The sequence below is a fragment of the Archocentrus centrarchus genome, chromosome 6, assembly GCF_007364275.1.
Source record: "Archocentrus centrarchus isolate MPI-CPG fArcCen1 chromosome 6, fArcCen1, whole genome shotgun sequence".
In the NCBI taxonomy this organism is placed as follows: domain Eukaryota; kingdom Metazoa; phylum Chordata; class Actinopteri; order Cichliformes; family Cichlidae; genus Archocentrus; species Archocentrus centrarchus.
Window position 1 is genome coordinate 26322543 of NC_044351.1, and position 71031 is coordinate 26393573.

Here is a 71031-nt window from a genome sequence, read left to right on the forward strand (position 1 = left end):
GAGGTTAGAAACATTGGTACTTACAGTGTACAAATAACGGTGTTTTGTGTCAAAATCGAAAAACCCTAGCACTTACAACCTAGTGCGTTTTAAGTGCTGAAGCAAAAAAGTTTTACAATCATCCCTGGTCTCCCCTACCGCAGAATTTCGACATCGTCTTTGGGACTATAACGGGTTTTCAAACTTCAAACTTTTGTGTCACCACAAAAAAACAAACAAACAAACAAAAAAAAAAAAAAACTGAGCCATAATGTTTTGGAAAGTTTGGTGATTTAGTTTCTAACTTTTGGATTACACAATACGTTTTTTAAATGAAATTCTCCGCCATAATCCTCGACCAAAACAATGCCAGTCAGCTGTTTTTTATTATTATGTTTTAACAGAGGTTTGGTTGGTAGTTAGTTTTCTCAGTGGCGAAGGGTTATGCTGGGGAAATTTTGGATTGTAGTAATAAAATCTGGCAATCAGACTAATTAAGTTGGCATTCATCACTTTCACTTTTTTTCCCCCCATGAATTCAGATTTACGCGCCTCTTTTAAATACTCAGATTTAGTGGCCTACACAATGGAGTTGTCATATTTCCGACAGCACGAGAACGCCACGGTAACATGCTCGGTAACCGGGGCGGATCTATGTTTGATAGAGCTGGGCGTGGGCACTACACTCCTCATCCCCTCCGCTCTCTCTCTGGAAGCACATTGTTCAACGCGGTCACATTATAGGACCCAGGACCAATGAATGCCTTGGCGCAGTTTAGCTACTGAAAATTAGTTTCTTACATTGAGTCGGACGCAGATACCTGAAGACAGCGGGAAGGAGACCCGGAACATTTCCCCCCCCCCCCGATTTCTGCTGAGAAGCAAAAACAATTGAAAGATTTCTTCTTCCTCTCCGGTAGAAACGTCGCTCCTGTCGCCAGTAGACCCCTGCTTGTTGTAAGTGTACTGTACACATCCCTGCGTACGAAAAATGTCGTTTTATTCCGAGAAATATGTCCTCTCCGAGGTGCTTTCTGTATTTTGGGCACTGCTGGAGATTGCGGTCTTTACAGAAAACACATTAGCTAGCTATCATAACATTTTAATTCACACCCGGCGAGCTTGACTGTTATCCTGCGAAGAACTCAGCTTTCTTTTAACCCTCCCGTCATAAAATATATTTTGCATTGCCCTGAGTGTGTTAAGCCAATTATGTATTTTGATAACAGTCTTCCTTGAGTTTGGGTGTTAAAACTTGGTTATAAAGGGATAACATGACCCTCCTGGATTTCCCCCTTCATCTCACATTGAAAGAGAAACCGAAGGTATTGAAATGTATATTGCAATAGATGCAAATTTACTTCTGTCGCTTATATTGTAAGGAAAAGACTGGAGCAGGCTGTGATGTTGCTGGTCTCGATAGTGGCGTCAGAGACAACTGGGGTGACGCCCCGTCACACTGAATAAAGCCTATTACTGCGGAAGTGAGATTCCATTACAAGGCATTTACAGAGATGATCATTTCAACTCTCATAAAATGGCAAGTAAGGTGAAATAGATGGAAAAGGTAGCACTAATCGCTTAAAGAATGGCAATGGGAGCTCTTGGACAGCAAACAGTTTACTAACCCCAAGCTGACTTAAATGCGTTGAGCATTCAAAGTAGTATCAAACATTGAAGTGAGTGCCCTTTTAGGAAGCACAACAGAAAGTGTTTCACTTTTATGTTTATTTTGGGTTGTTTTTTTTGGGTTTTTTTTTTCAATGCAGTTTCACTGTTCTTTTTTATCTACCACATCATCACATTTGCTGACCAAAGTATCGTCTATGAAAGTCATAATCATGCAAGTGACTGTGCATTAGGCTATATGGTTATGAGAAGGAGGTTCTGTGTGAGTAAATATTTAGTGTCTGCAGCATTTTGGCAAGGCAGCAGTTAAGGCAACTGGAAAACAGCTGGAGGTGGTCCAGCGATTGAGGTGTGAGGTGAATGTGTCTTCTTCTTCTTCTTTGAAGCCTTTATACAGCCGAGCAGTAAGTGTGACTCTCCTAGAAACTGAGCTTTTACTAATGACAGCTTCCCCTGCTGCATTTTACTTGAGGCTTAAGAAGGCTCTAGATAGGTTTCTGTGTGTGGTTTGTTTCTTGAGTCACAGTCTTTCTCCTGATTCATTATTAAGCTAATAATCCCAAGGGAGTTTAACTTAATTGTGTTTTTTTTTTTCTTTGGAAAGCTGAATGGACAGAGGGTGGAATCCTCTCTAGGTTGCCTGGAAGCTACATTTATGTGACCCACAAGGTAGTTTCTATGCTTTCGCATTGTCTCACAACCTAAAACAATTTGATGAAATTCACCCAGAGTCAACTTTTGTGGTTTTGGGGTGTTTAATGATAACCCTTGTGGCTCCTCTAACTGGCAGGCCTTTGTGTGGAAGTCAGCCGGCCTTTTTATCTCTGCTGCAGCCTCCACCATCTCAAACTACCACTTTTAGTTTGTACCACCTTTTACAAACTAAAAGGATGACCCAGAAGGACAGCAAAACAGAACAGCAAAAAGGCCACTTTATATAGTAAAAATGTAGACATTGGCAGAAGAATTGTTTAAAGGAACAAAATACAGTTTTGAGATTTACTGTGGCTTTAAATTCTATGGAAGAAAGTAAATCCTACTTTTAACTATCTTGTAGTCAGTTTGACTCCCTTTTGGATTGACAGACCTAATCAAATTTGAACCAAAACCTCACTTAGTTGTGTTTTACTGGCTGGAGTGCAGAATAGCGCTTTGTTCCTGAGCTGCTGGTCAACACTAACTGTTTGGATGCTGTTTAGAAGAATGATGTCATTGGAAAGCAGTGGCAGGGTGGGGTGGGCTATCGAGACTTTAGGATGGGTCTTAGAGTCTCAGTATTTGACCGTGACACCTCCCTAGAGAGGGTCTCCTTACCATCATCACTCCATTAAAAATCTGTTATCTCTGCAGTGGGCTTGTGGCTCTGCCAGTATGGATCCTTTAACCAATTAAGCACTTAAATGGAGACCAGAGTGCATGTTGAGGAAGATGGTCATCCATGTGACTTGCTTTTTTTGCATCTTGTGTGTTGTGATGATAAAAAAAAAAAATGAAAAAAGATGTGATGAAGTCTGGCTTGGAGGATTTTCATTATCGTTAATGTTTTTCAGTTTGTTGTTATACCCTTCTGCCCCATGTTTGTTTTGCCGTTTGCATATAGAGAGAGTAGTCTTCTCCCTCCCTCGCCAATGAACTCTGTTGCTACCATCTCAATCGCTGCTCTTTGCTTGCACCCTCCGTAAGCTGTCATGTAAGATTATCCTTTTGGTCCAGGCGAGGCTCTAGGGTTTCAAAATGAACTGTTAATTTCAGACTGGTGGTGGTGTACTATAAATAACCCTAAACTCAAACATGTTAAATAGTCCCTCTTGATTATATTAGAGAGCAGCTCTACAAAGGTTTTGGGAAGTTTGGAATGGGATATGTGCAGGCTGCTGTGACTGTTGTGGCAGATTTATTACTGTTCCTTCTTGAGTGACTTAACACAAGTCAGCTTGCTATAGGATTATTATTTTTGTCACATGTGCACAATGTGCAAAAAAGAGAAACAGACCATTACCATATCATGAATGCATTTTTTTTTTACACTTATGCAAATATGGATTGCACAGTTTAACCATAAGCTGACACTAACTCCACTAGAATATGAAAATCAGGATTGCAGAGGAGAAGATGAGGATCTATTGTGTGTGATACAGCTATGGGAGCAGCATACCCATCTGTGTGCAGAGGACAGAAAGGCTTAGACAAAACGTTCTTTTGCTTAGTCCCTGTGTGTGGATGAAATTGATGCAAGCGCTGATGATTTTGACCTCCAGAGGTTGTGTCCTCGTCTCTCCTCTCTATCTACACAAAGGCCCGCTCAGTGTGAGCCCATCCTGACAACAAGTGGCTGTAGAAACACGACAATGTCTGTGTCAGTGATTGATTTTTGCTATTCATCTCCATATGTATATGTGGATTATTAATCAGGAGCCGACATGGCCTAGTTTGAGAGAAGACGGCTGTCTGCTTTCCTTCCTCTGGACTCCCAGTAGTGGTGCATGGACGTGTTGAATTTGCATTTTTAGGCTGTAAATATCACGGGCTTGGCAGGTGTACACTTGAGATCTGGTAATATAGAAGAAATACTCTAACCAACTGCATTAAAGGTTGGAGAACTGTATATGATAGTGTATTTTATTAGTATTAGGACTGCCATATTGATGCATATTAGGCAATAAACAGACATTTTGTGCATATTTCTGTATGAATCTCACATAGGCTTTGGTGCCTTATTTTAGCTTTTTTTTTTTCATCCTTTTGAAAGAAAGCCTTCCCAGAATGATTTACTTGCTCTTATTTTAATAGCTTCACTGCTGCTACCCCTGCTAGTCCTTTCAGTCTCGTGTTTCCCTACTGGCTGACTGACCAGGTCGCTATTGCTATAAATAGAATATAATTCTGTGGAAAACAATGCATTGATTATTACCTTGACACAAATGTGAGGCAGTAACTGAAAATAAGATGTATAACTGCTTACCAGTGAGGCTTGTGTCAGCTGACTCCCTGAATAACAATAATGTGAATCTGTGGAACATTCAAGGCTTGCTGACCAAGAGTATGGTTAAGTATTTGCCTGTAGTCATCAAGTGTTTCATTATTTATGATGGCACATTTGTCATACTGTGTTTTAGTGAACTGGAAAAATCAAATCTATTGTCTTTCATCTAAAAGACCCGCCTATAATTTAACATTTTATTGTGTGCCCACACTGTTTCTGCTCACTGTGCGCCTATACTAAACGTTAAATAGTTGCTGATGAGCCCTTATGTCGATCTTTCCCCTGTCTGGAGCTTGAGTAGCTAAAGGTGCTCCAGCGTCTGTCTGCCCCACACAAGCCTCTGTTCTTCACACAGCTGCTGTTTATTTGGTTAGAGGGGGCTCTGAGGAGCTAGGCTGGCTCTGCTGCTCTACCACAGTCTCTGTAGTCCAGCCAGGGCAGGCTGCACTGTGTACCAGGCTGATTTATTTACTCTGAGGGAAAAGGAAGCTAAATGTTTAACCACAAGTTTGTGGGGTCAGTATAATTCCCTTCCTGTTGTGCTTCAGAATTATAGCAGCGAGGGTGTTTTGACGAGGAGGTCATTGTTGATAATGGCGATGGTTCTCAGAGCTACCTGTTTCATTAAGGTGAAGCAGTGGCTTACGAGATGAAGGATGTGGTGCGCGCGTGCGTGTGTGTGTGTGTGTGTCTGTCTGCATATCTCAGTGATTGAATGAGAGCAGCTAAATGACTGTGTTCTCAACTTAGCAAGTCTGCTTGTCTCTCAATCATTAACATCATTTCACTGTTGGCTAATCTCAGTCTGCCCCGACAGCACAGGCACACACAGCTCAGACACAAATAACCCAAACAGTTGTTTTTTGTTTGTTTTTTTTCAGAGCTGCATGCAGATTCTATTAATACAACACCACACCCAGAGATAAATATAGAATGTCTGTTATTTTTCCTCTCCGCAGCTAAATTAGACTTATAAGTTTTGTTTTCTTTTGAAATTCTGTGTCTTGTCCAGTTATTGAACTGCCCCACAGTTACTTCTCTCTTTATACGAGTTTAAGATTCACTCCAGCTTTAACTCCTTTGGGAGTTAAAGCACAAGAGAGAGAGAGAGGGTGTGAGTGTTTTCTGCTCAGGTCAACTGAATCCCTGATGTTTACACTCTTTAGTGAGCAAGTAGTTTGTGTAGCAGCTATAACACAGAGTGCGTTTTATGTGAGGGATGACATACGGTTCCCTGAGGAAGGTAAAAGAACATATGTGAACTGTGGTGCTCAGGAAATCCTGACAGATTGATTATACACTGTAGCAGGTGGTGCAGGTTAATGATTTTCCTCTTCAGGACCATTCAGCAAAGTGAGACACTATTAATGAGCATGTGGAGATGTTTAACCCCATGTGCCCGTCTTTTATGCTAAATGGCTTCATCTGTAATATGAGACATGAGTAAAAAACTTTTGAGGAAGAGACATTTAAGGTTACACGGGGTGTTAGGGTGGGGCAGACGTACATAAAAAGTGTGACAGCATAATGATACTCTGATGTCATTAAGTTAGTGTTATTAGTCAACTGTTTTCTTAAAGGAGGCCTATTATGTGCTAAATTCCACCTTGAATGTTTTTATTCTGGGACTTGATTAGAGTTGTTTTGCATTATTCACAGTTCATTTTCATGGAGCCCCTCAGTTTATCATCCACCGTCTGAAACAAGCTGTTTTAGCTGCTCTCCCTTTAAGGTCACCCTCCCTTTCTTCTGACTGTCTGCTTCTCCCAAACACAGTGTTTGAACAGCAGGTGAGGGGTGCTGCTGTGCGCACAGCCAGAAAGCTATGTACCTGAAATAACCAATATTAAGGATATCCCTTCTCACTGATTATAATAAAGAGCTAGGAGTATAAAAAAAAATTTGTGAAACCCAGTATTTAGAGCAGCCTGAAGCTCAGGGTTTTGGCTCACAGGGATTACTTTTTTAAAACTTTGACCATGATTAATATGAGCCTCCTCCATTGTAACCACATATGTGATAGGAAAGGAAGAAATCCGTAATATATACACTTTAAATGTGTTGCATTGTACAATTATGGCAACTGAGACTTTGTTATTTTATATTACCGTACTTAAAGACAGATATTTGGCATTTCTAGTTTTGTTATTTGGAGGTGGCATAAATGCATCTAAAGGTGAGTTTTTGGTCTAAATCGTCAAACAGAAAGTGAAACTGTGCTGAGGTTAAGAACTATTGCTTTCTACCAGGTACAGGGGTTCTCGGTTATTTCCCTCTGAGGTCTATAACCAGATATGACACCATTATTGTACCACACATTATTAGTATGATGTCAAACTGTAACCACAGTACAGTCCTGTAGCTGCTATGGCCCTCCAGCAGACATTACTCGTGGTTAGTCATAGATTTGTAACTTATTTAATATTATTAAAATTTACACAACGGGTTCATGTCATGTCATGTCTGACTCTGACTTAGCAGATATTAAGTCATTTTTAGGTCATGGATTTGGTAACTGAGGTAAACTGGCCATAAGATGAGTCACACTGTGCCATAGAACATAATGGAAACACCCATATGACTACTTTCTCTTTAACACTGGTATTTTACTGACCAGCAATGGTGTGGTGGGGGGATGATGTCAGGAGATCTTTGTGTGTGTGTGTGTCTTTGTACTGGCTTGTGTCTGTACACAGATATACATATAGTACTGTATATGTGTACAGACACAAGCCAGTACAAAGACACATACTTGAAAGTTAAATCGGTAATATACAAAAACTCTTCTGCAAATTTCCAAATTTTTTTGAGCACACCTAGACTAAAAACCACTATGTATATGTGTCTACTTTTTATCTGTCAACCCACAAAGAAATGTCTATTAGGCTGGAAAAATTCCAATTAATATTTGGATAATTTGGATTTTCTTGTTGCTTTTGAAATGTGGAGTAGGCCTAATAATTTCTCCTAAAGGCTGTTTTTAACTGCATTGTGTGCAAGTTTCAGGTAACAGAAAATGCATATCACTCATGTGTCCTCAAGAGACTTGCATGTTTCTTTAATAATATGCCTTGATTTATGGTCAGCTTGAACCTGTTACATTGACTACACCTATTAAGTGGGTTCAGTGGGTCCATAGGGGGCAACTGTAGGCACACCTGGAGTCATAAGATCCTCTTGTAGGTCTCTCCTGGATGGATGGCTGTAGAGCGAATCAACAAGAAATGCTTCATGACAACAGTCTAGTGACCAGTGATTTACCTCATTGTTAAAATGAAACAACAGAGCAGTTTTGATTACATTATTTATTTTTGTCACTGTGTATTCAGAGGTTGACCTGAGTAATCTAAACCCTGCGTGATAAGGATCTATCTGCCAGTGTGATGCCCCTCCTTTTTCTCTCTTGCTCCCTCTCATGCACACTTTCTGCTGCTCACACTGAGCGGGAGAGGATTGGAACATTGAGTACCTTCAGCACATTTTTCACATTCCCCTTTGAGGGTCTCAACCACAGCCCCACTGCATACACACACAGACACTCTTCAGCATACACAAACCACTCATGGTTCTCACCAATGGGCATTAATGGTATTGTCATATGTTTTTGTCTGTACCACAGATTAACAGACATGTCATAGCTGTGTAGTGCTTGTCAAAACTCGGTGTCACGTTTATTTTGGTCAGTGTGCTAACCTGCACCTTCTCCTTTCTCCAGCAGCGGTGTGAGTGTGTGGTTGAGCTGCAGCGGCAAACATGACGGAGTATAAGCTGGTGGTGGTGGGAGCTGGAGGCGTGGGCAAGAGTGCACTCACAATCCAGCTGATCCAGAACCACTTTGTGGATGAATATGACCCCACCATAGAGGTATGACTTGCTTCTACATGTTCTGTACATCTTAGAGGAAATGTGACAATTAGCCTGATCATATATTTAAAAATGAATTATTTCCCCTTGAATTGTTGTGTGGTTCTGCAGCACTTTTTAAAATGGTAGTGCAGTCTTTGTGTAATTAGGTGTTTTATATAAATGTCCATGCCCACAGTCTAAACCAAGTTACTTTAATTAATTGCTGTGGCAGTTCTCCAAAAGACCAGACTTGAAAAAATCCATAAATTTGCTGTAAGAAAAAAACAAAACAAAAAAACGCTTTATTCTATATTTTCCTGAAAATAAGACACTGGTAGATATTGCAAAGAGTAGAGGAAGTGCCAGTGAGAATGTCTTCTCCTCTCTTTTCTCTCTTTTTCTCCCTCTCTGTCTCCACTCTATCCCTCTCTTTCTCACCACGCCTGCCTCTGGCCAGACAATGTCCTTTTTGTGTATTTGCATTCCTGGCCCCTATGCTCTAACAAACAAAGGGACAGCACTCCATGTTTTTGTGACTGCATGTTGGAAGGCTAAACATTGGCTCTGGTACCCTGCTCCTCTGATCTCTTGATTTTCACTTGACCTGAAGATGAGCAGGGAATTTAACAAAAGTAACCTAAGTTGATTACAGTCAACTCAGTCATTGACAAAGGTATCTGTGTCCTGTGGCATCATCAGTAATGGACGACCCATTGCATTAAAGCCCACCTGAATCTCTAAATGTGGGAGTTTCTCTCTTTTTCTGCAGGACTCGTACAGGAAGCAGGTGGTGATAGATGGGGAGACCTGCCTGTTGGACATTCTGGACACTGCAGGTCAGGAGGAGTACAGCGCCATGAGAGATCAGTACATGAGGACGGGGGAGGGCTTCCTATGTGTCTTCGCCATCAACAATACCAAGTCGTTCGAAGATATTCACCAATACAGGTGTGCCTAAATTAATGCAAAGAAGGAGAAGTGGCAAATGTACATGTCTGTATTTCTTGGCCAGCTCATAGGCCTGTTGCGGTGGACACAAAATCATTTCTGTTAGTTTTCTTCTTTGCTTCTCTGGATGTGCATATGCAGTGTGTGTTACAGGGACTCCTGTGGGGTCTGGAGCAAAAGAGGTTTATATATGTGTGTGTGCCAGCTCTCTGCAGTAGTTGGTGATGTCATGCTGTAGCATTTAACACGGCTAAAGAAAGCTTAGCTCCCAACTGGAGGCTTACAGCACGATGCCAATGAAATCGATCCTGACTCAATTAGAGGAGCAGGGAGAGGTAGCGCTCCCAAGGACAGGGAAGGAGAAAGGAAGGGGTGAGAGTTTCAGCTGGAAGTGACAGTGTTTTCTCTCTTTGCCAGATTTTGACTTTCTCATCACATTAGATACCCACTTGCTGGTCTTGTGTGTGGCAATTAAAAGAGGCTACATTTTAAGCTACAGTTTTGTAGGATGCGGAAGTGTACTAAACACACACATTTGTTTGGCTTGTTGCCATTGCAAGTCAGCTTTTTTGGACACTGCTTTAACATAACTGCTGTTAAACCATTCTGCTACTTGTGAAGGCATGCAGTGCTCTTTGGTTCGGTGTCCCAGTTAAAGGTTTTGAGTTATTTAAACATCTGTTGTCTGTATTTAAAGGCAAGGATAGTTTGTGATATTAAAAAAAAACAAAAAAAACTTTTAACATCTACTGGCACTACATGGAATAGCAGTGTTATACAATGTGTAAAAACACCAAATTAAGAACAATATATCTTCTTAAATCATTAAACTTATACTTGAAGCACTTGCCTCAGCAGCAAATATACAGTCAGCAGTATAAATGGGGTAACATGTTTGCTGTGACATCAAAACTCAGGCAAGTGTGGTCAAAATTACCATTAGCAGTATTGACCGCAGAGGGGTTTGGCTAACTGCAAGGGGAGGCTATACTGGGGCCGATTGAGAAGAAGGGCTAAGCTGATGGAGTGATCTGACCCTCTCACTCAGTTCCCCCTGGCTGCATGGTGTTTGGCACTTGCTGCTGTAGTGATGAGGTAATGCTGTTTGCTGCCTGCCTGTTGTCCACCCACCCTCCCTCTCTTCCTCTCCACCTCCCTCCTTCAGCAGTGCAGTACAGCCCAGCACCGGTAGGCCCTGGGTCTTCCTCTGGGTCCTAAAGTTCCCTGGGTGGCTGGTTCTCCAGAGGTGGAGCTGCTGTTGGTGATGATGCTGGGAGGATCTCAGACAACAGACATGTTACTGTGGCTAAATAAAGTGCTTGTATGTGTCAAGGCAGAAAAAAAATTGTAAACTAAGTAAAAACTAAATTTGCAATTTTCTTGTTTTACAATGCAGAGAACAGATTAAACGTGTGAAAGACTCCGATGATGTTCCCATGGTGCTTGTGGGAAACAAATGTGACCTCCCCGCACGCACGGTTGACACAAGGCAAGCCCAAGAGCTTGCTCGCTCCTATGGCATCCCCTATATCGAGACCTCTGCCAAAACACGACAGGTAAGCAGTTTACATGAAGTACAAACCAACATAAAGCTTTTCTGTTGAATAACCCTTTTCTCTTGTTCGCCTCTTTATTTGGTGTTTGAATTCTTAGGTTTTCCTTCACTCCTAATTTTGCTGCATCATTATGTTATCTGCAAGTTATATCAGTGTTGCAAGCATATTCATGCACATCATACAGCAGACCATGCGGTATGATGTGATTTGTGTTGCTGGGAACATTTTATTATGCTGCAGGCAGTGACTCATAGCCAGGTTACCTTGGCTTGAGAACAGAACTACAGTATTTGGAAGGCCTCATAAGGACCAGTTGCCTCACAGCTCCCACTGTCCGTGACTCACTGTGACACATTATGTAGGTACATACAGACTCGCATTCATCGCTGAACCTGCAGAATGTCTGTCACTCAAAAGGAAATGCAAGGAGTAAAGTAGTCTTTTTAGTCATCATGATTTCTTGACATTTTTAATAATACTAAGTGTTGGCAATGACTAAAGTTGTCATGGTAATGTTGCCAAGTGGTGAGTACACCTAAAAGGTTTCTGTCAGTTATAAGACGTACATTTAATATACTTGACTTGTAAGTGATCATTTTTAAGTGCCTAGATTTTTCTGTAACCTTTCTGTGTGTTTGTGTGTCTTTACAGGGAGTTGAGGACGCCTTCTACACACTGGTTAGAGAGATCAGGCAGCATAAGCTGAGGAAGTTGAATCCACCCGATGAGAGCGGTCAGGACTGTATGAGCTGTCGCTGTGTGGTATCGTGATGCAGGTGAGGAATGACATGTGATGTGATATTTCTGTCCTTGTGAGAGATGCCCTCTTCCAGTCCCCATCCATAGGGTACAAGCAGCCACTGATTGGTTTGAGTGTGAAAATTATGTGGTATGCTATTGTAATTGAAAATGTATGGGAGATTTTGGACTTCTGTGTTAGATAGCACCATAGTCAAAACACAAATTGAGGGAGTATATCTTGAAAAATAATGTTCACCCTACCAGTAGCGCTCCAGGGGCATGGACATCAAGGCACATGGTAGCACAAAGCCTGAATATGACACTTTATGCTGGTTTCACCATTAATCATTGACCACCTGTGTCTCTGTTTAGATGATGGCTTGTTGTAAGAAGAACAAAATGTGAAAGAATTTCGGTTTAAAACTTTAATTCTGTCTTGTGTCATGTCCTTTCCCAGCTCACTGCCACACGTTGAGGAGAAATGCTACAGTGCAAAGTGGCAGCATGGACTTACGGACTGAAAGATGAAACAACTCAATGATGAAACATAAACTTTTCCAACAAAAGAGGATGATTGAAGCAAAAGCTCTGACACAAACCACCAGGGCTGACTGAACTATAGACTTATATGGAAAGGAGAATATTGGAGTGTTGCCTAAGTGACTAGCAGAACTAGCCTGGTCTGGTCCCTTCTTTTTTGTTGGTCCACATCGACCTGTGAGCAACACCACTGATGACTCTTTGTCAACTGAAATGTGGTGTCGCTGGGTAGCTCTACAATTTTCATGTTAACTTATTGTTTTCAGTCTCAACACTGGTTATTGGGGGGGTATCTCACCACCACCCTCCTTGAAAGCCTAATTCCACCCCCCACCCCCACCTAGCTGCTGGAAAGACTGACTGACTTCAATGGAAAGGACTGGAATGGACTTTCAGTTAACCCAACACCTCTCATGCTAACCCACCCCATTCCTGCTTCACTCTACCTGCCTTTGGTTTCCTTTGAATGGCAATGAAATCCCTTTGCTCTCCTGGGTACCGGGGGTGGAGGCTAAGATGGGAAAGACTAATTTTTTGTTGTTGTTGTTTAACAATTAGCCAACCTGTAAAAAAAAAAAAATCTTTGATTTTGTATTTGATATGGAACATTTATTTGTGATTGGCAGTTTTTAAAGTGTTTATTTCAACTGGCGACTGGTTTGGCATTTTTGTTGCCCTGCCTGAGGTAGTTAAAGTTCCTTTTAAACTAGATATCTTGAATGGAGAATATATAGATAGATCGCTTCCCAGAATGCAGCTGCCTTCTCTTTACTGAAGTTCATTGCGAGTTGTCTTGTGGAATAATAATAGTAATGATTAGTGTACGTAGATTCTGGTGCAATAGAATAATTTACTTTCCAAATTACAAAGTATTGGGAATAAACCCTCTGTCACGACTACTCATTTTTCTGTTTTACTTTTGTTTAAGAACGGGAGGTACAGTGCATGAAAATGTAGTTGTTGTTATCTTTGCAGTTGCAAAAGCAGGATAGGTTGCCTGTAGAATGGGATAAATACCCTAGCCAGTTGATTTTTTTTCCTGCATTTCATTTTGGTAACTGTAGAGTGTACAACTTTTGTTTACTACATGATAATAACATCTATTTTTAAAGAATCACTCCTTGTGGACAATAAGGCTCAGGAATTGGTGTCCAGGAGGATATTTATCAGTCCAGGAAACCAGGGTTAAGGGATGTCACAAGTTAGTTTTGCAAAGTGTAATTCACAAGTCCTGCCTCAGAGTAAAACTTCAGTTTTTCCACACACCAGGCTATCCTCACACTGCTCCGCTTTATCTGCCACTTTCAGCTTGTCAAAGGAACAATATCAAGTCAGGTGCTAGTCATGTCAGAACCATATTTACTGTATATGTGGGACTATTGTGTGTAACAGGTGTTGAGTAGTGGGTTATGGGAGTGCATTGCTTTGTGTTTCTTATTGCACACAGACTTGCGTGCTCCATTATATTAATTTGCTGCCTGAATTAAAGGCTGATCTGTGTTTACTTTGCCTTATCTGTTAGCTAGTTTGTACCTCATGTATGCAGCAAAATCTACCAGAGATGGTTATCTGTTCAGTTTGCTGTATTGTTTGTTTGTTTGACTACATGTGCAACAAAAACAAAAAAAACAACAAAAAAAAAATACACAAGTGTGTTGACTTTAGACATGCGCTGTACAGCATTTGAAAGACAAGTCCCTAAAAACACTACACAGACTGGCTTTTCTGTAGTAATGAACTTTAGAGAGAACCCAGCATAAGCCAATTTGTCATAATCAAATATTCATGACATTTCAGAGCCCATTACATTGGAACATGTGATAGTAATTCCACAGAATTGTTGCATTTACCACAGATTATATCTAGATTACAGGAGTTCACTGAATTGGGTATGTATTGAGAGTGCTACACACTACAAGTCAGTTGTGGCACCATGCTTCAAATTCAAACCTCTGATGTTGTCTGTGAAACATAACAAACTTGGCCATTGTCCTCTTTCAAATTAAACTGTTCATTTTTGACATCATTGATTTTGTACAGGTAGAATAACTACCTTTCACTCCCACCATTGCTTACAGAAAGATGACCAGTCTGATTACCATCTGGATGATGGTGGTCAAGTTATGTGTTCTTCTCTTTGCTTGGAGGAAGAATGTGAACTGTGAATGTGTTTGAGTCTCTTGATATTTTTTGAAAGAAGCCTTGTTTTTAAAATTTATATTGCTGACATTGTTTGAGGGATAATCCTTGGGGCCCCACGTTTGGCTGTGTTGTACCCAACTTTTATTTTTTATCCACTGTACTCAGACATTTCAATGGAAAAGGAGTGTGGAGTTTGTAGTATGTAATTACAGTCCTTGTGGTATCCTTGTTAATCTTTAAACCGTACATCCGTGATAATAATACCATAGAATTTCACAAATCTATGCATTCAGATTACCATTGCATCAGAAAAGCATCATGTTGTTGCAATATTCAGCCGGTAAACCACCAGTACACGTGTCTGAAAACCTGGCGAGCATGACGAAGACTTTAAGGACCATTGGGGGTTTTGCACAAGGATTCAGTGGGCTCAAGGGCTTGTTTCTCCCCTTGCAAATTGTGGAATGGATGCGTGGATGGATTTTGTGAAAATGTCAACTGTTTAGCTATTTAAGATGTATTTACTCTTTGAAAATGTGGCAAATGTATTGCAGGACAGGAATAAAGATGTCAAGATGAAACTGTATTGGTCCACCTAGCACCAAACTTTTATGTTCTAAAGTTTGAAATTTGCTTCCCCCTGCAGGCCATTGAGTACATCATGCTGTGACATAAGAATTGGGACACCTATTTATTTAAAAAACAGAAGTAATTATTACTTTTTTAATATCATAAAAGATGATGAAATATATAGATATTATTGACAAATATTTTATATTTTCCTGCCTCTAAGGAAGGATCATAATGTACAATAGCATGCAGCCTAAATAATTTGAGAAAATACAACTGACGAGAATCTGATGAGGCGTTCAAAGGTCAATCATAAACCCTGTGTTTACACACAACTTCTAAAACACAGCATTTACAACAACCTTTAGATTGCACAGGTGAACAGAAATACATATTTTAATTCCTCTAAACTCAATGAAACACCTTACAGTCCTAAAAAGCAAAAAAAAATTTTAAAAAAATGGGATTTTAAAAACGGGTTATTACACATTTTTGCAACAAGTGAAAAATCTCAGTGTTAATTAATGAAAACTGGGAGGTGACCGTTTTGGGGTTTGTCAGGAAGGGCATCCAACATAAAGATCTGCCAAATCAAATTATGTGTTTTAGTCACTTCCAGCATCTGAAAAAAAAGGAGGAAGTAAAGAAGGAACACTGTATGGTAAAAGAAAATTACATTACATATTCCCCAATTTTACATGAGTTAAAGGTAACTGTAATAGTTAATCCACAAGAGTCCATTAGAATCAGCTGAAACAGAGCATTTGGAATACATTTGGATTCTATCACCCATATGGTATCAATGAAATGATTTGTTTGACAGAGATTATAAGTTCATGTAAGAATCATTATGGAGAGCACTTTTCAAATGTCAGTGCTAAATGAAAAACCAGGAAGAGAAAAGTTTGACGTGTTAGAAGATTAGCAGATTGATTCTAATAGCAACTCAAGGCCCAAATCATGACATGTTTTTATGCCTCATCTTTAAGCCATGTAACCTACTTACTGGTTTTTAGTGCAGATGATTTGCGTACTTTCTCTTCCTGGCTTTCAAGGGTCATAAAAGATAAGAAGTTCTCGAAAAGCCAAGACAGGCAGACAGTCACGGGTTGTGAGCGTTGCTGATTGAAAAAAATACAAGGTGACATTTTCTTCTCGGAGAAACTTCAATCATGTCATCATACTGTGAAAATACAATTAAGAAAATGCTTCCCAAGGTAAGGAATGTTTCTGTTATTGGACTGGATTTGTGGGTGTAGGTTTGTGTAAAGATTTTTCCAGTGTTAGGTTTTTATCTTTTTTTATTCTTGATTTTATGTGTTTTGAAGGCATATTTTCAGAAGCATGTGGCCCATGAAATAAACGTGGCATTAACTTACTTCACAAACCTTGTGCCCGTGATGGATAAATATGGTAAGGGTAAAGATATCACAGTCTGATGCTGCTGAACTTCCTCAATATGGTGGAAAGTGAACCTTGTATTCTGACACTGTGTTTGTCGTATTTTGTGCAGTTTACAATAATGGAACCACAAAGAACTTGATGAGTCTAACTGGAACCATTCCTGTCATGATTAACAGTAATGTTAACTTTTCATTTTGTTCTCTCTGAAAACAGATGTGAATCATGAAGATTCTCTCTGATTTTAAAAATTTACCCTTTGTTATTATACAAGATACTACATACAACATACCCATTTGCCTGTGGATTGAGGAAAGCTACCCCCAAACTGCTCCCATCTGCTATCTCAAACCCACACAAGAGATGATGATCGTCACAGGACAGTACATCTCCAGCAGCGGTGAAATCCTGCTGCCTTACCTGCTAGAGTGGAAGAATGTGAGAATTGAAGCAATATCATGTTTTTGACCAAGCTCCGTGTTTGTTAGGGGATGATTGTGGGCATTGGCACAGAGCACATAAATGAGACATTTTCCTTCTTTTATTAGCATGAGTGTGACCTAACAAGCCTACTGCAGGTGATGGTTGCCATGTTTGGAGAATTCCCTCCTGTGTGTATGAAGACTCATCCAGAGCCTGAGCAAGCCTCTTGTAAGTAGCTCACACTAGCAGAGAGGAAGCCTCCATGCTGTTTCAAAACAACATCTGTGCCCTAGCTGATGCTGATAAACTAGAGCCAAGAGTCTAGGCCACACCTGATCGAGGGTGAATCAGTCATAGATGAGTGATTGGGAGTTGAAAATTGTCTGAAAATTGTCATGATTTGATTAATTATATATACATACACATTTGTTTTTTTTTTAAGGTTGGATGCAGTTCCACAGACAAACAGAAGTAATTACAGACACAGATGGGAGTTCATATCTGTCTTTAACCAGAGAAGATGGACAACCGTTTCAGCAAAAAAATGAAACAAATTGTTAGTATTTTGTGCAATTTGAAAAAAATTTGTGAAAAAAAATTATCTTTTTTTTTTTTTGTTTTAAAATCTAATACAGTGTCATGCAATATTCATTGATTGTGCTTTCAGACATGAAACAATGTGCTGTATATCCATTTTTCAAATCATTTGGATCGCAAGTTAGCACCCAGTGAAAACATAGCAATGTGTGTGGTGGTAATGAACCTTTAAAAAGACTTCATTGTTTAACAAGTGACTCATAAAGATCTTGCTTATCTGCACCTACATTTAATGGACTGTGTTTGGACTTCAGACAGGCGCTGTCCTCCAAAGAATGATTTTTATAGAAGGCTGAGTCTGACATAAAATAGAGAAAAAAGCTACCTCTTTCAACAAACTATACTTTTAAGCTTTTTTCATTAGTGTCAGCCAATTTGTACATATTCTAAAAACACTGATTGACTTTGAAATGCAACTGACTGATTTATGTTGTTATTGTAAATAAATAGCCATGTTAAACCTGCCTCTACTTTTTATTATTATTGAAATAACTCTCAGTAAAATTGTGCTTCACTAAGGAAACATTTGCCAAAAAATACATAATATAGCAATTTTCCTTTCAACCATAAATGGCTGAATTTATATAATAGCCTATGTCTTCCTTGTTCTCCTAAAGGATATACATACTGGCTAAATGTGTGATTGATGATTGTAGGTGATGTGGTGGGACATTGCATACAGTTATGGTCAGATGTTTAATTTGGTCATGGTAATTTTGGGCTTTATTTGACCAGTTATTTTTCCATGGTGAAATGATTATACAGCATACATCCTCAAAGTCTTTAAAAAACAATAATTGGGTGCACAAGTCTGAATTTATTTTGGATTTTCTCTGTTCCACACAGGCTCAAAAGGTATGCATGCAGGCTAAAATATATACATACACCCCCCACTAATATTTGGTTAAATATTCCTTAGCAAGTTGCACCTTGACCAGATGGTAGCCATTAACAAGGTTCTGGCATAATTCTGGATGAATATTTGACTGCTCTTCTTGGCAGAATTGGCAGAGTTCATTTAAATTGGTTGGTTTCCTGGCACAGACCTGGCTTTTAAGCATAGTCCAGAAATTTTCAATAAGGTTGAGGTTGGGGCTTTGGGAAGGCCCTTCCAGAAGTGTAATGTTAATCTGCTTTACCCATTCCAAAACCAGTGTTTGGGATCATTGTCGTGTTGGAACCCCAAACTGTGTCCAAGAGTTAGGGTTAGGGTTAGCTGTTGATTTGAAGTGAAGCTGAAGAATTTGTAGGTAGTCATCCTTCTTCATTATTCTGTCCACTTTGTGGAATGTACCAGTACCACTGGCAGCAAAGCAGCCCCAGAGCATGGTGCTGCCGCCACCATGGTTGACTGTCGGTACAGTGTTCTTAGGTCTGAAAGCCTGCTAATTCCTCCTCCAAACATACCTTTTGTCATTGTGGCTAAATAAATCAATCTTTGTCTCGTCTGACCATAAAACATTCTCCAGAATTGGCTTGCCCATGTGGGCAGCTGCAAATTTTAGTTGAGGTTGAAGGTGTCGATTTTGGAGCAGAGTTAGGGTTTGTCAGCACCCTCTCAGTCCACGGTGATGTAAACCTTGTTCCGTTGTGGACAGTGACACTGGTGTTGCAGAGATTTCCAGTTCACGGAACTTATCAAGCCACTCTCACCCTATCCCTGCTGTCATGGGGTAAGAGGCAGGGCACACCCTGGATAAGTTGCCAGTCTGTCACAGGCCTAGCATGGAAAGACAGACAACCAATCGCACTCAGATTCATGCCTATGATTGTAGATTCAATTCAATTCAATTCAATTTTATTTATATAGCACCAAATCACAACAAACAGTCGCCACAAGATGCTTTGTATTGTGGGTAAAGACCCTACAATGATACAGAGAAAACCCAACAGTCAAAACAACCCCCTATGAGCAGCACTTGGCAACAGTGGGAAGGAAAAACTCCCTTTTAACCAGAAAAAAACCTCCAGCAGAACCAGGCTCAGGGAGGGGCAGTCATCGGTTGGGCTGAGGGGAGAGAGACAGGACAAGAGACATGCTGTGGAAGAGAGCCAGAGATTAATAACGATTAATGATTAAATGCAGAGTGGAGTATAAACAAAGTAAATAAGGTGAATGAAAAGAAACAGTGCATTATGGGAACCCCCCCCCCCCCCCCCCCCCCCCCCCCCAGCAGCCTAGGCCTATAGCAGCATAACTAAGGGATGGTTCAGGGTCACCTGATCCAGCCCTAACTAGCTTGATTAAAAAGGAAGGTTTTTAGCCTAATCTTAAAAATAGAGAGGGTGTCTGTCTCCTGAATCCAAGCTGGGAGCTGATTCCACAGAAAAGGGGCCTGAAAGCTGAAGGCTCTGCCTCCCACTCTACTTTTAAGTATCCTAGGAACCACAAGTAAGCCAGCAGTCTGAGAGCAAAGTGCTCTATTTGGGTGATATGGTACTATGAGATCTTTAAGATAAGATGGGGCCTGATGATTCAAGACCTTCTATGTGAGGAGAAGAATTTTAAATTCAATTCTAGATTTAACAGGGAGCCAATGAAGAGAAGCCAATATGGGAGAAATATGCTCTCTCTTTCTAGTCCCTGTCAGTACTCTAGCTGCAGCATTTTGGATCAGCTGAAGGCTTTTCAGGGAGCTTTTAGGACAGCCTGATAATAATGAATTACAATAGTCCAGCCTAGAAGTAATAAATGCATGAATTACCTTTTCAGCATCAGTCTGAGAAAGGATGTTTCAAATTTTAGAAATACTGCACAAATGCAAAAAAGCAGTCCTACATATTTGTTTAATATGTGCATTGAAGTACATATCCTGGTCAAAAATGACTCCAAGATTTCTCACAGTGTTACTGGAGGCCAAGGTAATGCCATCCAGAGTAAGTATCTGGCTCGACACCATGTTTCTAAGATTTGTGGGGGAGAGTACAAGAATTTCAGTTTTATCTGAATTTAGAAGCAGGAAATTAGAGGTCATCCAGGCCTTAATGTCTTTAAGACATTCCTGCAGTTTAACTAATTGATGTGGCTTCATCAATAGATAAAGCTGAGTATCATCTGTGTAACAATGAAAATTTATGCAATGCTGCCTAAGGGAAGCATGTATAATGTAAATAGAATTGGTCCTAGCACAGAACCCTGTGGAACTCCATAATTAACCTTAGTGTGTGATGAAGACTCCCCATTTACATGAACAAATCGGAGTCTATTAGATAAATATGATTCAAACCACTGCAGTGCACTACCTTTAATACCTATGGCATGCTCTAATCTGTGTAATGTTATGGTCAACAGGCTCAAAAGCCTGGACCTTATTGCTGTGAGGCAACACTGCACCACCCTGCTTGAAATGGTGCAGTTGTTTAGAAGTAGCTCCAAGAGACTTTCCCAACTTGTGCAGATCTACAATTCTGCTTCTTAGATTTTCACTGAGTTCCTTGAGCTTTGCCATTTTTCTGAGTATTGCTCAATCCCATAAGTGCTGTTAAACAAATTATTTTAATGTTGGCAAAGAGAAACTATTAAACATGATCACTAATGGGAAGTTAATAGGCCTTGCCCTTCTCCCTTTAGTTCCACTTATTAAAAGATTTAAGTGAGTATATGTATATATTTGAGCCTGTATGTGTGGATATCCAAAATAAATTCAAACGTGTGCATCCAATTCTTCTTTTTTAAACTCATGTAAGAATGCAGTATGAAGTGCCTTGGGGCAGCTGTTATTGTGAATTGGTCCGAAATGAAAAAAAAATTGAATGGAATTACCACGACATGCTGTTTATATGTATCTATTACTCAATTAAATGTTTGGATTTATAGATTGGTCTACCTTCTATTGACGTATTGAACACGTCACAGACCGGAAGCACTAATCAGGACTACCGAAAATTCTTGTTGTTGACCATCGCATTTTTGTTTTTTTGAGCTCTTTTTTTAGAACAGTTTGTTTGTTTTTTGGTAGATTTCTGTGCTGTTTGTTGAGTATTCGCGTGAACCACAGTTACTGTTCCCATACCGGACTGGAGGGTTTCTTCTAGTAGCTGAATCATTCTCTTATTTTCAGTCGGCCCGAGGCTGGGCTAACGTTAGCCTAGCATTATTGAAGCCCCGCTAGCTAGCGTTAGCTGGCATTCGCTGTCAATCTAGGTGGCATTTATTAGTAAGAACAGTCAAAACAAACACCCGAGAAAAATGTCAGTGGTCAACGAAAGTGCCCTGAAGAAAATGCTAAAGGTAAGTTTGACTGTCGTATTAGTTGATGAGAAACTATAGCAAGTTAGCAAGTACCAAACAGGACTCTATAAGCTAACGTTAGATGCCAGGTTAACATTTCCTGGTACGAGTTTTGTTCAAAAAACAATCTTTTTTTCGTCTAGTTTAAGATAATAAAGTCACTTAAATATTATTTTTATGGCATACTTTGAGTGAATTTGTGTGTAACTCGATCTAGTTAACTGTATAACTACAGAATAAATATAGCTACATATGTTATTAACTTAACCCTGGAGTTAAAATTGTTAGAGTTGTTACTTTGTTTAAAAAGTGAGACCACATTTTTGAAGGTAACTACAGACCTGTATCTTTATTGGCAGTGGTATACAAAATACTTGAGAGAACTGTTCATGATCACAGTGCCAAACGGACAACGCATGAATTTCATTTGGTTTTAAATCAGGGTACTCTACTAATACTGCTCTTACCTCTGTGATAACATTAGATGTAGTATGGATAATAGTTTTTATATTGATGCTGTATGATGATTTACCTTAAAAAGGCTTTTGATACTGTGGATCATTCTAATCTACAAGCAAAACTAGAGGCCATAGGTGTAGTCTGTAAGGTGTTTCAAGTATTATTTGTCGGAAAGAAAACGGTATGTAGTATTACATTGTGGTTCTTCAAGTTTACCCCTTGGAAATGTTATGTAGTGTATATTAATGACATGTCTCAGCCTGTGTCTTTTGTACCTTTCCTTTATGCAGATGATTTTGTTCTTTTAGTTAGAGGAAAAAAATCCTAAGAATATTGAACTTAAATTGTCACAGGAATTAGAATCTATTAGCCTGTGGCTTGAGGAAAAATAAGCTTTCACTTCATCTGGAGAAGACTGTAAATAGTCTTTTTGCTTGTAACCAAGAAAATTAACGATGTTTTAAAACCCGTGGGTCAAATGTAACTCGCTTAGCTCGTCTAATAGTGTAAAGTACATAGGAGAATTTTTCAGGTTCAAGTATGGCTGCCTATCAGCTACTAAAAAGATAATTCTAAAATTAAGATTTTTAAATAAGAAAAAAATAATTATTTTCAGGAAAGGAAAGGAAATATTATGCTCTTTTTTTTTTTTTTTGTCCAATCAGACTTTGATTATACATGAAACTCATGGTTTAGGGGCCTTCATAAAAAAAAAAAAAAATCCAAAACCAATTACAGTAGGCTCAAACTAAACTATTACATTATATGCTTAACTATCTATGTCAGCAAACTTTGGTTTTTTATTACTTTTGTAGATTAAAGTGGTCATGTAATGCTTCCAAAAAATCCACCATGGAAATAAGCTGATCTTTGATTACTTTTTAGTGCTCCTTATTCTGACACTTATTGTATGTGGTGTCTTGTTTTTAGTCTGTGCTATTTATGGTCTATGATATGTATTAGAGTGAAATAAAATCAGTCAACACAAGTTATCATTTTGTACTGCAGAGGCCAAAATTAAACAACTCAAAAGTATAAGCTATGCCAAAATTACTGCCTATGCAAACAACCTTGTCTCAGTTTTGTCACCTGCATTTCAAAACTTGTCTGAAATTTAAGTGTGCTATCATATTAACGTGTGTGTGTGTGTGTATAAAAAAGTAAATATATATATATATGTTGTATCCTCTACTTCTCGTTGACCAGCAATACAAATACAGAGATCTGACTGTTCGTGAGATAACCAATGTCATCTCCCAGTACAAGGATTTGAAGCCAGTAATGGATGCTTATGGTAAATAGAATAATATTGATCTGGTGTTTTGATAATTGTCTGCTCTCAGTTATGTTGTACAATAGTATACATCTGCTTTTATTTCAGTATTTAATGATGGCTCCACAAGAGATCTGATGAGCTTGACAGGAACTGTTCCTGTGAGCTACAGAGGTAATGACTGTTTCTCTTACATGCTAAAAATTCATTTTCCTTCACATTGTGTATTTTGAGCATAGTTAAATTTCAGGTTTTGTTCATTTCTGTTTACACTCTTGCCATTGTTACTATATGTAACAATGTGTGTTTGATTTCTGTAGGTAATGTCTATAACATTCCAGTGTGTTTGTGGCTGCTGGACACGTATCCCTACAACCCTCCTATATGTTTCGTCAAACCTACCAGCGCTATGATGATCAAAACTGGCAAGCACATAGATGCTAATGGCAAGATCTACCTGCCGTATCTACATGAGTGGAAGCATGTAAGTTTGATGTGTTCAATCAGTATCATTTCCATCCATGTTAAAAATATGTTTAAGGTGTTAAAAGTATGTGGTGTGGGGACTAGAGTTTCTGAATACTGAAATGTAGCTCAAAAAAATTGACTGGATGGACAAGAAGGCAACATTTCAGCATTGAGGATTAAAGGAGTCTATGACTGTAGATATCATTTGCATTCTTGACTTTTCTGGTGATTTGATTCATAAAATTTGTCTCTCACTGTTTGTCTCTCAGCCTCAGTCAGACCTGTATGGTCTGATTCAGGTGATGATTGTGGTGTTTGGAGAGGAGCCCCCTGTGTTTTCTCGTCCCACCACACAAGCCCCCTACCAAGCCTTTCAAGCAGCTGGACCCCCTAATTGTGAGTGAGATACATTTGTTCTAAACAGGACAACCTTAGGAGCTGTGACCCTTTTCAAAAGTGTTGGCTATCTGAATCACCATGTATTTCTATTTCTTCATGTGAGATATAGTGCTAACATAAAGAATATATGAACTGTATGTATCCCCAATATACTTAATTACTATAAAAGTCTAACACTATTCTTAAGAACCACAAACTACAGTCTGCAGAATGCCAATCAGTTGATTTAAAATAGGAAAAAAGCCAATTTTTCTTCAAATTGATCCATCGAGCAATTCTGAACAGTTTGATATTTATGCATTACCTGTTGTCTAAAGAACAGATTTATGATATTTCTGTAATGACAGTGGTTTAGTAAGTTTATATTGCTGTTCACAAAAATGTCTTCTTATTGGCTTATTTTTTAAACTGTGTGTTTATTTTTTTGGGCACCAGATGGCGCTCACTTATCACTGCAACACACCGTTGAAGCTTATACTCTGTGTTCTATGTGTTTGAGCCAAAAAAAAAAAAAAAAAAATCAAATAAACTTTTGACCTTTGTGTCCTGAGTTTTGGTTGTTTGATTCTCTTTCTCTGCCACAGCTTCCTACATGCCTGGCATGCCTGCGGTCTCACCATATGGCCCAAATCCTAACTCTGGGTAAGAGTTTTATTAAGCCCTTCTCAGTCATTGGCCACATCTAACACTCATACATATTGTATGTATCACAACAAATGGTGTCCAACATGTTTGATTGTGGAGTTTATTCACTGACTTGTGTCCAGGGTTATTATAGTTAACGAAAACGAACGAAATAACGAAGACTGAAATTGAAAAAACATTGTCGTTAACTGAAATAAATAAAAACTAAAATTAAAAGGAAGAAACGACAACTAACAAAAACTGAATTGTGAGTTTACAAAACTAACTAAAACTAACTGAAATTATAGATATTGTTATTTTTTCAAAAGTCTTGTGGATTGATATGAAATCATTTTTTTCCTCTCTCCGAGTTTAAGCTCGGAACGCCGTCGGGCAAATGGGTGCGCATGTGAGTGCGTGCGCACACCGCGCTGCTCCTCAGAGAGTCCCATGTGGTGTTTTTTTTTTTTTTTTTTTTTTTACTATGATAGCACAGATAGCAGCGAGTGTCTTGTTGTGGATGATGTTGTGGATGATGTACGGAACACTTCTTAGTCAGGAAAAAAAACACCAACATCAAAGTAGACCTGAGAAGCGCAGACAAGGCAGCTACAGAAACCGCTCTCATCCTACAAGGCAACCTGGCCTGCACCTCCAGAGAAACGTGACTACTCGTCGGGTCAACGCAGCCCACAACGTTGTGTTTAGTCCCTGTGTGTTTCCGGCTACTTTATCAGTCAGATAATAACAATCAGGACTAATAATCAAAGCATCAATATAAGGACTCACAAATGTCAGCAAATTCCTGGAGGGAGCTGCTGAAACTATGGGAATGGACGTGAAGGAATGAAGAAAGTGAAAAAACAGGGACAAATATGTTTGCACCCTAAAAACTGAGCACAAAGAGCAAGGACCAAAAAACCCCCAGCACACAACCACAAGGTAATTAACACACGCAATCCAGCTACGCAAGCATAAATGCGGACATGAGGTCGGACACTTCCGTAGGCTACATAGGCCGCAAAGACCCTGCAAGTCTAATCAGCGAGCATCTAACCAAGCTAGCTCCAAAACAGAAGCAGCATCAGGTGGTGAGAACATCAGGATGCAGCTGGATTTGAGCTTTGACTCCTTCAAGGAGTTTGTTTTTGTCAAACACCACATGTAGCTGTTATTAATCTGCTGCACTGAGGCTGAACTTTATTGGGAGTTTATTGTAGAATTTATCGAGTTTTGGAGTTCATATTGTTCTTTGTTTCTCCCTGTTGATGTTCATGTGTGTCCTTAATATTGCACACATTTAGCATGTAGTTCTGCTGTCTGTGAACAGTTGGTTGCTGAATATATTTCTTTAAAGGGTATCTTTAAAGGGTACCTGATTAAGTATGAAAATACTAAAACTAATACTGAAACTAACTAAAACTAAGCATAAAACCAAAAATAAAAACTAATAAAAACGAGCAAAACCACTCTGAAAACTAATTAAAACTAACTGAATTAGAGAAAAAAAAGTAAAAACTAACTAAAACTAAACTATAATGTAAAATCCAAAACTATTATAACCCTGGTTGTGTCACACAATTGTTCTTATTACCAGGACTCTGCACTACTGGCTCAGTTACATTTATGGATGAATGTTACACATATATTCTTGAAATGTTTTAAAATAGAAAATGTAAAGCATTAGCTTGGTGATCGTGTAACTATTTTCAGAGGCTACCCAGGTTACCAGTACCCAGGGGGGAACTCTTATCCAGCCACTGCTGGACCTGCACACTACCCCACCCAGACTCCAGTTTCCACAGTGGGTATGTATTACATTCAGTATCTGTGTGCTTGTTTTTGGGTTTTTTTTCTCTTTTCTCCTTGTGGGTATGTTTGAAATTTTAATTTTGCACAGAGTCCAACAATTTAACAAACTGCACAGATGCACGAGATGCAAATATGTTCACTTGGAAACTGTAATTTTCTGTATGTGTCCACTCTTGTCTCCTTTCTGTATAAACATTACAATAAAGAGTTTTAATTCTTAGCTATAACTTTATTCACCTTTAATAAAACAACACTTCTTGATGTTTAGTTAATCCAGACTGCAGACACTTGACCTTTTTGACTTAAACTCTCACATTATGAATAACTTGAGTGGCGTGCCTACCCACTAGTGAAAGGTCATTAGTGTAACTAGAGTGGGGTCTGTTAAAGGCCAAAAGGGTGGGATGGACCTGAAGGGAAAGGAACAGCTTCTTTATGACCTCCACAACTTAAACTTCAGAAGCACACAGTTCTATATTTAGGATGGGAACTGTACAGGAGAAGAAATGGGGTCACCTAGTAGGTGATTTAACTCTGACATTTGTGGTGCTGACTCCAGACTGTACACAAGGTGGTCTTGACTCTGAAGACATTTACCAGTACATTCACTGTTATGTAATCTGCAATTTGCAAGTATTTGAACTGTCTTGTACAGGTAGTATAAAAGACTAATAAAGTATATGAAATATAAGTGTTCCACAGTCCAGTCCAAAATACTAGCCTTAAAGTGTAGAACGGTTATCTACAGCGGTTGCATTTTTTTTTTCAATAAAAGCATAAAATTAAGTAATTAAATAATTTTTAAAAAAGTAAAATGTAAAATTAAAGATGTTATCCAAGAAGCATAAAAGAGCGGGAGCTTCCATGAAAAACAAGGGGCTCATAGTTTAACTGGGAAAATTATGTGAATAGTATGTTGTATGACCATTCTCAATTACCAGATTACCCAAACCTCATTTCATGGAGCTTTTGAATCATCAAGCCAATACCCTTTTGTTTGTATTTAAACCTTGTTGTCAAATGTCTCTGTGGGGATTCTTCGCTGGGACTGTAGATACAGTTGATACTATTTTGAATGTGCTTTGCATTTAATTCCTTTAATTTTCCTTGAAGAACTGTAATGTGAGGATGGATAGTGATGTGTGATGATAATTTAGTCATTCTTACAGTTGCCTCAAGATGGTTAGCTGATACTATTGGTCCATTAACAGGAAAGCCTAACAAGATGTAGGAGTACATTTTTCCAGCTGTCTCTCTCCTGTTTGTGTTCACTCTCTCACGTGACGTCATAATCTCTTCCTCTTAAGGCCCAAACAGAGATGGCACCATCGGTGAGGACACCATCCGTGCATCCCTGATTTCAGCTGTGAGTGACAAGTTGCGCTGGAGGATGAAGGAGGAGATGGACAGAGCTCAGGCTGAGTTGGATGCCCTGAAGCGAACAGAAGAGGACCTGAAGAAAGGACATCAGAAACTAGAAGAGATGATCTCAAGACTGGACCAGGAAGTGGTGAGACACGCTCATACTTTCAGTGTTAAATCTTTTTGTGTGTTGTTTTTCTCATTCATCAGTTACCTCTTACAGCAGCCATTTTTGAGATTTGCTAAATATTTGCGATTGCCATGTTTCCACTAGACTGAAGTTGACAGGAACATTGAGCTGCTGAAGAGAAAAGACGAGGAGCTGACTGAGGCCTTGGAGAAAATGGAGAACCAGTCAGAGAACAATGACATTGATGACGTCATTGTGCCCACAGCTCCGTTGTACAAACAGATCCTGAACCTGTATGCTGAAGAGAATGCAATTGAAGACACAATCTTCTACCTGGGAGAAGCCCTCCGCAGGGGCGTCATAGACCTGGAAGTTTTTCTCAAGGTAACCACATCAAAATAACTGCTAGTGCATGCATTAACAGAATCAAGAATACAGACACATTAGCATTCTGTGATTTTTTTTTAACCTAACTGGCTCTTATTCTCTTCTGTTACAGCACGTACGCCTTCTGTCCAGGAAGCAGTTTCAGCTTCGTGCGCTTATGCAAAAAGCCCGCAAGACTGCTGGGCTGAGTGACCTCTACTGACCTATACGGACTACCTAGAAACATTCATATCTTCATGCTCTCTTTCTCTCTCCTCTTCCTCTTGCTGTATTGTTTTATTTTAATTACATCTTATATATCAGCCAGCTGCTCTTATTTTATAGTCTATATTAAATTTATTCTTATGGGACAGAAATTTGAACAGCAACAACAAAGTAAAATTACACTTTTGAATGTTAAATTGCAGCCATAGTTGTAGCTAGATGTCGTTTGCATTCTGATCTAAACAAACACTCCTTTGGGGTCGTTGTGTAAAGACATGACCCAGACATGACAGTGTTATTTTTATGGCCCCAATATTTAGAAACACTATCAACTTTAAAATTTGGTATTAACATTAAAAAAAAACAAAAAACAAAACTGTTGAACATGCTGTATTGTTAATTTTTTTCTGTTGTGTGTGCTTTGTATGTGACTTTTTCCCATGCCTCTTTAACCACGCTGGTGTACGGTATGCTGCACTACAGATTAGCCCACAGGTTCTGTTGGCAATCTCTTTGCCATACAACATCATTTGGCTAGTAAGCACAAATGGTAGGGGCTAAAAGAGAGGAGCTTTGTAGAGAGCCCCATATGATCACTCCCTTTGTAATGAAAAGATAAGCCTGCGATTTAAATACCCAGGATTACTTTTCAGGAAGGGCAGGGTTCAGCCTCAGGATTTCTGCTGTAGGAGTTTATGTTTTGGGTCATTTTCAGTAGCCATAAAGTTAGAGATCACTTTAACATAGTTGAAGGAATGATACCCATGAATCTGACCTGGTTTGTTTTGGGCAGACATTCAGCTTTAATTTAAGCTCTTATGCCACTTGCCCACACTACATAATTCTCCATTTTTGTGTCTCCTTATGAAAGTGTGAGGTTCCTTCAGTGTGTCGGCTGCCTGTTTTACCCTCCAGTCTGACGATTTTAACCAGTCATGTACAGTTTTTGTTTCACTCTGTTGAGTGTCTCTAAAGTGGATGGCAGTCTTGGCAGAGTACTGAATTGTAAAGGAATTTCTGCATTGTTTGATTTTCTTTTTTCCTGTGCTGTCCACTCATTCTCAGTTCTGCTGAGAAGGTTAAAATAAACATAAGATTAAAGCTGGGTGTTCAGAGGGTGCAAAAAATAAACAAATGTACTAATCAGAAATTTAACTCATGTAAAGTTTTTTCTTTAATTTAGCCTTTTACTAAATGCACTTTGAATTGTATATTTTTTTCTCTCAGTTTAACCATAGACCACTTTCTTTTATATCTGTAGATTTATGTAAATCAGTACAAATAAATCTGATTTAATGGGTCGTCTTTTTGGTCATGTCATCAGTGTTCATGTGGTTTTCATAATTGAGGGATTTTCTGTTGCTTGTCAGTCATGTACAACTACAGTGCAGAAAAGGGCAGCAGTGGTTTGGAGTGGGTTGTGTACTAATCCGAAGCTTTCTGGTCTGTTCTGCACATTGAAGACCAAATTAACAGACCATAATTGTCCACACTGGTTGTTTATGGCTTATAATGTAGAAGCAGTTTGAGTGTTAAGAAAATGTTTCTGTATATAAACCAGCTTTTATCATTTTACTTACCATGACCAGCTGGGATACATTTAGAATCAGTCAAAAAGAAGAATGCTAGCAGGTAGAGTAGTATTAAAACAGGTGAATTGTGCTTAGACATTTGTCATTTTTGATGTCTTGAAATCTTGTATCAGCCTAATATTCACCCATAGCTGAGCACTGAGTGCTGCTGAGTCAGCTTTAACCTGATGTTTCCCTCAGTTTAATGGCAAAGAAAGAACACAGGACAGACTTGTATCATCCTGGCAGATTTATTTGATGTTGCTGCAAACAAACCAATATCCAGCTGCCACGACAGGTTTCCCAGTAAATTGATAAATCCTTTTCAATATGGTAACATTAATACATAAATAGTGTATTAATTATAAATATAATAGGTTTTTCTTATAGGTTCTTTTCTAGAGTCAGGTGGAGTGTTAAAAAAAAAAAATATATATATATATTTTTAGGACATTTAGAATGCATGAGCAAACACCTTATGGACTCTTATGATTCATAACCTGACCCTTTTCCACTGTATCTGTTATCTCCGAGTTATGGCAGCAACATAATTTGTTCTCTCAGATGTAAACTTTTTGTTGCTCCATAAAATTTTCCTTTTAAATTATTTGTCAGTGCACTTGTGGTTAGCTTTGTTTAAGAAGGTTTCAGGACCAAGCAATAGATGGAAGTCTGCTTCACTATCATATAAGGTACTTTGGTGTCACAAGATTTTGGCCCAGAGATATATGCAGCAGTATTACTGTGGGTGGATAGGAAGCCCTCCTCAGTGAATGGAATGTCTCTGTTCTACTCCAAATAAGACGAAAACAGAGATTACCAAGTGGAAAACATAACTTTAACGGCCACAAAATGCATACAAACTGACCTAGGAGAGTACAGAAAAAGCAGCAACAGTACTCAGTAACATACAGTACACAGAATATATGCACAAGAACTGCATGACTTCATAAAGACAACATCAAATGGATATACACTCAACACGGTGACTTATAAGGCTACAGGTAAGAGTTTCCAAAAATTCAGTCATGGAGTACCGAGGGGCAGGTTGGAGGAGGCAAAGGAAAAATGACACTTATATGTGAATATCTAAAAAGTAAAACCTAGTTGAGTGGTTTCATTATAAGCACTTAGCCTTTTTTCATCATTAGATATTCACAGGTGACATTTTCCCATTACTATGCAGTACACAACAGGGAAACTAGGAGGGAGTCAACTGGTGTTTGGTGTCATTTTAGGGACAACTGGAGAATTCAGAGCAGTGCTCTTCACAGTGTGAGCTCCTTCTGTACACCCCACAGGGTCTCAGCACTCTTCACCAGCTGCTTCTCCTCCTCAGGCTTCAGTGTCATATGAATGACATCTGTCAAGCCGCTGTTGCCCAGGACACAAGGGATGCTGAGGAAGACCTCTTCCTTCACTCCATGCATGCCCTATACAGCAAGAGGCAAGGAAACACTGTTACAAGGCCAGCTTGATATCTGCAGAATGTATAGCTTTTTTTGAAGATTACAATTCTCACGTACCTGGACAAGTGTAGACACAGGGTGCACCTTGTGCAGATTCTTCATGATGCTTTCCACTAGGTCAGCCACAGACATACCAATGGCCCAGGAAGTGTAGCCCTTCAGCTTGATGACCTCATAGGCTCTGCAGCACAGACAACAAGATGAGCTGCATCCATTTGGCCTGCATCATCCAATGTTTCTTTGAACACGTTTATGGTAGTCATTCAGTGATTGCAGCCATAGGTATTTGCATGCAGCCTTTAAACAGGAATTTGACACCATAAACTAGAGAAAAATATCATTTGAACTGCCTTTAAAAGCTAACTGAAGACAAATTAGCTCTCTACAGGAGAACTCAGAGGTGCACCTTAGCTGATGCCAGTTCTTCTGTTGAGACATCATATGCATTTCTCCTCATCTTTGTAAAGATAAAGTGTGAAATGATAAGTCTTCACAGGGACAAAGAACACATTGTGCTCTACATGGCTGCACTAAAGACCCAGCTATTACAATACAAGCCTACTGATTACCTGACAATAAAAGTGCAATATAAACCTGTCTGCAAACTGTTGCATTATGCAACTTTCAGACATGTTGAAACAAAATCCAATATAGATAACAGGTCACTTATTATGGACACTTCTGTGACATTAACATTGGCAGACATTTTACTTAGACACAGGAGTTCAAGGGAGCCAATGAGCACTAGTCTAATATGTTAGCTCATGGGGGATTAGCACACTTCCTGTATACATGTCAAATCTGTATGTTTGAATGGGTTGATAGACTCCAATGTTTTGCAGTATATGCCTTCGCTTGACATTTGTCTCACACCTGGTCAAATTCTTCAGGAAGGCAAGTCTGCTCCATTATGGTTATTGGGATTTTTCCTCTATGTGCAAGACAGTATTTGTTTGCAGAGTAAGTCAGTGTTGAAGCTCTTTGGTGGGTTACCTGCAAATAAATTGCAACACTTACCCATCAACCACCATCTTGTGCACTTCCTTCCAGTTCTCTTGGTCACCATCAGTCCCCATGTTTGGGTTGAGGCCTTGAAGAGAAACTCCAGCAACATTCACACCACTCCACACAGGTACTATAAGATATATATGGGGTGTGGGGAGGGGTGGTATTAATAGTCAGGAAATTCTGAATTGCACATGAAAATTCAACTATCGCAGTGTAAATATCACATGTAGCTCCCCAATAAATGTAAAAAGTAGCTGGTCAAACAGACCAGAGATTTTATTTTTAAGTCAGAACTACACACCGCTGGAGTCGCCATGCTCTCCGATGACCCAGCCATGGCAGCTAGAAGGATGCAGGTGGAGCTTCTCTCCCATGATGTGGCGGAAACGAGCAGAGTCGAGGTTAGTGCCGGAGCCAATCACACGGTGACGGGGGAAGCCACTCAGTTTCCAGGCAACGTAGGTCAGGATGTCCACTGGATGGGTAAGAATAGGAAGACATTAGCCATTAATTTGGCTTGAGCCACTGTTAACGCTATAATACATAGCACATACTCCTGTCTAACCTGGGTTGGAGACCACCATCAGGATGCAGTTGGGGCTGTACTTGACGATGTTGGGGATGATAAACTTAAAGATGTTAACGTTGCGTTGCACCAGATTGAGGCGGCTTTCGCCCTCCTGCTGGCGGGCACCTGCAGTCACCACCACTACCTTGGAGTTGGCTGTCACACTGTAGTCTAACAAGAACAAAGAAGCATTTTGATGCAGCTACAGAACAGTGTTAGTAATTTTAAGGACAGTTACTGTTTTTTGGACTTACCCTTATCGGCTACAATCTTGTGCGTCTTAAGGAAGAGGGATCCATGCTGCAGGTCCATTGCCTCACCCTTTAACTTGTCCTCCATCACATCAACCAGGGCCAGCTCATCACACAAGTCCTAATTATATATTATAGGTCACTGTAATATCCCAATGTACACTTTACAGCAAATGTATCATGCGGACAGAGATCAGTCTATCACTTCTGGTAAATGACATGTTACATCTGGTGATCTATTGCTCCATCACCACAACCTCAAAGTCTGTTCCAGTGGCAGTCTCAACATCCTTAGTTCAAAGTCCATTTTGTCAACTTTTATTCCTTAAAGAAGGCTTGTAGCAATGTTCTTGCTTTGTATCACTTTAATTCCCCCCCCCCCCCCGCCTTGAGGGTTAATCTCAGAGCCCCTGTCCTCACCTTGAGCAGTATACTGACGGCAGAGGCCATGCCCACCATGCCGACACCCACTACAGTCACTTTGCACCTGCTGCCAACAGGCTCCTCCTTCATCACATGGCCGATGAGCTTCTCCTTGGTGGACATCTGTGAAAAGTAAAGAAAAGGAAGTGAAGGATGAGACATGAAACAATAGGGAGGCCATGTAAAAGTAAAAAAGGGGAACAAAAGAATGAAGTGTGTGTGGGGGCGATTACAGCTAGAAAAGGGAGTGGCGAGCACAGGAAATCAAGATGAATAATCTGGAGTAATTTGAATTTGTGGTTAGCGAGCTCAAGAGTTTCAATGAGTAATTTCAAATCCACAATGAGTCAAACTTGGATTTCCCTTTCAATTCATCATTACAGAACTAAAACTCTTTACACATTACTAGTCTAGAGATGGCGCTTTTAAGAGCCTCTTTTCACTTCCAATGGCAATCACTGCTTGTAAAAAGTACTGCAGCTTGCCTCCATGCAACAGGGACAATCCCCAGATGATGTCTCACACTCACATTTTCCTGGCTGCACCACAGGCATGACTAGGCACGTTTTCCACTGATGTGAAGATGAGCACGTATGGCCATGTGCAGGGCCAGATTAATGTACCATGACACCTACTAGGTCATTTGAGATCTTCAGTGAGTTTGTGCGTGTACACTTTATGGTGCAAAAATAATAAATAAAAAGCCATATGGCATCAGTCTGAGAAGTGAAGCACTGAATGTGGCCTTACATCTCACTCGATTTATGTCCTCGGTAAACTTTTCTAAGTGAGTTTATGGTCTTAAATAGCTACCTTCTAGTCTGTAAGATGATATTCAATTAAATAAGGCTCTTCACTGGGTTGTGGCACACTTTTGAATGGAGCATCCACTAGTATACGACTAAGCAGTGTCCTTGAGCTCTCAGACACCCATCAGTTCACTTTAAGAAAACAAGATGGCTGCACCCAGAATGTCAAACTGACGTCAAGGTGACCATCTACATCTTTTATATACAGTCTGCTCAAAACTGTAGGATAAGCCAGAAGTGTAGTAGTTTTACCCCAAATCCTTTATCCATACTACATTTAGTAGCACTTTGTCCTGGGGTAAATTCAGTTTAAAAAAAAAAAAAAAAAAAAAAAAAAAAAAAAAAAGGAGCCTTTGTTAGCCTGTAGTCTAGGATCGCTGCTGAGGTTCAGGGTGTCAGCTACAATGCTGCTGCACGTCTCTTGTCCACCACTGTGTCAAGACATAACTCTCGAAATCTGTTCTTTAATAATTGTAAATCCTGGAAAAGTTTTACTACCGTGCATTCAGTCATTTACTATTGATATCAGTCTGTAACTGTCAAATATTTATCCACAACTCAGTGCCAAGAACGCCATCGATCTGATAAATCCGACAGTGTAGGCAGTGCGGGGACGGTGAATAAGTATTCTGACCTTGGTCTGGCAAAGTCGTAAAACACCAACAAGATAACTACAACACAGTAAAAGACACCGCTCGCCTATGGTGTACCAGCATGTCCAAGTGCATTGAATTTCCTGTGGCAGGGATATTTATAACTGTTGGAAGATGGTCGCCACCGGCGGCAGTAGGCATGCGTAACCACTGCGTATATTACGTCAACAAAACACTGCTGCAGTCACGGAGATGGACAAACAAGCAACACGTAAAGGTTGTTTTTGAACGTCAACGCATCAGGAGATTTCCTGTGTTTTACATTTTATAAGCCTGGGCAAATAAAATATTCCATAACAGCCTACAAGTAATTACAGTCCTCCAATGTGCCCGAGACTACCTGTTACCTCTGCTCGACTTGTTCACTCATAAAACTCTTTAATAAAAATTAGACAGACGCTGATAATAAAGCCGCAAGTCTTAATTGATTTTGTCTGCCGCTGACACCAATCAACATTACTGACACGCCCCTGCCCAACCGGCAAGACGCGGTTTGAGAGATAAAATAAAAAAACAGATTAAAGCCACGAAACAGACGCCAGCCTTCAGAGAGGCTTAGATGCGGGTGATGTACTGTGTAATGTCAGAGTCGGACGCCTCTTCTTACCTTGCAGGTTTGAATGAACCGGGTGAAAACAGGACTTGGAATGTGTCGGCTCCTCACTGACCGCTGTTCAGCAGAAGTGCTGCTACAGCGGGGTGTCTCCCTGTATTTAAAGACAGCCTCCTCCGTAGACGTTACGTACCTACATATTAATGAGCTCGGATGGTTGTGCGGTCGCTTGGCGTGTTGTAAGTCACGTCCACGGCAGGATGCGGTACTTTCTGGTATAGTGTTCTCTGTGTCACTACTTCTCCTTTTATATATTTATATAGACAGCTTGGTTTTTAAAATGGTTAAAAACACGCGTTTGTTTCCGTCTGTAAATCATAGGTTAATGCACAGGCTGCTGTATAACCTAAAAGTTCAGAGACCCACAAGGGGCCCTGTGACAGTCCGCATATGGAAGAAATAGTTCCGACTTAAATACTTCAAAAAGCCTCAATGCTGGTTTCTTCTGCAGTTCTGACATACACACTTATACAATACAAAAAGTCCCGGATATTTGCTTTAAATTAATATAGCAACACTTAACAATATAGCACTGCCACCACGGCTCAGTTGCCGGATGTAAATGGACATATCATGACGTTAATCATAAGGGAATTTGTGTTAAAAATTGTGTGCAAGTCACTGTAGAGGAATGTCATTTGGCTGTTAAATTAAGACGGAAATGTTCCTGTTTAGCTTGAGGATACCCCCTGCACAGACCCACCATGTGTTTGTCACTTAAAGGAAACGGTGACTGTGTCGTCACACTGTCAGACCAGCGGCATTTCGCGCCACCTCCTGTCCACTTTGAGTTATTTCAAAACAGGTCAAGTTACTCAACCCTGTGCAATAAAACACTGATTTCTGCTACATATCAGGGGAATTTATTTACACAGATATGATTCAACTGACAAAAGATATGAAAACTATGTAGCAGTTACAACATAGCAACTCTACCCCCACCTTCTTTATGAAAAGAGACTGATCTGAATCATCAAGTGGCCTACACTGGCACACGCAGACACACAAAAAGTCTACTCTCAGACTACCTGATTCCAGATAAACTGCTTTTGACTGCTGTTTACACTTCACCTAACTTGAAAATTTTGTTGCAAAACAAAAGCTTTCAGTAAGGACTCTTTCAGCAACATGATGTCCTGTTGGGTCACAGCTCTCAATATACTTTTAAAGTATGTGGGGGAAAAACACAAAAAGAAATTAACAAAGAAGGTCAAATCAGACAGTGATTTTAGTGTGTACAGGCTGACTTGCCCTTGAAAGATCATAATAATAATAACTTAGGCATCCTTAGACAGCCTAGTGAAGTTCAAACTGAGAATTAAAATGAGGAGGAAAGGTGATTTAAGTGACTTGGTTGGTTGGTTGGCATGGTTGTTGGTGCCAGATGGGCTGGCCAGAGTATTTCAGAAACTGCTGACCCACTGGAATTTTCCCTTGCACCCATCTCTGGGGTTTACAGAGGATGGCCTGCAAAAGAGAAAATATCCAGTGAATGCCAGTTCTCTTGGAAAAAAAATGCCTTATTGATACCAGAGGTCAGAGGATAATAACCAGACTGCTTCAAGCTGATAGAAAAGCAACAGTAATTCAAATAAACACTCATTACAACCATGGTATGCAGATGAACATCTCAGAACACATCAAGTCTTGAAATACAGCAGCAGAAAGCCACACTGGCTGCCTCTCCTGTCAGTTAAGAACAGGAAATTAAGGCTACAGTTGGCATGGGTTCACTAAAATTGATCAATAGAAGATTGGGTAAGCATCGCCTAATCTGATGAATTTTGACATTCAGATGGTAGTGTCAGAATCTGGCATAAACAACTTTACAGTATGAATCCATCCTACCTTATATCAACAGTTCAGTCTGGTGGTGTTGGTGTAATGTGTGTGTGTGGATTTCTTGGCACACTTTGGCCTCCTTAGAACCAATTAAGTGCTTAAATCAATACAGCATATTATCACAATAATTTGGATGGTGATATTGTATCAGTATGACAAAATACTGATATTTTATTTAACATATTAAAATACTCTGGGGCTCATCTCATTCACCACCATCCTGAGACAACAGTAGCCAAACCTGCATTAAATTGACTCAACTGAATCCAACACTGGACATATTTAGCATGTCAAAGCTACCTCCTAATTCAGAGCAAGCTAATGGCTCAGTCCCATGAGTTAAAAATAGGACAGCAACCTTCTTTCTACCTCTGCAAACAGTTGCAGTCTGACTTGGACGGACTGCAATCACTCTCAAAAAGATTGTTGAAGGTTTTCAAATAATTGCTATCTAATTTATAAATGTAGACAGATTGTCAACATGTTGCTCACTTTAAATGAGTCTTGTCGATGAGCATAACTCAAGGGAACTCAACTGGCTGCCAGCTAGTTGTTTTCTAGTTATATTTCTATGGAACAGGAACATTGCTGAATGCAAATATAATAGTTAAATGTGAATTTCTGTCTATGTAGACAGTAAAAGATATGTTATTTCCAACAATTTATTACAGTTAATTGCGGTATTATCAAAAACAGATTGCATGCAATTGCCATTGACCTCATTCAATGGGAGACTGATATCAGATTGATAGCAGATGCCATCTTATGGCAGCAGTTTTATTGACAGTGTTGGACATATTGTGCATTCATGAAGCAATACATTGCATGTGATTTGGCTGAGAGAACTGTGTCATGAGGTTTTGTGTTTTCTATGAAATGGATGTCTAATAAATGAGGACATTGTTAAAAGCTTGAAAGAATAACACAGACTAAATCAATTAATAAAATCCAGTTACATCTAGATTTTAATGGATATCATAGTAAATGCCCTCATATCTGAACATGAGGGTGTCCATAAGTGCACATAGCACCAGGACATCCTAGGTTGCAGGTTGATGATCAATTTTGTAATCATATCATCTGCAGGGGGACATGAGGGTGTGCTCCAAATATAGGGGGAACCACACTACTCAGACACCTTGGGAATTTTTCATAGTGGACATAGATGCCTTCTTTTACTCCTTTTTCAAACCATCTGTCTTCCTGGTCCAAAATGTGAATGTTGGCATCCTCAGAAGAATGCCCTTTCTCGTTTAGATGCAGATGTACAGCTGAGTCTTGTCCTGTTGAGGTGGCTCTTCTGTGTTTTGCCATTTGTTTGTGAAGAGGCTGTTTGGTTTCTCCAGTGTAGTACAGCCATCATTGAACAGAGGAGGAGGATTACGTCACCACCCCCGCTTACACTCCGATCCTGAGCTCTCTCCCCAGGCGCCTCAACCCCCATTCACACCTTTGTTCAGGTGACCTCAATAGGTCACTTGATACAATGGGGCGAAGTCCCAAATTGGTTTCACCTGAAACCACTGATTGTAATGAGCCACGCCTCCTTTCACACCTTGGTGCATGTGATCATGCACATGAACAATAGTGAGTCACAACCACTTCCAGGGAACTACACCCACTGGGGTTTTAATACCTGGGTTTCTCCACCTTTTGGTTTGAGAACATCCCTTTTGGATGAGAGGTGAAATGTGTTCAAGAAACAAAAAGAAGTCCAGTCGCCCTTTTTCAAGCTCCACAGAGCCAGTTGAATTGATTTAAGCATCTGACTAGGATGCCTCCTGGGCATGTCCTACAAGGAGGATGCCCTGGGGTAGACCCAGGACATGCTGGAGCAGGGGTCTTCAACTCCAGGCCTCGAGAGCCGGTGTCCTGCAGGTTTTAGATGTGTCCCTGATCCAACACACCTGAATGAAATGGCTGAATTACCTCCTCAGTATGCAGGCAAGTTCTCCAGAGTCCTGCTAATGACTTCTATATCTGACTCAGGTGTGTTGAACCAGAGACATCTAAAACCTTCAGGACACCAGCTCTCGAGGCCTGGAGTTCAAGACCCCCTGTGCTGGAGAGACACGCTGCCTCAGTGTCCCCCCTGGTAAGCTGGAGAAGATGGCTGGGGAGAGAGCTTTGGACTTTTCTGCTTAGACTGCTGCCCCCACGATCCAGCCCTGAATAGGCAGAAGGAGATGAATAGATGGATGTAAATGGTGGTGTGGTGTTTAGCACTGTTGCCTCGCAGCAAGAAGGTCCTGGGTTAAAATCCAGTCTGGGGCCCTTCTATGAGGAGTTTGCATATGCTTCCTGTTTTTGCACGGGATTTCTCTGGGTAATTTGGCTGCCTCCCAGAGTTCAAGAACATGGATGGGATTAGGTTAATTGGTGATTCTAAATTGGCCACAGGTGTGAGTGGTTGTCTGTCTCTCTGTGTTAGCCCTGTAACAGAGTGGCAGCTTGTCCAGGGTGTACCCTGCCTCTTTTCCTGTGACAGCTGGTGTAGGCTCCAGCTCCCCCTGTGACCTTGAATTGGATAAGTGGGGGAAAAAAATGGATGGCTGGCTGGAAGTTGCTTTATTAATTTCTCATAATTTTTTACTGCAGTTATCACCTTCTCTGATATTCTTCTTTGATAACCTTATATATGTGCGTTTATCAATCCTAGCGCAATACAAGCAGCTCACCAGCAGGGGGAGCTGTCACAAAGGCAGCAAAACAAACTCCAGCCTTTTTTCTAAATTAAACACTTTCAGCTGGGTTTGATTCTAATGTGAGCAGCAGCTAAACAGTTATTCCATTCAAAAAAAATTCTTACACCAAACTTGCTGGAATGAAATGATTCACTTATGTGATCAACTGAATGTGAATGTGTGTACGAGCCATTAATTATTCATCACACTGGGTTCTAGTCTCATGGCTCACTAGGGGTCCACAACCAGTAGTGGTTTTAGACCCCTAGAGGTCTTCTAATTTATCTTAGTGTAGCACAGCTGAAGAAAATTTGTTGACTGAGATGTTATTTCAGTTTTTAGATAAACATTTTAGATCAACTACTCTGGCACAACGGTATACCCTGCTGTATCAAATCAGACGTAACAAATTATCCCAAGAACCCCAGGCTGTTTCTCCTTAAACTGTAGTACCAGCTGTTGACATTCAACAAGATCAGTCTCACTGCCTGTGACTTGAAAAATAATGAACACTTCACTGTGTTAAGGTGCTCCAGTGTATGGCAATGACAGTATGAGGCAGTGCTGAGAACAGATGAAGTTTCATTAGATGTGTGAGAAATCATGCTCCATCTCCTGGCATTTAATGTTCTTGGCTTGCCTGCAGCGATATATACTCCAAACTTTCCCATACTCTAAGCAACTTCTTTTTGTCCTTGCTATTGAATTACTTGTCTTCGCGGGCATCTTGCGCCACCACTTTCAATGCTCTCTGGAGTGTGTGCCAATTCAATCACAGCTGGACCCCCCCCCCCCCCCCCCAGTGGAATAAAGAGACACCAGTTTGTCATGTTAGCTTCCCTTCTCTTACCACAGTCAGTTGCTAACATACTGTTATTGCATAGGGCGGTGGGACTGAGGGGTGTCTGTTGTGGGTGATATCTGTCACAGCCATCCGCAGTAATGGAGAGGAATCTAATCACCTCACTACAGCCTCCTCTTCCTCCTCCAGCCTGTGTTTAGAAATAGAACTGAGACAGAGAAATAAGGGCACATCAATCATAAAAGGATTCTCCGGGGAGCCACTTGATGCTCACAACTCTGGCGAAACAACATCCAGCTTACTGCTGCTACCTCATTTTACCTCTGATACACACACAGTCTAATTTATGATTTTTCCTTTGCTCATTTGTCCTTCACTTTATTTTGGCATGACTCAAACATTCTCACTCTTCTTTCTCCTCCTCCTCACAGTCAAGTCACACCGTTCTCATCCTTACATTTCCCTCTTCCTTCCCTGCTCCCAGCTCTCCCTCTCCTTTCTTCTCCTTGCTTCCAAATTTGCTTCACGCACACCTTCTGCCTAAGACTGATAACATCCCTGATGGAGTTCCTTTATTAGCCACCCACAGGCAGATTAACCAGAGCAATAATACACCAATCAACAGCAATTATGCACTGATAAGCCCAGGGAGATCTCTGCTGGGTGTGGGAAAGGATGTGGCATTTGTAGAGTGATTGGTTGTGTTTTAGTGCAGGATTAAAGGTTGTGTGTCTGTGCATACATTTACACGTGTCTTACAAGTATATTTAATTGAGCGTACTTTGTTTTTAGCCTGCGGTTTTAATCCCTTCATAGGGCATATTATTATGATCAGATGTGAAATCAGTCCTAGTCTCAAGGTTCTTCTCAGGTGCTAATTGAAGCCATGACTAGGCAAGCTGTATTCTCATCTGTGCAGTTGCAAAGTTATTAATGAAAGCATGAGTGCTACAAACCAGCTGGTTAAACAGGGGCTTTAAATCAGTGTGGTACATCATTATTCTCCAAGTATACTGTTATGATTGAAGACATCCTTTCTCCCATCATTACACATTAAAATACTTCATTTGCAGTGTTGGCAGTTGTTAGTTTTTGGACATCACAGCTTAAACAGCAGGCTGGCATTGTTATAGAACAGTTAAATGCTGATGAAAATGAGTGGAAGCATAGATATGAGTTTCCCCCCTGCAGGCATTCGCACACCAGCCAAGTCTGATTTCAACAACAACTGCGTGGATTTAACCTGCCACCTTCCAGTCTGTTTTTCTGTGCATGCACAAAGACACTTTCACATGCATGCGTGCGTGTACACACCTGGATGAGCATAAACTTATGTGTTTGCAAGCATAAGGTTCCTTTTGATACCAAACCAGAGACCTTGGAATCTGCTTACTGCTGTGCAGTTGGAAAGCCCACCAATCAAATTCAGATTTGCTTTCGGTGAATTTGGCGAGCTGTGTGTGTGGATACAGCAGTTTAGTCCTCCTTCAGAAACAGTGATCCAGTGGACCTCTGATTATATTTTTATTTATTTTTTAAATTTTGCTTTTTTATTCAGTCACAGTGAAGCAGATATTGATTAGCTATGGTGTTTTGTGTCTGAATGTTTTCCATGTTGGTCTTCTGTAACCGTGAGGCAGCTCTCCTCGTGACCTCCAAAAGTTATTCTGAGGGCACAAAAGACTGAGACACAAAAGAGAGTCACTTTATATTTCAAGCCTGAAATTAAATACATTTCCTGTGGCTCTTCAATCTTTAATTATTTCATAGGACTTACGACTGTTTAAAGACGGTGTACGCACATGCATGGTAGACTATAGCAGGTAGCCTCACATTCTTTTATATGTCACTGGAGATGCTATGTGAGGCTTCTGTCTCCCAGTCCAGTGACCTTAACACCTGTGATTGATATTGGAAAAGAGATGTATGTGTGCAGGCATGGTCTAGGTGGTCTGTGTGCGTGTGTGCTTGCGTGCATGAATGGTTAAGGTTAATTGAAGTTGTTAGAGTGAAAATGATTCCCTCAGGGGGGATGTAGCAGGTGGAGGCAATGGGTGGGTGCAGCAGTGGGTGACAGAGAGAGGGGTGAGATGGAGGAATAAAGAGAAGGGGGGTGGGGGTCAAAGGGATTGCTCGTCCCCTCCAGTGCTAAGAGTCAGTGATACACAAGGATGGAGAGACGATGTGATTCATCTAAAGGTCAGATTTGTCTGTCCGTCTCGCCATCTGACCTCACCCATCACTGTTTTGTCTTAGATCTCCTTGTGTTTCTCTTTGCTTTTCTTCAGTAAACTGAGCCCAAATTAGTCTTTTTCACATATTCATTTGCACCACAGCCTTTACTAAAGCAGCCCTCCCTTTCTCATCCTGTCTCACACATCCCTCTATATCTCTTGTTCTGTCTGTCTGTCCCCTCCTGTGGCCTTTCCCCTCTGCTCCCACACTAGCCTTCATTTCACAGATGACAGGTTGGCTGACTGTAATCCAACAGATGCTGGGGCGGGAAGGCCTGACCAACTGTTTTAACTCCAATCAGCTTTTATTGCTCTCCAGAGGAGCCCCACACAACCCCCTGCCAGCCTGACATTTCAGAGAGGAGGAGAGTAAAGGCGAAAGTAGGAGAGAGAACAGTAGCTATACCCTGCGTATCTGTATGCACATGTGTGACTATGCGTGTGTGATGATGGAGGTAGGGGGCTGATGGAGAAAAAGGGTGACAGTCATTACCCTCTGTGCCTGGTGTGGAGCCAAACTGCTGGTCTCAATCAACTTAGACACATGTGTTTGTGTGTGTGTGTGAAACAGCCAGAGTCCAGCGTCAGCGGGGATGGAGATGTCGCTGGTAATACATCTGCCACCATTGCCCGCTCCCGACAGCCTGAGCCACCCCTGCATCGCCCACGTCTGTCGCCTCCTTCCTGTTCTCCATCCATCTCTGCAGCCCACCTCCATTCCGCACCCTGAGCCTCTCTATCCCTCCCACAAAGACAAAGGAAGTGGCAAGTTATAGCAGTATGACTTTGAAGCTTTTGTCGCTTGTGTCATGTGAACAGTCTCAGATCTAAACTGCTATATTTGAAGGCATGCTAAATGTCACTGTAATGCACAGTTACTATCAAAGGTGCTGCATGTTTAGCACACTACCCGAAGAAGCAACAGGATGGTTTTTCTGATTGTTAAAACAATGAAAGATTTACAGAAATAGAAACACTGTGGGAATAGAAAACATTTAGATGTAGAAGTGTAGAAAAAAAGTGCTTGTATGAATGTGTGCGTGAATGAAGATGTGTTGTATAAAGTGCTGTGAGTGCTCAAGTAGAGCAGAAAAGCACTATATAAGGACCCGTCCATTTACCATGATAATCTCTTAGAGATTATGCAGACAATTTTATGTTATTGACATACAACTCCAGTGAAAATTAAAAAACAATTGGTAGACATAACTGTAATCACCAATGCTTTTACTGGTGACACATTTACCCTCCGTAATTCAAACTAGTTATGTTAACTGCAAATGGAATACATCACTGTTTGTGAAGTAATACCTAGAGTAAATAAAAAAAAATATGATCAAAAAGTGTATTTACTGAAGCACAGATTTTTAAATGGCACATCTGCAAATTCTGTTCTACTAAGCTCCACAATAGCAGACACCAAGAAGCAACTGAGTATTTGATATAATGGCACCTCTGTTTATTGGATGATTGGTAGGGTTTTACTGCTCTCTGTAGAAGTGTGGGCCACTTGAACTCTGCAGCCTGACCTGCAGGCAATTAAAAGCAGTGAAAGCCAGAGAGAGATTTATTGGGGGGGCAGGGGAAGCTTACCTCTTCTAATCACTTTTACTGGTGCTGCCACAAAGAGGTGAAGTGACCTTGGCCAAGAAGGTGTTGTTCAACAGAACATTATGCTAGTACGTCTCCACTGTGATACACATGCCTTCTGTACATTCTTTGAAACATGACCCTCTTTGTGTTCTTCAAGAACGCCTCTTCATATGAACACGCACAGTACATTCTAGCTGTCATTTCTGGATTAACCTCTCTGCCCCCCCCCCCCCCCCCCCCCCCCGCCCCCCTTTTTTTTTAAATCATAGAACTAATGAGGGGTGGAAGTGGTTATATTAATGACAATTGCTTTTATTTTCTTTGTAATACCATTTAGTACATGTGTATAGAGATCTTCCTACTTTTGAATAAGCTGATTATACCCTCCCCTCTGTGCCCCACCACAGTGGATTTTAAGTCAAACAATCACGATGTGATTGAAGTGCAGACTTTCGGCTTTAATTCAAGGGTTTTAACAAAAGTACTGCATTAAGTCTTTTAGGAGTTACAGCCATTTTTATACACAGTCCCCATTTTCAGAGGCTCCAAAGTAACTGGACAAACTAAGATAATGTTAAATATAGTGTAAGTATTTTTTTTTTTTTTTTAAGACTGCTTGAAATCTAAAACCCATGGACCACCATCACATGCATTTCCTCCCTTGAGGTGCTCTGTCAGGCCTGTACTGCAGCCTCTGTCAGTTGCTGCTTGTTTGTGGGTCTCTCTGCCTTCAGTTTTGTCTTCAATAACTGAAAATCAAGCTCTTAAATGCAAGTTCAGCACTTGGAATCAATGTGGAATCAACTCCAGATCTTTTGTCTGCTTAACATGTCATTGAATAATGAGGGGAAACTGCTTGTCAGTCACCTGTCATTTCAGAGTTTTAAGCCTCTAAAATGGGGGATTATGTATAAAAATGGCTGTAATTCCTAAACAGTAATTTTTTATTTATTTTTTTGTTAAACCCCTTGAATTACATCTGAAAGTCTCCACTTCAATCACATCATGTTTAAAATCCACTGTGGTCACGCACAGAGGCAAAATTACAAAAACTGTGTCATTGCCCAAATACTTATAGTCTGACTGTGGTGTGTCTTGGTCCAACACCATGAACATGCAGTCTTTGCAGGGATAAAATTGTAGCATCATTGTCACCACACTGTTTTGTTAATAGATGAAAATACCAGATGAAGCTACCTTCTCACACACATCTTGAACTGAATCTCCCATTGTTTGGGGGGGGGGGGGGGGGGGTACAAATTGTTTTATCTCTCTGTAAGCTTTTGCCTTTATTATATTTTCAATTATTATAAGACAGACAACATGATGTCGTGTCATGATCCCTTGAGATATCTGTTTGAATATCTCCTCCAAAGGGGGCACTTAATAATAATGTTAAAATATTTGCTTTTAAACATGTAAATCATTTATTAGATCACTGTTTAATGCATTATTCTGGGCATCTCATGTAGAAGGAACATTGTACCACAAGAATAGGGCACAAAATTGAGGTGTTATTGAGTGTAAGAAAGTTGACTATGAAAAGGTCAGTAGTCAGGCTTAAGGAGTGATGAATAATCAGGCTGAATTCAATGTATACAATGCATGTGGTACAGTTTGTTTTTATTTTAGATAAAACCATTAGATCATGTAACTGGCACACGTAGCCAGGTTCACAAGGCTAGAGCGGATGACATTGCCAGAAGCGGATTTCAAATTGGCTAGAGAGGGAAGCTTGCTTCAGTATGTGTGTGAGTCATTTTCAAGGTTACTCAGCTAACAGAGAGAGGTCACCTGTGCAGCCAGCTCCACAAGCAGCTGCTTTAAGTCGAGACTTGTCAACCTCATCAGGGCTTTAAAAGTGTCTTTCCTTTTTCTGACAAGAATCTCATAAAAAGTTGAAACAGTCAGCAAGTGCAAAAACCAAAAATGCTTTTAAGTGTATGCACTTCATAGTGGCACTACATAATAAAAAACTGCGGAAAAACAGTGATAATTAATAATTGCTACTGATATCTTATTCACAGAAGAATACATTCTTGTTAGGGTTATACGTGTTGTTGCTCTAAACTCAAACGGGCAGTGTGCGAGAGACTGTGCACGCTAAATCAATGATCAGTAAATTTATTACAGCTAGATGTAGTTGTTTTAGTCCTTCACCCCACGCTTCCATTAAATGTCCCTGTGATTAGTGAGGCGCACACAGCCAACCTAATTATCCAACGCCACAGCCAAACCCTCTACATGATTACTAACAGTTTGCTTCTAATACTGCAATTACGTTCTTCGTAATGGCAAAAAGCTATGATTAAAGAGGAAATGCCTGCTTTGTGTTTGTGCATGTTTGTAAATGCACAAGTAGCTAGATGCATGCATTTGTGTGCTTAAAAAAAAAGATGGTTTTGCTCCCTTCCTTCAAAGATAACCATAGTAGTCACAGCTCCTGTTTCAATTTTGTATTTAACTCTAAAATAAAAAAAAAAAAGGGTTTGTTCAAGGGTTTCTCTTCTGTTTGATGTAAGAACATAATCTTCTGTTCAATGAGTCACAATAGGAAAGAGCAATACATCTTTATTCTGGCATAGTTCTCTGTTAACACAAATGTTCAGGGTTTAAAGGCTGCGGCACCACAGAGAAGAAACAGAAGCAAACTGGGTCAGATGAGTGTGGTTGTGATTTCATGATGTCAGTGGAGAGAGAGATGAAATGTGTGAGACTGTGAGAGTCGAGAAAATCCAAGACAGAGTGTCGGATGCTCTGCCAAGATCTTTTCTGGAAGAAAAAATTTGAATAAAAGTGTGTATTGTCATAACTCAAGAGGAGGCAATCAGTGTTTCTTTATCTTATTATTAGAATATTGTGAAGGTGGCTGTTAAAGAAGTGTTGTTAGTTGAAGAATGTGGATTTGTTTTTGTTTTTAACCAGCAGGGGGCAGTGGAACTGCAGAGCTGTGACTGTGAAACACTGAGAAAAGGAGAGGGGGAGAAAGAGGGAAGCTTATTCCCTGTGGTGAGTATTCCCTCCACTGCTTCACTCATGGGCATGTCAGTGCACAACTAACATACTGTGGTGACATTTGAAATGAACACCAGCTGACCACTGATCATGGTACATGAACATACTGCATGGTGGAACATATGCCTGTGTGCGAGTGTGTGTGTGTGTGTGTGTGTGATCCCAACCATTTGCATACAGAAGTGGCAAGTGCTCATGTGTCCCACACTTTAAAGTCTTCTTACAGCCTCTGAGATGTGCACAAGTGTCCTCTAGTGTCTGGATAATTATGAGATTTCATCCCCAGATACGTACATGTGACTGTGCAATGTGATCCTGCTGCGAGCATGTAATAAGCCTTCTTGTGTTATTCTCAAAGCTATCAGCCTTTCTTGAATATACGGTTACCCTGCTTCTGTTAACTTTTATCCTTTTATTCATCTTTTTTTGAGTGAAACTCAGCAGACAAAAGGATGCATATGCGCACAACCCTGCACGTAAGGGGTAGAAATGAAAGCCTCACTATAAAAGTCCTCAGGCGGAGAGATCTATGTGAGACATGGAGAGTCAGTGTGTATTGTTTCCCTTGGGTGCTTGGTTTATGGTTCACCTTCACTGCCCTTTCATTAATCTCTCTTCTCCCCAGTTTTTGTAATGTTTGCAGATGATCACTAATAGTCTCTGTATGTGGATGACACTCTAATTAATCAAGCGCTCTATGCTGGCCAGTCGAATAGCAGCCAACAGCTTCTGACATGCAGCTAGCTGGCAATAAACAGTTTGTACAACCCTGAAGGGCTGCAAGTTCACACGTATGTGTTTGTGCGTGTGTAGCAGTTGTTCCTGGCTGGAAACACTATACTACAACAAGAGAGTGAATTTGGGTGTTGGCATGGGATTGCATACGCGCACACATTCAGTAGGAGTTAATGTGTTTATGGCCCCCTTTTGATTTGGTCAGACTGTACTATAAAGCTATTCATTACATGGTAGTATGGTGAAGTAATTATGCAGTCTGGGCTCCCTGTCACGTCTAGAGGTTATTGGACTCTTGCCGCACATCAAATATGTTGCACATTTTAGTAAACCTCTCTCTCTCTCCATCTCTCTCCCTCCCACTGTGTTTTACTCTCTGGCACATCTCATCTTTCATTGCGTTTCTCTATAGCGGACAGAGAGAGAGATGTAATGATCAAACATCAGCCTAATAATTTCTGTTAAAGAGGTCCTTCACCTTTTCTCAGGATTTTTTTTTTTTTTATATATATTTTCACTTTAAAATTGTTTATTTGTTTGGGAAGACACTATTAGTATGCACATACTGTGGAGTGTTGGAGCCTGCAATTGCAGCCGCTTGCTTTTTGGCCGTTGGTAAATTTGTGTTATCTAACACAACTCTTTGATAATTCTTGCCTCACTGAATATTCAGCAAACATCCAGAAGACAAGAAGCTCTTTCTGAATTTTGTTTATCCTTCTGATTGGATTTTGCAGCTTGGTGGCTCTGTGTGTTAACGCATGTAAATATGCACATAAACACGTTTGCACATGAACGCTAATGCAAAAACTCAAACAGAAGCTAAGAAAACTCATCATTAATTTGTGTGCAGAAAAGGGGGGTGGGAGGGTGTGGGTTGTGAAGGAGTGGAGACGGACTGATAGGAAGCAGGGAGGTACAGGGAAGGTGATTAAAAACTCAGGCTACAGATGTTTCTGGAACACTTCAAAGTGGTGCGCCTGCCAGTGCTGGGCATGATGCATTATTGAAATGGAGCCCACCTGGCACCTGGCGTTGACATCACATACCCTGTCCACCTGGTGCCGCACGGTCACGTGGGTGACACTTTGGGTCACACCTCCTCGCACAAACCTGGCTCCCAGTGTGGTGAAGGGCATCAGGGGATACAGCACACATTCTCAACATAGACCTCAAAGGCATTTAACTGGGGCATGTGCAGATTGTAAACTTGGCCTCATGAATGGAAAGTGAGGAGGAATAATTTGCTAGTTGCAAAACATTGTCTCCTATATAAGGAATTGATAGCATGAAAAATATTATTTTCTCATTTGGTTTTTATCTGTCTCTAAAATAAAAAAAATGTAATCTGATCGAAGATTAAGAAGAACCTATTCTGTTCATTTCTAGCTCCATGTTTTAATTGTTACTCTAATAAAGTAGCTTTGCACGATTTACAATTCAAAATAATCCTTATTTGTCTTGTACTGGGCCTTGGCGCAGCTGCTCGGTTCATCCTGCAACCTTCCCCCTCCCTTTAAGCCAACTTTCTTCTGATTGGCTGTTTCGTCCAAACAGAGTTTGAAGAGCAGGGGAGGGGTGCCTGAGCTGTGTGCCTGAGGTGACCATATTAACGATGCAACCTATCAATGACATGGTGTAAAACCAAGGAAAAAGAAAACTGAGAGGTTACAGAAGTCTGAAGCCTGAGTTATTTATTTATTTATTTATTTTTAACTCACAGAGTTACTTGTAGATATGCTGGCCCCCTTATATGAAATTTTGCCTGTGTTTAGTATGAGCATCCATCCTCTAAAAGTATATAAAAAAATGTAGAATATGTGTAGAAAAAACAAAACAATAACAGGTCTGTTTTAAGGTCAGATTAATGCAAAGATAAAGCAATGCAACAATTTAATTCTGCATGGAGTAAATAATTAAAATGCAGTGACCATGATTCAGTAGAGTCTGCATTATTGAGGATATTCTGAGGAAAGCCTGTGAATCTTTCTGGAATATCCTCATCTTTGAAGTAACCTCCAGTGTGGTGTTGATGCAATTCTTGCTGCTTAATATTTCAGCAACCTTCTCAACCTTGTTTTGTAAAAAAAAAAAAAAAAAAAAAAAGGAACTAGAGGTCATGCTGTGTGTTTGTGCGTGTGCATGAATATATGTGCGTGTGTTTCTCCTGCATGTGTCCCCTGACACCTGTACTCTCTCAGGGTGTGAGGAACAGACAGAGGCCAGAGCCACAGTCACAGGTCTCAGACCAGTGGGGTGTGAAATGAATCACAGGGCCAACACACTCTCCCACTGCTGCACACACTCACCTCACTGTGCGGGTGTGTGTTGCATGTCGTGTATGTGTGCTTGTGAAAGAAAAAAAAAACGTATGAAAGGAGAGAAAGGACACTGAAAAAAGGGAAGAAGGGGAGGCAGAGACAAGAAACTCCTGCACTGTGGTTTTAGCTGCATTAATAGCTCTTCAGTTAATAAAGTCAGTATAAATATTTATCAGCGCTGTAACGATTTCTCATGAGAGATGCTGTTTGGACTAATTGTGGTGTAGCTTCAGCATTTCATTTTAATTCAGCCTTTACTGTCCACAAGACTGGATAAGGCAAATGTGCAACAGTCTCAGCAAACAAACAAAAAAAAACAACTCAGGTTCACTGCATGACAGCTGCTTTTGTTATTTTGATTAATTTCAGCATCATTAGGGAATTTTCACCACTGAAGTCTTAAAATCTAGTTTTATGACCCCCCCCCCCCCCCCCCCCCACACACACACACACACACACACACATTATGCTCAGTTTGAATATTCATAAATAAATTTGTGTTTAAATCACCCCCCAAATGAATTCAAATTAAGCTTTAATCTAACATCAGTGTAACTCATGCACTGGGCCGCTTGTGAGAAAAGGTAAAACACAACAGAAGATTTAAAAAAATAAAAATAAAAAAATAAAAAATACACGTTTTTTACGTCCCTCTGCACTGTCAAGATGCGCCTCGCTAAGTGTTATTTCACTCGGATATTTCGACTTCATTGTGCAGCTGACAAAATGATCTCATTCATCTGCCAAAGGTGGAAAGGTTCTCAGCGCTTACCTTAAAGCTGAATTTAAAATGTGCACGCGCAAGTGTCATATTGTGACCTGTGACGTAAAGACTTGAAAGCAATTAAAATTTTTTTTAAAAATATTCTTAATATCTTTTTAAAAAATGTAAAAAAATTTGATGACTTAACTTTTGAACTAAGCAATAGATTAGCTGGAGAAGATCTTTAACAGTAATTGTCTTCATCGTAACACATCTTCAGCTATTTGATTTTATTTTTTTAAAAAGGCTCCAGTTGATGGGTTCATCCATTTAACTGTACAACTTATGCTTTCAGTTTTACTGTGCACTTATTTTTGAACTGTTCAGGAGTGCTTAAACTCTTAAGCTCACAACCTGCAACTCTTCTGGAAAAAAAACAAAAATGCTCCAGCAACAAGAAACGGGGCGGCACGAGAGGGTATTCGGTGCTCTGGTTGGTTTGATCCGCTGTCAATCATCTATCAGGACTCGGCAGCACCTCCCACAGACGCACAGCGGCAGCGCAGCTTTCACCCACAATGATATTCAAGGCACTTGCGGATCGTCTGCAGCGATAGGAGAAAAGAGGAGAGAAAAAGAGAGCCTCACCTCCTCTAACCGCGAGTGAGGTAGGGAAAAGAGAGTCAGAGAGCGAGAGGAAGACAAGAGGCTGTGGAGTTAAAAGAGAGACAACGGCGGCTTGGACCTCCTGCCAGGACTCTTTAATTGCCTGCGCTTTATTATAAAGTGTCTAATTTTCACACAGATTCGACATGTCATCATCCGGTAAAGACAACAGCGTTGCCCAACACGCCAATTACGTGGGACCTTACCGTTTGGAGAAGACGCTTGGAAAAGGACAGACAGGTTAGTTGGGACAGCTTGCTCACGGCATCCCCTTTAATTGCACAATTTATTTTCAGAGCGCTCCGCAGCGAGTTGAAATTTGGCCGGCTGGGTGTCTGCAGGTGATAAATAACTAACCGCTTAGTTACAAACACCTGCCCAGCCTTGTGGGGAATTTGGAGGGTTTGTTTTTTTTTTCGCCAGTGATCTGACATAATGATTGTTCACACAGTGGGACCAGGAGGGATTTCGGGGATGTTGCTTTACATTGTTTTATTGCCTGTGCGTTGGCGTTGGACTGTGTGCATGTGAATCAAGTAGCAGCAGCGTGGAAACCGTCCAGCACCAGAAATGATGACAGTGTGATGGGGAACGAAAATGAACTTTTGGTGTTTTGGCTCCCGTCTGTGTTTGTGTGTGTGTGTGTGTGTGTGTGTGTGTGTGTGTGTGTGTGTGTGTGTGCGGTTGTGTGTATGTGTGTGCTCTGTGATTGGAGCACAACGCCCGTTAATCCCGATTTGCCTGATACATTGATCTATTCTTAGTCCGCAGGCACGCAAGGGAGGCAGGCGTTTCTCCTATAGGCTCTGGCTGCAATACGTGGGTTTCCTCCGTTACGGAGTAACATGTCCCACCTTGACAGATAAGCTGTTCACAGAGCTGGGAAATAAGAGCTACACTAATGTATATTCATACACACCAGTCAGGAGATGCATCTGGGCTTCCCATAAGAGGCACATGCTTTATCTCAGCCTAGACAGCAATGACACTGCAGTTTCTAAAGTTGCATGGCACGTGTATTTTCCAGTTAATAAGTCTTAATTCCACAACATTTCATGCTCTTTTAGGTGATGATTAGCCTACAAGACAGTAGCTCAGCCCTGTTGCCAGGACTGCTGATTGAACCATGAGAATCTTCTGTGATCAAGTACATGCAGCCAGTGGAGCTGTGCAGAAGGAGAAGCAGGCGCAGCCCTGTGTAGGCAGAAATAGCAGGACTGATGCAGCATGCTCTGTAAGCTCACCAGCCCTTAGAATGAGAGAGCGAGTGAGACTTTTTCGTCTTCTTGTTAACTGTCTCTCCATAGATTTTCCTCCCATCTGTTGTCTAAAATGGCTACAATAGGCGTTAGTTCCCCTAGCCCGTCCAGCTGGTCATGCTGAGCAACCCTGTGTGTATGTGTAAACGTTTGTGCGTGCTCAGACAGTATGCTTTCTTGAAATGATTACTTAGTCACCTGACCAGTGCTCACTGTTCATTAATTTTTTTTTTTTTTTTTTGGGGGGGGGGTCTTCAGGTCTCACTTGGATTGTGTATTTGCCTCATAACCTCTCGTTAACTGTAGAAGATGTTTTAAATACATATGTTTCACACCATGAAACCCACAGTTAAATTCAAAAAAGTTTAACTAGTGGTGTAATGCCTAGGGATTACAATATGATCTATTAATAGAAGTTAAAGTTGCAGGTTATGCACCAGTTGATTTTTCAAAACAACCTGATAATAAATGCAGTCTTCACATTCTCCTGACACACACATACACACACACACACACACACACACACACACATACATACATACATACATACATACATACATACATACATACATACATACATACATACATATATATATATATATATATATATATATATATATATATATATATATATATATATATATATATATATATATATATAATTAATTAATTTTTTAAAATCATTTTTGTTTACAGGAACCGCTACCTCGCTTTTAAATAGTTCTCAAGAATCTTTAATTTGTGTTTATGATGGTACAGAGCTGGGTCTATGGTTGGATATTTAATCACATGGTGTCTCTGAGAACCTCTGTGGCACAGTGTATATTTACGTGCCTGCTGGGGCAGATTTCAATGCATTTCTTGCTGCTCTCAGAAGTCAGATGTATGTGCACAAGCTTTAAATGTTTCAGGCAGAAAGACATTTCTAATTGAATAACAGTCATTTAGTTTGAATGCTTTTGCTCTGGTTTTTCAATTACATTTTGGGGCTCATATGCAGTGAAATAACCAGGCCCAGTGTTATGTGTTTGTGCATGTTCTGTGTTAGAAAATTCATTTGCTTATTGGCATCTGTGGTGCTAGCCCACGCCAAACCTATTCAGATTAACGACACTGCCTAATATCCCATTCTCCCGTTTACCATTTGTTAATCTGTCAGATCTTTTTCCCAGGCCCCCGTGGAAAGGGTTGGCCTGGCAACTGGGTGCACCCAACGGACTGGCCTCAACCATGAGTGGCAGCTGAGACTGTCCAATGAGCTTAGTCCCCTGTGAGGTTTCCCAGGCTATGGTTGGCTGTTATTATTGGAGGGGAGAAAGCGGAAGCCCTGTGGTAGATCTGGACATCCTGCTCAGAAGAGTTGTGCTGTTCCGTGTTCATTAAGTGATTAGGCCTTGTCCTGACACATACACATACATGCACACGGGCACCACGGTGGTTCTGGTTTGGCTTTCTGATCTAATCCTCTACGCAGCTAAAGCCCCGTCAGCTCTTACACTCACACTCACGTGGCCCAAAGGTACCATCCCACTCTGGCTTTGTAACTTCACCTTCATGCCACTGTGCAACTTGCGAAAGACAAGTCACATTTTTCAGTGATGCACTCATAGTATAAATAGTGGGATGCAGGATGTTCATTTTGCCCTTGTCACAACAGACCAAGAGTGTTTACTGTTTTGCTCAGTATCTGTGGACCATGTGTATAACTATTTCTTGTACAGAGGGGCCTGAAGCAAGTCTTGAGATGTTGAGTGCCCTCATTGGGGCTGAAGCATCAAAAGTATGGGATCCATTTCCAAGCAAGAATCAGTGTTACTATGCTTATGTGGCAAAACCTGGTCAGTGTACTGTGTCTACAGGACTTCTGCATAGGTTCTATGGATGTAACAGTTCTTAAAATCCACAGTTTTGTTCATTCTGTATGAGCGGTGAGTAAGAAGAAAGTAGGCATGACCATACATCCTGGTTTGATCATGAAAGACAAACAGCCTTTTATGCAACTATGGTTCACTCTTTACATGAACAATCTTTAAACATTACAGGGTCAACAGATTAAATCAATAAGAGCTCCACATGGCTAATTAGCATAAGCAACATGGACACATGGCTACTTAATATGTTATTATGCATGAACATTACTGATGCTAAATATAAATTGGAGTTTTTCAACCTTTTCTTATATGTATGTTGTTTACATCAACCAAAAAAAATGTGCTCTTTAAAAAAAAAAAAAAAAAAAAAAAAAAAGCCTAAACAGATACTCAATTAAACTCTGTCTTTCACATCCAAGTTTGCTGCGGTGCTGTCTTTGCAGTTAGCTACAGGGATGAAGTGGTCTCATTTTATCTGCCATGGAGGAACTGAGTAACTGCTCTTTCTTCTCTAAAGCGTTGTCCTTTTGCCTCTAGTAGCAATGTAATGGAAGGACAAGGGCAGGAAGCATGTGGTAGTGTCAAGGCCGGCTGTGTGGCAGGCAGGAGGTGGACCCAAAATGCAGGACTCGGAAGACAAGACATAAACTCGAAAACAACTTTATTTCTGAGCACTTCCTGTACTAAACCCAAAATAAAGCAGATCAGGAGCAAATATTTCAAAACTAAGAGGAAGGACACAGCCATGAGGGAGAACACAACAAAGGATGAGGCAAGACAATATATAAACACAGAAGATAACGAGGGAACAGGCCAACAGGTGGGAGAGCAGCTGAAACTAATCAGATGACGAGACGGGGGAAGTAGAACTCAGCAAAGCAGAAGAGACAAGAGGTCACCAAAATAAAACAGTAAATAACTAACACTGAGACCAGGAATAAGACACACAAGCTGGACAACAGGGAACAAAAGGCACAGAAAACAAGATCAGAATAAGCATCAGGAACATAAACATAACACCATATCCAGAAAGCTAAATAACAATACAGAATATAGAACCAGAACACAAAGATGAACAAAGATACAAAACCAGGAAAAACCCCATGCATCCCAAACCCAGAACCCTGTGTCCAAGACCCAAGAACCATGATAGGTAGCTACAGGAGATGGAACCTCATCTCAAGACTGCAGGCATATGCATTGCAGGTTCTGGATTAGTATTTGGTATGTGTACATTCACTATCTCAGAATTCCCAGTCAGCTTTACTTTCTATCAAACACTAAATTGAACTCCATGCACTGTTAGGCTGCATGATATTCTATATTAGCTTTATGAGCCTCTAATCTGTGCCACAGTGGCTGAGGTAACATTTATTAAAATGAAGAACTTGAATGTCTCCATCACATTGGCAGTCCCAGCCTTCCTGCATTTCAGCGTCTTGTAGCTTTGTTTGACAAAGCTGAATATGTTTAATTTGTATTTTTGCCAGTGCACTGACTTAAGACAGACTGAATCACCACTCTGTTCCCTAATGCGTTGGAAAACACTGCCTTGTTTTGCCTTTACTTTGTTCCTGAAGGCTGTTGATTAGTGAAATAGAGGCCTATTGTCTGCAATACATTGCATGCTAATCCAGTGTAAATCCCTGTTTCTTTTTTTTGTTGTTGTTGTTTTTTTTTTGTGCTAGACTTGGATATTGACAGGCTAAGCGATGAAGGTTGATGTGTAGGCTCCTTGATTCTTTGGTTGACATCTAGAGAGTGAAATAATTTGTGCTTCAGTGACTTTCATATTGACTGTTCAGCTGACAAAAAGCTCTGTGTGATGCTGTGTCTTGCGCTCTATTTCTCTCTTTAGCTCCCTTTGCTTTTATCTATGTGCTGGAGAGTTCTTGTTTTGGGTTCCCTGGGCTTACAAGAGATTCAAGCCAGCATCTAGCTGTTCTTGCTGTTTTTGAGTCAGCAAAGGGCTGACTGGTTTGTAACTCTTACTGCAGATATCAGTTTGCAGTGCTGGTTTGGGTTTGTGCATCTTTGTGTATGAGAGGTGGAGGAAAATCCATGCATCCATACATGTACATATTACCCAAATTGTTCTCGGAGACTTGTGCATTGCATGGTAATGTAAAACCGTTAATTCCACATTGATTGATAGCTATTAAGCCTGTGATTTAGATCACTGGCCGCTCCCAATGATTTCCTGTCAGGTGAAATAGATCCATACTGTTTCACAACACATGATATTCCTGATGATGACAAGTGAGCAGGATATGTTCAGTCAATGCTGTCAATGAAAAGCCACTTGGCAAATCCACAGAAGCTAAATGCATTTGGGTGCTTACACATGTGAGTGGAACAGGTACTCGTACTGCTGGTGACGTATAGCCTCCTTGCCATTGTAAAAAAAAAAAAAAAAAACCCTCAAACACAGCTGCCTTACTCCCCTGTGTTCACAAGATTACCCAGAAAAAAGTTGCCAGGTTTGACCTAAAATTGGTGAGTGAGGGGGAAATAAATGAAAGGCTGCAATGATAGGCCCATGTTTCAAGGGACCTGTTCAAAGATTCAGGTCAGAGAAGCCCTGACCCAAAAGCTGTACTCTGTTGCTCCCAGCTGGGTAGCACCTGGTGTTAGGAGGCTGGATCAGAGCTGTAGAGCAGGAAGCCAAGCCTACTTGGTCTCAGCTGTTTGGCTAAAGCTGAAGCCCTGCTCCCTCTGTATTGAAATGTGTCTCAATCGATGGGAGGTGTGTGTGTGTGTTTCATCTGATACCTAGCTTGTCAAATTCTTGATAAGAATATGTATTTTATTGTGTATTTATGTGCTGTTGCTTCAGTGTTATGGTCATTTTTTTTTTTTTGTGTGTGTGTCTAAGGATGTCCATAAAGAAACAATTCTTTGAGTAACTCAAACAGAGCCTGTAGTCTTTTCACATTTTGTGTCTTTGGCTGAGGTTATATAATGATGATGGTCTCTGTCATTTAATGTGCCTGTGCTCTCATCTTCCTCGCTCTATCTCTCTCCCTCTCTGTCCCTTTTCCCCATGGCCAGTCAAGATTCATACAGGGATTCAGCCATGTGGTAAATCAGACAAGACCTCTGTGGAATTGCATCGATTGGGAGGAATGTATGTAGCCAACGATTTTCAGAGATTAATGATGAGGAAAGAGGTGGAGAACTGGTGTGGGGAAATGGGGAAAGAAGGCAAAGGGAAGGAGGAACCTTGAACTGAGAGAGCATGAAGCGGTGTTGAATGTTCTGACTGAAGTGGAGGTTATTAATTAAGGCAAAGTATCGATTGTTCTCTTCATTATTCTCCCCTCCTCCCTGATTTTCATCTCTCTATTGCTGACCTCCAGAGCAGAAAAGGGTTCAAGTCTTTAAATGGGAGGACAGTGAATAAGGAGTGGGAGTGCTGGAATGTTCTCTGTGGCTGATCATGAATGAGCATGTTTATTTATGTGTTTTATTTTTTTGGACAGGCCCCATCACATCCTGTCACAACCTAACTCAGTGCATGTGCTGTCACTATTTCTCTGCCACATTACATAGCATGGAGAATCAGGTTAGGACGACATGATGCTACGGTCTGTTTTCCCTGAGTTATAGCGGGGCACATACACACCCACGCAAACAATATCTCTTCACTCTGTCCATATCTCTCTCCCTATCACCGAGGACCCCGCTTCTGTGTTTCGTGTAATGTGTTATCGTCTCGCGCTATTTAGAATTTCACACTGCTAGTTTTCCAGCGCAGCACAGACAATGCGAGCAGAAACGTACAATTTCTCTTTTCACGGTGCGAAAATTGTTACATTTATACTTGACTTTGTTTGCACTGTTCAAACAAAGTCACCGTTCAGGAAAACATGCATGCTGTTTGGCTTTTAAACATCCCTGTACCAGCCCCAGTCTCTGTGCATGTTTGATGCTGCCAGTTAGCTTTTCAGCCAGTCAAGTCAGCCGCCTACTCTTTTGTTCTTTGTCAACTTGGGGCATTTAGGACACACTATAATGTATTAAACGTCTGGACTCACAGCAGTTGGCTTAATCAGTCTCTCTCTCTCTCTCTCTCTCTCTCTCTCTCTCTCTCTCTCTCTCTCTCTCTCTCTCTCTCTCTCTCTCTCTCTCTCTCCTCTCTCTCTCTCTCTCTCTCTCTCTCTCTCTCCCAGTTCAGATTAACCCTTGCTGAGCTGCCTGTCTGGCTCTAACTGTGAGAACGCTGGGTTGGTTGCCAAGGTTGGCTGTCTGGTTGTCATGGTTTCCCTGCTTCTTGCTGGTTCCCAGTCTTCCCTCATGAAGAAATAAAGGGAACACTCGCTCTCTAACTCTCTGCTCTTACTGTCTCTCGTGCTGCCTCTGTTGCTCTCATTCCTCTCACTATCTAGCTTTATAAGTGGCTGCAACCTGAAGTTAGCATCGTAACAGTCGTGCTGCAAAGTCCTCTGTTGCTTTTCGCAAGCTTTTCTTTGTTTCTGTTTATCTGCCTTGCCGCTGGATACCTCTGGAAAAGAGCCTGTGAATGAATGTTTGACGAAATGCTGCATGTGTATGTGTGTGCTGGTCGTGTGCTTGTGCGTGTGCTCAGACATACGGTCATGGATCAGACCGGCTTGCCCTGCTCTGTGCTCTGCGCTGTGTGCTGTGTTCCCATTTAAATCTGGGAGATTAGCACATGTGGGGAGCCTCGGCTTTAGTTGCTGTCAGCTCAGCTAGCCTTGGCAGGCTGTCCTCAGATCAGGGGGGAAGCTCTGTGCTCATCCTCATCCCCCAATGCTGTCTGTTCTGCTGTACCTTATCCATTAAAAAGTAGAGGAGTGGAGCACTGAATTTTGTAGCATTTTTAAACACACACCTCACATTTATGTAGTTTACGTGCTGCTTTACAGGATGTGAATTTAAATAGTTTTTGAAATCTTTGAAACATTTTGTAAGATTCCAAACATTAAGTAGGCAGGCTGCAAAGTTGCATTATTTTAAATGTTTGCACTGTCACATTTGCTAATATTTCCCACTGAAAGGGTTAGGTGGTATATGTAAACGCGTTCCTGTTAATAGAGTTAATTTTGTAAATGTTGCAACCTTAAACTAACTAACAAATATTATGAGATGCACACTAAAAGCCTTTGTGTGTTAAATAAATACACTGAAAATCAAGTGTGAAGATAAATGAAAGAGTTGTGCTTGTCGTTTCAGGATTATGTTTAGCGAAGTTGGCCAATTCACCAGGGATGCTTTGCCATTAGGAAGGTCAGCTAGCTTGGAAAGTTTTGCTTATTGAAGTATAATTGAATTTCCAGTATGAATACACTGAATGAATGACTTTTAAATTGCATGAACTGGTGCCTTTGCTTTTACAGACCTGCTGGCAACTCCCTTTGGACTGCATTCCAAGAAAAAAAAAAAAAAAATACATGAATGAAATTGTGCGCTCATTTACTGAGTGAAGAGCATCCCAGATGGCAGGGGCAGGGTAATTGTGATGCATTCAGAGTTTCTGCTACCACGCGCTCTGTTGTCAGCTCTTTAGGCTATGGAGCACAACGTTGTCCACGAAACACCTGAGACGTGGCTTGGCATGTGAGGTGAAGCAGACAGGCCTCAATGAGATTAGGTTAGATGAGCATGACTGGTCACAAACCAGCAACCTGCACTGCCTTCTTGTCTCTTTGACACTGACTTCTAACACTTGGCCGGACTTAAGAGAGTTATCACAATGTTCACTACCTCAACTCATTTTATCCCAGCGTGAAAGATGAAGGTGACCGTTATTTATTGAGAGAGGGAAGAGGACAGGTTTGGTTTGATAATTGCCTGGATCACAGGTGTACCGCAGTTGTCCGGCCAAAACAAACCGTTTCTTCTGTGTTGCCACTCGATCAGAGACAGCAGTGCTTTGAGCCTGCTGCCAGGTCACATCCTCTGTCATGACTACGAATTACGATGAAAACTGATTACAGTGAGATGAGTGTGAGTCTAGAACACGGCAACAAATTGTTTGGAAAACGCAGAAACTGTAATTTATCATTCGTATATAGTTGAATACTATATTATTACATAATATATTATTATATAATACTACTACCAGCATCACAACAGCAGTCAGGAAGAAACTGAATAAAGTCATCGGCTGGCTTTGTCTTGGGATGTCACTTAGACCCTGTGCAGGTGGTGGGAGACAAGGGGGTGCAAGCAAAACTGGCATCTATACTGGGGAACGACTCCCACCCCATGCACGGGACTGTGGCAGCACTGGGGAGCCCCTTCAGTGAGCGACTGCTTCAGCAGAAGTGTGTAAGAGAGCGCTATCATAGGTCCTTCCATCCTACTGCTGTCCGACTCTACAACCAGCACTGACCCACAGCAGACTAGTTGCTATTTTACTCATTTCACCTAAACTAAACAACAAGTGCAATAATGTTCATATGCAAATGCAATAAATGTGCAATAATCATTCATTTTTTACAAAATTTATATAAATGTATAGAGATTTTTATTGTAGAGTATTTTAGTATTTTTCTCGCAGTCTTATATATTATTTATTCTTGTTTTTGTCCTGAGTGTTCTACTGTTCCTTTGCTGTTTGCAACACTGTAAATTTCCCACAATGTGGGACAAATAAAGGATTATCTTATCTTATATATTTACATACCCTTTAGTTAAAAAAAAAAAAATACCAAGCTACTTAACATTTTTGCATTATTTATTCTTTGGTGTGCTCAAAGACTCATGGACATGTTAAATGATAAAGTTCAAATTATTACTTTAGAAGTGCTGGGATGGTTATTTCAGTTATTTTGTGTTTAGACTTTGATTGTTGTGTGATGTGGTGTTTAGCTGGCAATGGGCTACCAGACTTCTGTAGGGATTAATCATGTCCAGACAGTATTCATCTTCAGAGTGCTTATTAAAATGTTAAATATAGCACTGTTCTCATGATGATGATGGTGCAAGGAGTAGGGGAATTGTGACAATGCTGTTATCTTCTCATAGTCAAAGAAAAAGACAAAACTGAATTCATGCATGTGAGAACATGTAATTATACTTTACAGTAATAAACTGCTCTTATTTAGAAACACTAAAATAACAGTATTAATGCAGCCAAACAGTGGTATTCCTATGTAAAAAATGATATTCTATACAACATAGTGCTGCAAAAAATGTTAAGTGAGAAAGTCAGTACTTTATTACTATAGTTTAACAGGATAAATTTCATACATTGAATGTGTTTTTCCCTCTTTTTGCCTAAATTGTTGGTTTATCCTGTGCTACTTTCCTCAAAATCGCTGGCCTTGCAGTACTGTACTAGTTTGTAAAAGTATTTCACAATAAATCTTTTAATACCACCAGAAAGCTCTCCTATTTGGACATTGCACCAATCAGAATTTTGCTTTCCCCATGTATTATTATTTAATACCAATTAATAGGGTACAGCATTAGACCAAAGATTAGGCGCTATTTATTATGCATCATTTCCACTGCACTGCTTGCTCCTTTGTTAATGTTCTCATGTGACCTGACTGGAAATATTAAATTAATTCTCGTATAATTAGATTATTAACTCTAAAACTCACATTTATTTTGCAAAGTGAACAGTTTCCTTTTGGCTTCAACAGGCTAAAAACCTCATGAAAGTAAACAGAAGCCATATAAAATGCGTGAATGCAGTTAAAAAAAAAAGAATGACTTTTGTAGGTGTCAGTTTTACATTTCTATCTTTTAAGTTAAAAATTTGCTTTCTCACCAGCTGAACTTGCTTTTCTTTCTTTCTGTCTCACTTTCCTTTTTTCACACTCTTTTCTTACAAATTAAGCAGTCTATGGAATAATTGTTGAAAAAAGCAACGAAGTAGGTGGCTTTTTCATCTCTTCGTCCCAGCTAGTCTGCTTTGTTTATTCATTGCTAAGAGCAGATTATTTTTGCGGTGGCTGCCGCTGTGTATTGTGCCACTGTGTGTGTATGTGAGAGTGTGTAGAGTTGTCTGACTGCTGGAGCTTTAGTGTGCACCGCGTGTTCCCATTTCACAAGCTCTCTGTCGATACATAACAGCGTCTGAGAGCTGTAACTCATGGGACGGGGTGAACATGAGAGAGACAGAGAGGAAGGGGGGCACAGCCTCACCAAAGGAGCGAGTTTCTGAGTGAGAAAAAGAGTCACAGCAGTAAAGCATCTCTCAGGGTCAGTGCCTCTATTATCATTCAAATCCAGCATGCACACCAACCACGTTGATGCACAGTTGCACATGATGCACAAACTCAAGCGCACGCACACACAGGAATGTGCTGTGCAGCGGTACTGTGGAGGATTTTCAGTTTCTACAGGAATGGCTGCAGCAGAGCTTCTACAACATCACTGGTGGAAATGCATCCACAGCAGGAAGGATTGCTTTTGGTACAGAGCCTGAGGACACAAACATGCAAACACTTCTTCATGCCTGTGGGATATTCAGGAGGCTTGTTCCTCTACTCTTCAATCCTGTCCTCCATTTCACCTAACAAGAACTTCACTGTCAGTGAAGGTGCATTGGAAAGTCTTTCAGTCTGTGTATTTGTAACTTGCACATATATGTAATCCTGGTCTTCTCACTGCTATGATGTGATGAGTCAGTAGCCATAGCAACACAGACAGACTTTTCATGTGTAATTTCACATGCCAAGGGTATGATTGTGGCCAAACCTGAGTAAATTGTTATTTTGGTTGGTCAGCTGTGTTGTCTGTCCTCACTGCTGTTTTGGGTTGTGGAATGACAGCATGAATGTGAGTCTAGAGTGTGTTCATGTCCATTTGGCCCCGCGCTGCTGTGCGTCGTAGAAAAACTGACGACATATGCAGGTCGGCGTGTGGCTCCCCATGACTCATGAGTACATTATTATAATCATTATGGCAGTTACTTTTGTATGTGTGTGATGCTCTCTTATCCTGTCTGCTTTTGTGGACTGCAGTAGTTTCTTTTGGATTTGTGTGTTAAAAAAAAAAAAGAAGAGAGAGGGGAAAAAAAAGGACTATAATCAACATCTGCTGACTGTGTGTCTTTAGAAAACATTGGATTATTCTTTCGGGAAATGTTTAAATCAGAGCATTTATACCAAACCACTTAAGGAAATAGTAATGACTTTGTTTTTGCCTAGTAATGCTTTCATTTATAATGCTGAGCTTATCTTTCTGACACTTATAATCTCCAAATTCATTCCAACTGTAACCTCAGAATTCATTCCTGTTCTCCTGTGTTTCTGTATCTCTGACACTCTTTCCCTACATTTCTTGCCACTGTCTTCCTTTCTGAACCTTCCTCTTCCTGCTTGCTCATTTCCTCACTTTGTGCCTAATGGAGGTATTCCCCTGCAGCCTCCAGACCTCGTACTGCCATTCTGCTCAGGTAGGGCTCATTTCATGCAGCATGATTAGATCTCACTGGCAGCAATTCAGGGCTGGATAAGCCAGAGAGCTGTGGGCCTGCATAGTAGCAGAAGGAATTCAATTAAATCTTTACATATACTCCCATTGCAGTATATACCTGCCAATCTGCACATAATATGCACATAAAATTTAACACACACAAGCAAGCATGGGGAAAAACCCCCCCCACATTCTCATACAGGACAGCAGGCTTTCATTTTTGCACACTATAGTGGCTGTGGCTTAATACACAATGATTTTTGTATCTGTGTATATATGATTAGCCTTGCATATTGCTTTAACTGTTATAAAGTTACACCTTCCCCTTTTTTTTTCTATCTCAGATTTCACATCTCTCTCACTGTAACACACCAAAAACCCCATTTGTAGCATTAAAAATAGTAAATCACACTCACAGCCAGTCGTGTGTGTGTGTGTGTGTGTGTGTGTGTAAATGGGCTAATTTGATGTGAACTGAGGCTATCACTGTATATCTAATGAAAGACACATACCCTGTGTTGGCTTTATGGGCCAGTGCTGGTAATTGCTTGTAAAGACTGATCTGAGCTGAATGTATTCTCATACTTCATGTAACAAACCACAAGGGAAGACCGTAATAGTAATTGGACAATGATACAAGACTAAAGTGAGTGTAATTTTAATGTGAACCTTCTTACATTTTATTATCAGTCATTAACAGTGTTTTTTTTTTTTTTATGTGTCTGATATTTTGCAGTGCTTGGCATTTAGTATGTTTGTCAGCATAAAACAGCCGTGAGAACTGTATTGCATTATTACTTGATGTTGTTCACTCACGTTTCCGATGCCCTTAAGCTTGTGAATGTGTCTGTACAACTTGAGCTGATTAGCCTTGCAAGGGACCTGAATTTATTACTCTGTCTTCAGCAGTGTCATTATACTTCAGTCTCTTATATTCACTCCTTAATGAGACTTTATGAAATATTCTAACCTTTACCTGGAGGGTGCTCAGTGTATGTGTGTATCTGTGTGTCAGCACTGACAGATACAACAAAACGAGAGACAGACAGACTCATGAATACATTTGCGCACACCTGCATACAGACAAAATTTGAGCCTGTGTAACGATTTGTTATTCCAGAGTTTATCGTACCAGCTGATGAAGGGGTCCAGGCTAGATCAGCCTCATTAAACCTGAGAGAGAGATCTGCCAGTTGGCTGGGTGTGTGTTAGCTTTACTCTGGGTCTCCTCTCTTCTCGTGCTTCATTCCTGATTACCCTCTCTCTTTCTATTGCTGTCTCTAACTGAGTGTAGCGCTAAATCAGCCTGGCCTTTTAATTAAAAGTCACATTTTCTGTGCTCTAAGCATGCTATAAACAGGCTGAGCTGCACATGGATACCTCACTGCCCCGTCTCTAAAACATGTACAGTTGATTGTAGACTGTATATCAAACCAATGTTGTGAAAAGAATGTTGATCTTTAAGAAACCACTTCATTCCTCATGTGCTTAATTTTCCCACTTGTCTAGAAGAAGTAGTTAATTTACCCCCCTCTGTCTCGTTTGACTTTAGGAGTAGATCCTCTCTGCTGCCCTTGCCCCATTTGAAGATCACTTTAATGGAGTGCTCTTGTTCCCTGTGAATTATGCTGCAGCAGTTTTTATGTCACGTATGAGAAGTCCCATGTACGAGGGCATGGAGGTGAGAGATGAGTACAAAGAGCTCACCGAGGCCCTCTCCCGGAGCCCGAAGTTATGTGTCCAGACTACGGAGCGATTCATTAACCAATTCCCAGAACTCGCATCAGGCCTGTTCGGGTTCAGCCAGGCTCTCAGCCTGATGTTGCTCTTGCCTTTACATGCCCCTCACACACAAGGCAGTCTGTGATGTCTTATCGAGAGGCTAAGCGTGGTTGGTGGAGATGGAGTCGAGGGTCCTCCATCTAGTTGGTGGTGTATAAGCACAAAGTGATTACCAGTCTCCCAGGGGTGTGGGTGGGTGTGTGTGTGTCTCAGTTTAATGGCTAAAGCAAACAAATGTTCCTCATTTCAAATACAGCTACTATTCAGTTTGAGTTTTAGCTGTATTTTGTCAATTTATATTTGTTCTGATGCAGGTGTAAAATTTCATGTTCATAGATCACACATTTGTACATGAATGAACAACAAAAAAAAATCACACACTGCAAACCTCTGCAACACCAAAATCACATACAGAGAGTGTACATCACATATGGATATGGATACACCACATTGGTACTCTGCGGGCAAACATATGCAGAGATATAACAGTGATAGGTTGTATGTGATTAATCTCTGAAGGCCTGAGGTGATGGGGTCAGAGTGGAGTTGCCTGTGGTGCTAATGACAGTGATTAAAGTGGGGGTCGGTGGGGCTTAACCTTCATCAGGTTCTTCTCCTCAACATGCTGTCCCCCATGGGAGACTGCTAACCTTATTACTGCTCAGGAGACACAGTTTTACTCTTCATAGTCAGTGTGACTACACTGATGAATAAATTGATGTTTCTTTTTTAATCATTGTTGTATTTCACACAATGTCACATAGAAACCTTATACTTTTCTCTTTAGAAATTAGATGCAGTAGTATTAGATTTGGTAAGACTAGCTCTCAATCTTTTCAACATCTACTTATTCAAGCAGTTAAATATTTAGCAAATTATTCAGTGATGTATCACCTCATTTAGGTGTGGAGTGCATTGCTGGGCAGGTTTAAAGCCTCTATTTGACTGTTCACCCTGTAATTTGAAACAAGCTTGTTTGATTTCATATATTTGTCATATGATATATAGGCCTTTATCATGTTGCAGTCCATATTAAATCTTATAACCCACATTATCTGGTGTGGCACAGCCCAACATCCACAATTGCAAAGCAGAAGCTGATGACAAGACAATATTTAACTTCAAAAGTTCTTTAAATGTTAATAATTTGGATGAGTGATTACCCCAATTATAATAACACAAATAATGGCCTGCATTTATATTGGTTCAGCCAGTTAGCAAAACAAGTTAATTAAACCAAGTCACATTAGCCTATGATTATTTTATTTGGGCATGTAATAGCTTCAAAATGCCTCAGTGCTCACATGTTTCTAACCAAACATTGCAAATGATACCCATCATATTAAAATCACTGGCCGCTTTGCCTTAATAGGGGTTTCCCATATTCCCCGAGCTTGCAGTAATATCATTCTCAGTCCAGCACACTGGTGAGACTGAACTAAGAGCTGAAGTCTTTTTAATGGGTTTTATCAACCATTTTCAAAGGTGCTTTTTCCTGCACCACTTGCTTTGCTTTTTCTATCAACTTCTTCCTCGCTCTCTCCACCCCCTCTCTTATTTCCATCCACTTCTCCTTTTTTCTGCCTTTCCAATTCCTTCTTCCTGTCCTCAAACTCCCCTCACCATTTTCTCTGCGGCTCTTAGCGTCACCCTGCTGTTTAACTCCTCCTCCGTCTCTCTGTATTACCCCTTTTCAGCCTAATGGGATCATCGGTTAACATGTCTCCCTCTCTAGCCTAGGTCTCTACTATATCCTCGCTTATCGCTGTGAAGTTAATGAAATGGAGTTCCAAGAATGACCCCTTCCCTCCGTCACTCCCACCCCGCTTTCTCACCTATAGTATCTTCATCCCCTCATTGCAGCTTCCTTCTCTAAGTGTCTTTATTCTTATAACCTTATTATTCCTTTCTTCAGACTCTAAATCTCAAGTCCATAGTGAGAAAGCCTCTTTTTTTTTTTTTTTAACTCACCTCTCTCCTATCTTTAATTCCTAATCCTAGTCTTTGCACACAATCAATGAGACTGTAAATGAATTTCTTCCTTTCCATCAGTATTATTATCTCCCCAAATCCTTTTTAAATGTCTGTATTCTGCAGCCATGTGTAATACTGAAATAGAAAGGCCTGGTTGCACATAATGTTGTGTGCTCAGTAAGTACAAACACCACCTGCCTACTCCCCTGGCCTCCTTTAAAGGTTTCTTTCCTCTAACAGCCAATGTTGAGCTTCTATTGGTGACCATGAGTCTTTTTGTATAAGTTGTAAGGCACAGAGTAGGAGGAATTCTGCATGTGTTGGTGTATATGTCATGTGCATGCACGAGTGCTGTCATCTCAAGCCTCCCTAACTGTCAGAAATGTCACACATGGGTTGCCCACACAGATGGCATTGTTGGTGGGCTGTGTACGTATGATGCTGTCACTGTGTGTGTGTGTGTGTGTGTGTGAGAGAGAGAGAGAGACTCGCTGGCCTGTCAGACTAATACACAAATGTGCTGCCTGTAGCTTGGCTCATGTGTTAGTCAATGAGGAAAAATGCATATGTGGATAAATGTAAAAAAAATTATCTGTCACGGAGCCCCTTTACTGATGCTCAATGTAGTCACATACGCACACACCCCCACACACAAACACAAAGCACGGAACTGAGCAGAGAGCGTGTGCTGGCACACCTGGTGAGTTCAGACAGCATGTCAGCATCTCACAGCAAGAGGTTCCAATCAAGACAGTGATGCTGGAGTCGCCACCAACGCCATCCTTTGTATCCAGTCGCCCCCCCCTTTCACTCCACCTACCCATCCATGCATACACTCATGATACACGCATGAACACAAATATCTTCACACCACACTTGAGTGCAAAAAGATGATGTTTTTTTTTTTTTGGAGTTGCTTCAGGAGCAGACGCGGGTGGGAGAGTGGGAGTGGCGGTTATTTTTATGTGCCTGTCTTTTTTTTTTTTTTTTTTTTTTTTGTGTGTGTGTGTGTGTGTGTGTGTGTGTGCATACTGTTTTCTTCTGTACCTGGTTATCATCATTGCTGGACATCATTATAGTCATATGGTCACCATGGTAACTAACATACTGAATATCCGTATATGTGTGTGTAAGAAAGCGAGAAATGGAGAGAGAAAGAAACAGCAAGAGAGATGCCGGCTTTGATGATGCACCTCATTCATTCATCCCTGTAACTGTTACTGGGGTTTTGAAACACATTACACTGGGGAACTGGCTATAATTGATAGGACTATTATTCCATCAAAGGCCCATTAGGAAATGGTGGAGATTTCACAAAAATTTCAGAGGTCACAGTTTATTGCTGATATTATTATTATTATTATTATTGTTACTATTATTATTGTTACTATTATTATTTTAGTAGTTGTACTTTGTGCTGTGACAATAATTAATCAATTAATTAATTGGCAGATTTTACTTGTCAAAAATCCCAAAATAAACTAGACATAAAGAGAAAAAAGAAGAAAAGAGAAAATAAGCCATTTCTTTACATTTGAGATGTTGAAAATGTTAATATTTAGGGAGAACCAATCTAATAAAAGAAAAATACATGATATTAATGGGGATTCAAAGTAAAAGGGAAGAAATTTAAAGGAACAAGCATTATAGAAAAAAACAACATAGATGGATAAGGCATGAGAGAGAAAGAGATGGAGGCTAGCTGCAAGGATTAAATCTCACTCTGGCCCAGCCCTTTGAGATTACCAACTATCCACTCGGGTGCTATGAAAACACAGGCAGATTAGGCGCACACACATACACATGTAGGCACACCCACACACGCACCCTTATGCATGCATGTAAATACACAAACAATGTAGTGGATTAGGTCCCGTTCCTAACCCAGGGGCCAGGGTGAAGCAGATGGCTGCCCTTTGTATTGTTATGCAACCTTACTGAGAAGCACTCCACGTTCATAGTTCCACAATTCATTTTCCTGACACATAGCACCCATAAAAAGAAATAAGTACATTCACATTATATTATTTTATGTGTACTTTGTGCAAAGATTTTGAGATCAGAAATCTTGAGTTGTTAGCCAGA

At 40.5% G+C, this 71031-nt stretch overlaps 5 protein-coding genes across 7 annotated transcripts in view; 4 read left to right on the plus strand and 1 right to left on the minus strand.

Moving 5' to 3' along the window:
• Window positions 1-659: 659 nt before the first annotated feature.
• On the plus strand, window positions 660-14945 carry LOC115781442 (GTPase HRas). 2 transcript variants are annotated; one of them, XM_030731085.1, is made up of 6 exons: window positions 660-936; window positions 8307-8455; window positions 9207-9385; window positions 10782-10941; window positions 11593-11717; window positions 12140-14945. In XM_030731085.1, exons 2-5 carry the CDS (start codon window positions 8345-8347, stop codon window positions 11710-11712), a joined length of 570 nt encoding a protein of 189 aa, XP_030586945.1. In that variant the 5' UTR covers window positions 660-936; window positions 8307-8344; the 3' UTR covers window positions 11713-11717; window positions 12140-14945. The 2 variants fall into 2 exon arrangements, with proteins under 2 accessions (XP_030586945.1, XP_030586946.1); XM_030731086.1 differs by having other exon boundaries at window positions 8310-8455.
• Window positions 14946-16019: 1074 nt separating this feature from the next.
• LOC115781807 (tumor susceptibility gene 101 protein) lies at window positions 16020-17431 on the plus strand. Its single transcript, XM_030731669.1, has 6 exons — window positions 16020-16151; window positions 16263-16347; window positions 16448-16513; window positions 16610-16773; window positions 16884-16986; window positions 17201-17431. The coding sequence occupies exons 1-6, from the start codon at window positions 16107-16109 to the stop codon at window positions 17317-17319; spliced, it is 582 nt and encodes a 193-aa protein (XP_030587529.1). The 5' UTR covers window positions 16020-16106; the 3' UTR covers window positions 17320-17431.
• Window positions 17432-21208: 3777 nt separating this feature from the next.
• tsg101a (tumor susceptibility 101a) lies at window positions 21209-30000 on the plus strand. The gene is made up of 10 exons (XM_030731668.1): window positions 21209-21586; window positions 23252-23339; window positions 23427-23492; window positions 23639-23802; window positions 24056-24182; window positions 24770-24827; window positions 26523-26617; window positions 27929-28131; window positions 28258-28497; window positions 28613-30000. The coding sequence occupies exons 1-10, from the start codon at window positions 21545-21547 to the stop codon at window positions 28700-28702; spliced, it is 1173 nt and encodes a 390-aa protein (XP_030587528.1). The 5' UTR covers window positions 21209-21544; the 3' UTR covers window positions 28703-30000.
• Window positions 30001-30763: 763 nt separating this feature from the next.
• On the minus strand, window positions 30764-36212 carry ldha (lactate dehydrogenase A4). The gene is made up of 8 exons (XM_030731327.1): window positions 36064-36212; window positions 33992-34117; window positions 33575-33692; window positions 33318-33491; window positions 33054-33227; window positions 32762-32879; window positions 31802-31925; window positions 30764-31708 (listed from the first exon to the last, which is right to left on the minus strand). Exons 2-8 carry the CDS (start codon window positions 34115-34117, stop codon window positions 31544-31546), a joined length of 999 nt encoding a protein of 332 aa, XP_030587187.1. The 5' UTR covers window positions 36064-36212; the 3' UTR covers window positions 30764-31543.
• A 16340-nt stretch (window positions 36213-52552) lies between these two features.
• The window catches only part of brsk2a (BR serine/threonine kinase 2a), a 192579-nt gene continuing 174100 nt past the window's right edge, over window positions 52553-71031 (plus strand). The window contains exons 1-2 of one of the 2 annotated variants that reach the window (XM_030731717.1): window positions 52553-52666; window positions 52804-52904. In XM_030731717.1, coding sequence (XP_030587577.1) covers window positions 52811-52904 — 94 coding nt within the window. In that variant the 5' untranslated portion in view covers window positions 52553-52666; window positions 52804-52810. Of the gene's footprint in view, window positions 52905-71031 lie in introns of both variants that reach the window. The other variant, XM_030731718.1, reaches the window with a different exon arrangement.

Coding starts and splice junctions, on each gene's coding strand:
- LOC115781442 (XM_030731085.1), top strand. CDS start 8,345: ATGACGGAGTATAAGCTGGTGGTGGTGGGAGCTGGAGGCGTGGGCAAG. Junction 8,456..9,206: donor AATATGACCCCACCATAGAG/GTATGACTTGCT, acceptor CTTTTTCTGCAG/GACTCGTACAGGAAGCAGGT. Junction 10,942..11,592: donor CCTCTGCCAAAACACGACAG/GTAAGCAGTTTA, acceptor GTGTCTTTACAG/GGAGTTGAGGACGCCTTCTA.
- ldha (XM_030731327.1), bottom strand. CDS start 34,117: ATGTCCACCAAGGAGAAGCTCATCGGCCATGTGATGAAGGAGGAGCCT. Junction 33,693..33,991: donor CCGTCAGTATACTGCTCAAG/GTGAGGACAGGG, acceptor ATATATAATTAG/GACTTGTGTGATGAGCTGGC. Junction 32,880..33,053: donor AGAGCATGGCGACTCCAGCG/GTGTGTAGTTCT, acceptor TATATCTTATAG/TACCTGTGTGGAGTGGTGTG.
- tsg101a (XM_030731668.1), top strand. CDS start 21,545: ATGTCAGTGGTCAACGAAAGTGCCCTGAAGAAAATGCTAAAG. Junction 23,493..23,638: donor TGTTCCTGTGAGCTACAGAG/GTAATGACTGTT, acceptor TGATTTCTGTAG/GTAATGTCTATAACATTCCA. Junction 28,132..28,257: donor CAAGACTGGACCAGGAAGTG/GTGAGACACGCT, acceptor TGTTTCCACTAG/ACTGAAGTTGACAGGAACAT.
- LOC115781807 (XM_030731669.1), top strand. CDS start 16,107: ATGTCATCATACTGTGAAAATACAATTAAGAAAATGCTTCCCAAG. Junction 16,348..16,447: donor GCCCGTGATGGATAAATATG/GTAAGGGTAAAG, acceptor TATTTTGTGCAG/TTTACAATAATGGAACCACA. Junction 16,514..16,609: donor CATTCCTGTCATGATTAACA/GTAATGTTAACT, acceptor TTATTATACAAG/ATACTACATACAACATACCC.